This window comes from Adelges cooleyi, unplaced genomic scaffold (genome assembly GCF_023614345.1).
Source record: "Adelges cooleyi isolate 19-005CV unplaced genomic scaffold, UGA_ACOO_1.1 ACOO_flye_CR_arks_rails_tigmint_CR_PRNA_676, whole genome shotgun sequence".
NCBI lineage: Eukaryota > Metazoa > Arthropoda > Insecta > Hemiptera > Adelgidae > Adelges > Adelges cooleyi.
In genome coordinates, this window is record NW_026096378.1 from 6,304 (window position 1) to 78,392 (window position 72,089).

Consider the following 72,089-nt stretch of genomic DNA (forward strand, 5'->3'; position numbering starts at 1 on the left):
CCTCTAATATACAATTAAAAGTCTGTTATCAGGGGGATATGCAGCAGGCTAGGTATTATCACGCAAACAACTGTTTGATAAATGTAAAGTTCACACAAATATATATATATTGAGTTTAGTATCATATACAGTATTCATCACCACATTCAGTGCCCAAAAGGGACGACTGATTTAGAGTAGGCATAAGTGTATTTCTCTATAAAAAGTTGAGTAATAAATTAACTTAATCTACGCGGGATTGCTACTCCAAGATCGTCGCTGGACCAAAAACAAGGTACGTGGAAAACAACTTATAATTATATATATTAGAGTAATAGTATAATTAAAATAAATTAGAGTAGCCAATATGGATATGAGTTTAATTTGGGTTTGAAGGGTCTATAACACATATCTTTAGCCAATAGTTGTTAAAGTGTTTTGGAAAAACATTATGAAAAAGAAATGATAGATTGCATACCTTGTTAAATTATTAAATAATTAATGTATAAATTATGTCAACGTTTAGGCACTGAAAAAAATTACAAAGGAATGTTAGAAGATCCACTTTTAAAAGTGATAATAATGTTAAAAGTGGATATGAGTGGTTGTCCCTCGAAAAAGCAAACGTAACTTCACCAAAAACCATTATTATTATTTTGACAATACGGCGAAAATTAGGGTAATAAATATTAGTACAGATCAATTGTGTATGTTGGTTGAAAACTGGAAATTTGCGTCCTTATTTTATCGGTATCTTAGAAGTACTTTACTATTCTCATTCTACGAAGATAGTATAACATTCGAACAGGTTTTTACTTACTGGGTTTAATATAGTTAATTTATTGTACAATTTCTGTATACTACAGAAGAGATTGTTTATTAAAGTGATGTTTTTTTGAGACCTGAAATTCAGTAATTTGTAGGAAGCTTGACAATACTTTATTATTCTCATTCTGTGTTAACAGTACGTACTAGTACTGCTACTATTAATTATAACTTAAATGTATATTTGGATTTATATTTTAATTATATGTTAAATATTTATAAGTGTACGATAACTTTTGTAAATCAAAAAAAATTACAGCTGAAAAATATTTTATCCTTCTATTAAACAAAATCATTATTAAGATTACACAAAAATAATGTGATTATTAATGATGTATAGGTATGGGCCGAAGACACATATTTTTGCGTCTCGGTATGGATAGAAAATTTGTTTTTAATATTGTTATTCTTATAACTTTGTAAAGGAAAAATAATTTAACTAGGTCGATTTAAAAGATACTGTTTTGTTTTTTGTGTGTGTATATATATATAATAGTAGGATATTGGTGTGTACTTAACAAGTCACTATTTGAACAAGTATACAAAATAACACATCAAAATATATGTAGGTACCTATGTATAATTCTTATTTCAATAAATAGCACGACCTAAACCGGGTTTTCAAGATGAATTATTTAGAAAAGTAATAATAATGATAAAACATTATAATATTTTCAAAAGGTTCTAAATTATTATGAAAAATAAAATAATAAAATTAATGCCGAGACCAATAATTACAGCAATATGAACAAAAATAATATATTTTACAAAAAAAATACATTTTATATATTTATCCTATACACGATATATTTTTCTAAGACTTGTTATCGACCATTATTATTATTAATTACATATTTATTTGTTGATTTTATTGTTTTATATTATATGTTTATTAAATTAGTACATTTTTGTATGTTGTCATTCTTTATTTTCTGACGTCATTTGTATATATTTGATATTTTTATTTAGGTTATCTATTTCCCGATACGCAGTTTCCTTTGTATTAACTATTTTGTCATCACTACGTATTATTGTTTATCCGTTCACGACAGTTCACTAATTTGTATAATAGTATACAAGTTCTTCTTATGTATTATTGTCAGTACTTTAAAGTCAGTTATTGCTGTGTTAGTTAGTTTTATTATTATAATATTGCTTAACTGTACTGTATGTTTACGATTTACTATAAACAGTTTCTTAAAGTTTTTAGAAGTTTAAAAGGGTTCTTTTTATCTTTATTTTCGTCCTATATCTAAATAGTAAGCCTAGCTTATTAGACCCAATTTTAATACAATTTTCAGACCTTAATTTATGCTCAGTAGTCACGTAATTTTACAAATCACAATACAAAGTTTTGTACATCTTGCTTTCAGACAGCAGCACAAAACAAATAGCCGACCTGATTTATTTACCGTTTAAAGAAAAAAAAACCAGTACAGTGGGGTCGGGGCAATATGGTACTATAATGCACGCAAATTCAAACGTCCAAAAACACAAATAATACATCGAGGTAAAACAAAAAAAAACCCTTGTTTTTCATAAAAAAAAAAAAAATAGTGAAACTATAAAAATTGTATTTGTAAAACCCAGCCTTGTACTTTACGTAAAAATCTAAAAAATGTACAACGCTAACAGCTGTTTGCCTTTTGTTTATATTTCAAAACACTTTTAACACAAGTTTTATTCAAAAATAAAAATGTTAGTAGAATACATTTAAAATCTAAATTAAAACTATTAGTGTGCTTATATATGTAATATCTATAGACAAAATCGCTTTCAGATAAACACTTCGAAGCGTATCTGTAGATACATATAAAATCACTGTCAATAATTTGCTTAAACTAGTATGTTTAGTATAAGGTGGATCCAATTATGGCAAAGTAATTTTCCCGCTTTGTTTTGTTTTTTCATACTCTTTTCAAATGTTACTTTTTGAGTTATACTGCGTTGATCTAAGTGTGCGAAATACTATTGTAACCTAACCTGCGCGATTGTAGACATCATATTAACGCATTAAAAAAAAGTGATACATATCACTTTTTGTTAATGCGTTTTGGCGGTAGATAATATGATAACAATTTGTTTTAACAACCCGATAGTAGGAACGGTATGTTGTTTACACAAATAACCAACAACCAACACTACCACAGTAATGGTTACAAAGATTTGATAACGTGTTATCAACCATGTTTGAAAAAACAACGTTACCCCATTTTACGATACTCATTAACAGATGATACTTATTCGAATCAAAGAGTATCCCATTATTTCGGATACCCGTTGGTTTCGATTATTACCCGTTAAAAATCAAAAGCTCTACTTTTCTAGGTACACGTATATTCAATTCAGACAGTATGGTATGGTTTTATAAAATATGTTGGCAAAATTATAATTTCTGTTGTTTTTCAAACCGAAATATTTTTAGCGTTAAGCATTCTCCATTTGTATAGTACAGCAAATCAGATAACTTGGTATCGCTTTTATAAAATGTGTAATAGCAACATAATATTTGTTGCTTTTTGTTTTTTTCAAACCGATAAATTCGTATTTAGGTCACAATGATATTTTTTTAGTTTTACATGAAAACATGTTATTTGAAAAATACACGTCTAATATATTTTCCTTCTTATGTGCTACAACTTTATATCTATGAGAGGCATCTCTGTCTCCCAGAATTTCCAACCTAATTTCACCCCAAACGAGTTTCATCCATACGCCGAACATGAATTTGTTTATTAAATTTCAATTCCTCACGGGCCTTTTTGACACTTTTAGTGTCGTATACAATTGTAAACACAATTAATCAAATACTCTATTACTAAAGTTTAATGCTAATGTGTAATAGCAACATAATATTTGTTGAACATCTGTAGATTGGCATCGAAACGAATTTATTATAGTTCCATTATTCCAAAAGTACCTTCTGGGAAAAGGGAGATCAACAAATAGTTTCCTACGCTTTTAGAGAATGAATATTCCAAAACTTTAGAAATAGTTTGACCATTTTCCAAAAATTTACAACACGGCGTAGTTTCAAGTAGAAAAATATATACATTTTTTAAGAGTTTTTCTAGATTTTAAAGGGACTTCCCTTGAATTTTTGCAATTAAGTACCATTTAGCTAACATATCTGAGCTGATAGACTTATACATAACACAACTACATGCAGCCCCACATTATATAAATATTTACTTCATACACTAATATATTAATAGGTATTAATTATTTATTTTTTGTTCAACAAAAATCCAAATCGGGACCTTTTAGTTGTTAATGGTAGTTTTGAAATGTTTGTTTAGTTTTTTCTATAATTTAAAGAAGTATTTGTAAGAAAAGCAATATAAAACTTTTCTAAAAACAATTTACAATACGTATTCCAAATGAGACAACTAATACCATTTCCTCATGAGAAAAATGTTTAATACCAAAAAAATATGGTAAATTTCTGTAATATTAATTATAATAACTATTGAGAATAATATAAAATAGGCTCAATGTGACGCAGATTTTTTTTAAGAAGAGAAACATGTTATTTTGTTTTCGGGCTATTTAAAAAAAAAAATGTTGTCAACGAAAAACATTTTGTTTTCTTAAGCACCAACCAGCAGAAATATGTAGAATATAACCAAAAACTTCTTATTACCAGAAAAATAATATTTATTGATATAAATATAAAAACTATTTTACAGTATTGTAATGTTTTTCAATGCTAGTATTATAGCCTTAACGTAAACCATTTTTGAAAGTAGGAAAACAAGTTATTATGTAATTTTACTACTTAAAAGAGTTATAAATATGTTTACAGCGAAAATCATTTTGTTTTTAAGAAATTAAAAACTATTTGTATATATTGTAATTTGTCATACCTATAAATCGGGTCAAGTATTAAAAATGTACTTATGTACTAAATGTTTTCATAAATATTACTTGATTACGCGGTACATAGTACGGTTAAATTTTAAAACAACTGTTTTCGATCGAATATACACATGTGTAGAGGCCCCACAATTATTTTGAGGTGGATTTTATTGGGTTACTGTAGGTATGGTAATATTGGCTACGCATTTTATCATAGCCATACCAAACTATATAATTGGAATATCTGCGAGTACCTAGAAAAATGCACAATATTCAAAAGTCAAATTTTAAAAAATACGGTACAACGAAATATTATTTTTTACTGATCCTCTAATGGTATAGTAATATTAATAGAACTTTAAGTACTCTTATCAATAATTGTTTTACTGTTAAAAATATATATGTTAATTATGGCTAATTATCATCACATGGGTGATGTTGAAACCCACCACATTTTTCCCAACACAATTTGTATTAGTAACGGGCTAGTTTCATATTCGATATATTTCCACAGTAAGTAACGAAGTAGGCTAAAAAAAAAACAAGAAAACCTATTTTTGAAAAATTGTGATTAAGCAAATTTTTCAAACTGACGCTTAATAAATAGTTAATAATAAGACTATTATTTTAAAATTAAAATTATTTTTTAATATTTAACCTTGAGTATATGCAGGGTAATTATTTTATCATAAACCAGTCAATTTCTCGCTGGATTTAATTAATAATTGATTTTTTTTTTTATATAATGTTTTTATAAAACGTGATCTCAGTTTTTCACAATTTGTTTGTGTTTTTACCCCCCCCCCCCCTACTTATTTTTTTTGATATAAAACTTTGAAACTTAAAAGGTAACTTATATATTTTATTAACTTTTTAAATTGAGAATTGTGTACAAACTATTTAGACTGGTCGATAACCAGTTTCGCACAACTATTTTTAAAGTTATAAGAGTTTAAAAGTTATGATGGGAGAGGAAGTGCGGTTGGGAAATGCACGCAGATTAAAAAAAATACACTCTACCTTTACTCCTACCCAAAACTTAAATAACTTCAAATATAGTTATCCGAAACTGGTTATCGGTCAGTCAAACAGGTTTGTACACAATTCTTAATTTAAAAAGTTAATAAAATATATAATTACCATTTAAGTTTCAAAGTTTTATATCAAAAAAAATAAGTAGGGGGGGGGGGGTAAAAACACAAACAAATTGTGAAAAACTGAGATCACGTTTTATAAAAACATTATATAAAAAAAAAAATCAATTATTAATTAAATCCAGAGATCACGTTTTATGAAACATTATATAAAAAAAAACCAATTATTAATTAAATACAGTGAGATATTAACTGGTTTATGATAAAATATTTACCCTGTATAAACTCAAGGTTACATATTAAAAACTATTTTTAATTTTAAGTTAATAGACTTTGGTTTCTCAGCGGCAAACTGCATTAATACCACAAGAATGAGTTTGAATTAATATCTAAAAAGAAACTATTTATTAAGCGTCAGTTTGAAAAATTTGCTTAATCACAATTTTTCAAAAAAATGTTTTCTTGTTTTTTTTTTTTAAGTAGCCACACCACGTTACCTACTGTGGAAATATATCGAATATGAAACTAGCCCGTTACTAATACAAATTTTGTTGGGAAAAATGTGGTGGGTTTCAACATCACCCATGTGATGATAATTAGCTATAATTAACATATATATTTTTAACAGTAAAACAATTATTGATAAGAGTACTTAAAGTTCTATTAATATTACTATACCATTAGAGGATCAGTAAAAAATAATATTTCGTTGTACCGTATTTTTTAAAATTTGACTTTTGAATATTGTGCATTTTTCTAGGTACTCGCATATATTCCAATTATATAGTTTGGTATGGCTATGATAAAATGCGTAGCCAATATTACCATACCTACAGTAACCCAATAAAATCCACCTCAAAATAATTGTGGGGCCTCTACACATGTGTATATTCGATCGAAAACAGTTGTTTTAAAATTTAACCGTACTATGTACCGCGTAATCAAGTAATATTTATGAAAACATTTAGTACATAAGTACGTTTTTAATACTTGACCCGATTTATAGGTATGACAAATTACAATATATACAAATAGTTTTTAATTTCTTAAAAACAAAATGATTTTCGCTGTAAACATATTTATAACTCTTTTAAGTACTAAAATTACATAATAACATGTTTTCCTACTTACAAAAATGGCTCACATTTTTCTCATGAGGAAATGGTATTAGTTGTCTCATTTGGAATACGTATTGTAAATTGTTTTTAGAAAAGTTTTAATATTGTTTTTCTTACAAATACTTCTTTAAATTATAGAAAAAACTAAACAAACATTTCAAAACTACCATTAACAACTAAGAGGTCCCGATTTTGATTTTTGTTGAACAAAAAATAAATAATTAATACCTATTACTATATTAGTGTGCGAAGTAAATGTTTATATAATGTGGGGCTGCATGTATTTGTGTTATGTATAAGTCTATCAGTTTAGATATGTTAGCTAAATGGTACTTAATTGCAAAAATTCAAGGGAAGTCTCTTTAAAATCAAGAAAAACTCTTAAAAAATTTATATATTTTTCTACTTGAAACTACGCCGTGTTGTAAATTTTTGGAAAATGGTCAAACTATTTCTAAAGTTTTGGAATATTCACTCTCTAAAAGCGTAGGAAACTATTTGTTGATCTCCCTTTTTCCAGAAGGCACTTTTGGAATAATGGAACTATAATAAATTCGTTTCGATGCCAATCTACAGATGTCACATAAGGAATTAATAATTAAAAAAACTCTATATTTATTACGCCATTTTATAAACTATGCATTGATTATATTGAGTAAATGATGAAAATAAATTTAAGAAATAATGATGGTTTAATTTGAACTCTAAGTGCCAGGCTAAACTTTAGTAATAGAGTATTTGATTAATTGTGTTTACAATTGTATACGACACTAAAAGTGTCAAAAAGGCTCGTGAGGAATTGAAATTTAATAAACAAATTCATGTTCGGCGTATGGATGAAACTCGTTTGGGGTGAAATTAGGTTGGAAATTCTGGGAGACAGAGATGCCTCTCATAGATATAAAGTTGTAGCACATAAGAAGGAAAATATATTAGACGTGTATTTTTCCAATAACATGTTTTCATGTAAAACTAAAAAAATATCATTGTGACCTAAATACGAATTTATCGGTTTGAAAAAAACAAAAAGCAACAAATATTATGTTGCTATTACACATTTTATAAAAGCGATACCAAGTTATCTGATTTGCTGTACTATACAAATGGAGAATGCTTAACTTAGATATAGGACAAAAATAAAGATAAATAGAACCCTTTTAAACTTCTAAAAACTTTAAGAAACTGTTTATAGTAAATCGTTAACATACAGTACAGTTAAGCAATATTATAATAATAAAACTAACTAACACAGCAATAACTGACTTTAAAGTACTGACAATAATACACAAGAAGAACTTGTATACTATTATACAAATTAGTGAATTGACGTAAACGGATAAAAAATATTACGTAGTGATGACAAAATAGTTAATACAATTAAATTATTTATGTTACATTTATAATTTAATATATATTTGTAACAAATTATATTATATATGTTATTATGTACCATAGTAATGGTGTTTCATTCCTAAATTTGTATAGCTTTATGCAAAACTTAATCAATTGTCTACATGATAGTCAAACACTTGATATAAACCGCCACAGCGAATGTAATTGGAACTGTGATAATTTAGAATTTGTTGCTTTGTATTTTTGACTAATTTATCTAATGCAGCGTGTTAAGGGTAGAGGCAACACCTTTATAAATCGTATATTAAAAGTAAGTACTTTACCGAATGTTTGTGTATTTTACTGTAAAAAAGTAACACAAAAAAAAAAAAAAAAAAAACGATTACTCTAAAATGTGTATTAGCTTAAAATTGTTTAACCTTTAAAAATAGTAGGTATAATTATACTTATAAAGAGAAAAAACGTTAAAAATATCACCACATACAAATTGTGGATCTAATCTTATTAACCATATCCAAAAAATAAATAAATTATATTTTTTCACTTTAAGTTAAAAGTTAGAACCGGATCCAATCATTTATATAATAGATCACCTTAAGTAAGTGGTAGGCTATTAGTACAATATCCCCCCTTGTATCTGCCCTGAAAGCAAGGCCTTGTATCTTATCATTCATATTATTATTTAACTTTCATATTGAATTTTACTTATACATATGAGTTCTAACAACTAACAAATTTTCAACTTAAAGGTCCTACAATCAAAGCTAAAAATTAAAAAAATTTAAAAAATCGCACCACTCTAGAGGGATGGGTAAATTTTTAATTTGAGACTACTGACGTGTGGGGGGCATGCCAAATAAATAATCCTTATAAATTTCAACTCGATTCAACTCTTTTTTTTTTTTAAACTTAAAATTACGATAAGCTATAACTTTTTTTAATAATAGTTTAATTAGTTGGGCTATAGAAAATGGTTTTAAAAATAAGACTGAAGGTACATTTAGAGTGGGAGTTTAACACTGCGCTTATTATGGAAAATCTAGAACTGTTGTAATTTTTTTTCATAGCATTATTGCACGCTGTACACAAAATTTTAAAAAATAGTAACACGGCAATATCAATAAATTTATATATTTCGGCCATTGACTAGTCTTTAATAATCATTCATAGCCCTTTATAATACTGATTGAATCGTATATTTTTTCGTCGAACGATATCAAACTAAAATAAATTACATTTTAGACATTAACTAGTCTTTGTTAATCATTCCTAGTCCTTAGAATAATGATTTAATTGTATGTTTTGAATCTAACGGTAACAGAGTAAACTATACCGGGTGATTGGTTAACTATGGACCACTCAATATCTTAGAAGATATTAGACTTTTTTAATTATTTTTTTTTTGTACTATTATAGTTATTAGGTGGGACAAATTTAATGTATTTTTCAAAATTTTTACACCATCCCTTATGCGTTAAAACCATATCAACTTTAGATTTTTAAATGGTAACCCCCAAATTTTTTTTGATGATCGTGTTTATTTTTTTTAATTTAATTTTAGGCGTAAAAACTAGCTAAATCAGACAAGTACTTTTAAAGTTATAGCTTAGTACTACAATATTATAATATTAGCTTATATGAGATGCTTTTATAAGTTTTACAGCTAAAGAAAAAAATCGTTTATCGCCGGATCTCACGTTTCACAAAATAAGATTGATTAACGATACGGATGTAGATTAAAGTTAATAGTTGACGGTCGTCGGTCACAATGAAAACGAACTAATAATAAATCTATAACAATATTATATGGGTAATGTGTTCTTATCTGTTTTTTCTGTAGTGTTCCTAGCGGTGCGGTGTACCTGTACGTATTGAATATTAGGCATTAGCTGCTGTTAACAAACAATATTATGAGCCCTAGTAAATAGTTTTTTTTTCAATTTCAACCATAGGCTACCGTGGTCTAATCACGGTCTTATATAGAGTATATACCGTGGTTCTACCAAAACGATTCGTTACTAGTGTAGATTAATATCAACACAGAACAAATTATTATAAAAATACGACTACTTGAAAACTAATAAAAAAGTTCATTATTCTAATTTTTCAATTATTATGGTTATTTAGCGTCTTGGTTTTTACTTTAAATATTTAGCGTCTTGGTCTTAATAAGTGTTACTTGTACTGGTGTCTTAACTAGTCAAATTATTAATTCTGTTAGTGAAAATATTTTTAAAAAAACTTTAATAAATAACATTCAATTTTTTGTTTTTTTAGTATAATGTTGTATTACATACAGTTAATAGATAATATGTACAGAATATATACAGAAATAAACAAAAACTAAACTTAATATGTACAGAAACTATTTTAGCATTTGTCTGAACTGGTTATGATAGGTACTTAAGATGTCAAATAACATCTTTATAAGGCATCTAGTGTGTTTCTTAAAATGTTTAGATAACAAAGGATTCCATAAGAAATACGTTCATCCAATACTTGTGCACTAAAAAAAATTTTCATTTTTATAATTTAAAGTTGTAATGCGTCAATTTGAACTATTTCTAGTTCAGTATTTTTAATTATTAAAAGCTGTATTTATTTATTAACTCTTTATTATATTACACTACTATACTATACTAGTATATTATACTGTATATATTTCATAGTATTGACTATTCTTACTTATTTTAATGTGTTCATAATATGAACAGTAACAGTATGTTTTTTATTTAATAAATGATTGTTTTTTTCGTTGTACGAGGTATAAACAAAAATTTAGAGTGACAATGAAAAAGTACAATTTTTTTTGTTTTTGTATGGCTTTTTTAACAGTCATAAGCTTAAAATTCAATAATAATATTACTAACAAACATTTAAATACTATATTATGTTATGTTTATTATGATAATAGTAAAATAAAAAAACAAGTAACAAGATAAATAATACGCTTATAAGATACGAATAAACATTTTTATTTGCTAAATCATATTGAAAAACTAAGACTAAATAAAATTAACATATCTATAATTAACTTGTAAATAATAGAGGTACAACATATTGCTGTATATAGTGATGTATTTATAGGAAGTTACCTTGGACGGTAAAGTTTGTTTGATAATTTCCCACTAGAAGAAATCCATCTCCATTTACATATCAATAATAATAATATCATATAAGTTAAAAAATATTTATAAGTATATTCATTCAATTTACTTTTTTACACTTAATCCAATAGTTAACATTTTTTTTTTCTTCTATTTTGTGTTTTATAATTTTATTTACTTTATTACTTATAAAAACTTAATCGTAAACCACTAGAAAGTTGTCAATAAATTCTGTAATAGCTAATGCCAAAACTATGCCATCATGAAAATAATTTCAAGATTTGGATTAAGACAATAACATATTTTAGAAATATTAACATTCTCAGCAGCATTTTAGATTAAATTAATATTAAATAAAGAATTCATCATTAATAATTAATAAATAATGTATAATAATTATAGATATGTTAAGTATATGTGTGTTTAAAAACTTTATGTCACTTTTAAAATGATAAAGTACTTTTAAATTATTTTATTGGATTACATTTTTAGCTGAATAACTAAATATATATTGTTGTCTAATATTTGATTTGAACTTGTGAATCCATCTTATTCTTCTTACTGACTTAATGGAAAACCGTTATCTGCAATAGTGTGCCACAGTAACTAAAAAATAATAATAATAAAAATAAATTGTTAGAGATGAATTCATAGAAATTAACTAAATTATTGCAAACTGATGATCTTATATATTTTACCTTAAAATAAAACACCTATAAATTTACTGAAAATTGAATACCACAACATTCGACAATGTATTGATGGAATTGTATTAGACTGATTGACTACAATAATATAATACACCAAATTTGACGTTGGTAGTAGTGTAGTTGTAGACAATAACAAATATCAATTTAAGTTGAGATAGTCCATATTAATATTGAACATACTGAAACATATAATTAAAAAAATTAAATAAGTTCCTTAGATACTTAAATAATTATATGGTTAAGCAACATATATCAGTATACACATATATTTTTTATAATTATACAAGTATGATAATTTTTAAGTTAAACGTTAATTTTTAAGTAACGCATTTTAATTAAACATATTAAGTATGATAAACATAAGTAATCCAAAAAAACTTATTATGTAAAAACATTTTATATGTTCATGAATAATAAAAAACGATTAATTATATTTTTCTAATAAAAAAATGTACGTATACAATACACCTATATTACGAGTAATAAATACATTATCTTACCTATTATTGATTCAGTAAATGATGATTGAAGATTCAATTTTTTCTTTGAATTCAGATACCAATATGTTAAAACACAAAACTACACATTTATAAGTTTCTCAGAACAAAGACATAATACTGTAAAAATAAAAGTTTTAATTAAAATATCATCAAGCATAATTCAAATTCCTCTATTTATTTTAAATAACATATTATTATTATAAGTACCTTTAATTTTGATATTTGATGTGCATACATTTTATAAGTAAGGTTATAGGTTTTATAGACTTGTCACTTGAGCAAAACTCCATCTTGGTATTCACATTGATTATGGATATTTAATATCAATGTTATTATTTAAAACACAATAAATGTTGACAAGTTCATAGATCTAGTAAGTTATGATACTATATTATTATAATATACTATGAAATTAAGACGTACAAATCGCATGAATAAACAAAATGTGTCAAATTAACCAAAACATATAATTGCTAAATGCTGGAAAAATATACACAAGGTATTGATAACAAATTAAACATACCTACTATTTAATAAAATAAATGTAAAAGTGTGTAGTGGTGGTATATTTGTCAGTCGATATAGCGGTTATCATTATTATTTACTATCGGTGAATTATTTACCTAAAGTAAATAGTGTTTGGTACGGTTATGATTTTTAAACGATACTATAGCTATTGTCAAAGTTAATTGTCAATAAATAATAACAGAGAGCAGTCAAGTGTCACCTTAATATGTTAGCGTCTCCAAGATATTTAATTTATTTTTTAAACTCCCTTAAATTTTAAAACTGTGTAGCTCGTTAACTACTCAATCGATTTACCTAGTTTTTACGCCTAAAATTAAATTAAAAAAAAATAAACACGATCATCAAAAAAAAATTGGGGGTTACCATTTAAAAATCCAAAGTTGATATGGTTTTAACGCATAAGGGATGGTATTAAAATTTTGAAAAATACATTAAATTTGTCCCACCTAATAACTATAATAGAACAAAAAAAAAAAAATTAAAAAAGTCTAATATCTTCTAAGATATTGAGTGGTCCATAGTTAACCAATCACCCGGTACATTTTACAGCACTAGTACTTGAAAAACTTAACATGATTCATAATATGTTATTCATTTGATGGGACACTTAAATAAATAAGTTGCATAAAAAAAGGTATAGTTTAGCTGTATTAAACTAGGTTATAGAACCAAAAACAATAATTTTTGTGGTTTTTTTACACGTTTTTTATTTGCAACATTAATACACAAAATATACTTTTTTGGCCAAATATTTTCGCAAACAATGAACACATACCGCATACACAACAATAATACATTAACAATGAACAATGTACACTCCCTCCACTTAACAAATGAGACAAACAATTTTGTGTAGCACGTATCTCTGTATATAATGTAAGAAAATTTACTGTTTCTTTAGTATAATATTGGACATCTCTGGAGTTTGACTTTAGCTTAAAATTTTTCTCTTACTAAAATGGTAATAATTCATGAATGCACAATTAACTATTACAACTACAGTTATGTCGTTTTTCTACCTATATCTATATAAAAGTTATTTTAATGTAAACTGGGTTTCGACCAAAAGTAAAACTATAAACGTTTTTTGTAAAATATAACACTGTTTAATGTGTTAGATTTTAAAGATTTTTCATTCGTTTACATTGCTTCAGTAAATAGAATTGACAACAAGTTGATCACGTTTAAGTGATTTTGTATCATTTGGCTGGCTACACTATGGTCTTGATAAGAATAAACCAGTTTTAGAACCTTATTTGTTGTTTGTGTTGTTGATAAAAGCTCTGATATTAGATGCTATATATTAATCTGTGTATAAGTTTAAATGTTAAAGCATTAATCGTATATGTATCAATAAACCCGATTTAGATTATTAGCTGATAATCATTTAATCACTTGAGACCTTTTTTAATTATTTGGAAATTTTTATTTAATGTAATTTTAAAAAAATTATGTAATTTCAAATTTAAATATTATTAGTCCCTTGACTTTAAGTGCTAAACGTAATTACAAATAATTTGTTATGTTTCAAAATTATTATTTTAGTGTGTTCAATGATTTGTATTTTCATCGACAGTTTTATGCTAACAAAACTGAATATTTTTTAATTATTTTTATAAATTATTTCAAGGTACAATTTTATTTTACAGATTTGTCTATCTGCTAAATTATCTCAACAATTTCGTATATACATCGTTGTTTAGTACTACATTACACGACGACTTCACAAATCGGGCTTCAAGAGTTGAAATTGTTGTATTAATGTTTACATTTCATAGTATAACCGTTTCAAATACGTACAAGAATTTTTTTTTTTATAATAGATAAGGTGTTTAAAAAATTGATCATGAACTTGTTATTATAATAAGGCCGCAGCAGATGTTCTTTAAATATTTATTTTCAGACTTTAGGCATGACGTACTACTAACATATACTTAAAACACGTGTAAAAAAATGTCTGTAATCAACATTTTTTGTTATAAAAAATTACCAATAATTGTCAACATTGTTTTTACAATTTTCCACAATCCTCAGCATATTATTAAAAATACTTTTTCGCCAATATTTTTTAGGAAAACGCATAACAATTTAATGTGTATATAAATATTCAATAGTCAATGAAGCTCTAAAACGGGTGTTATCTGTAAATAAATCGGAATGTTTTGTCACTTGGCAGATATTTTTTTTTATAAACTCTTGACAGACCAAAGAAAACAAAGCCAATACTGTAGCGTTGGGGTATAGTGGGGATGGAGCATTATGGAGACGATGACGTCTTCAAGTTTCACTATATCTCCAAGTATTAAAATCACTTTCGAATAATCTCTTTGATGCGAATCTTTATAAAGTTCAAACCAGTACAGTCTAAACCAAGCGCAATTCAAACCAATATAGTAGAAACGTGCTATTGTGATGTCCAGAGTCTACAAATTTGCATTAAACCATTTATTTGAAAATGATTTTATCACTTTCTGCTATAATAGTTTTTGTACACCTATGACCTACCCGTCCCCACTGTGTCCCGTCTGGCTTTTTTATGTTCTAGGTGTGAACTATTAAAACACATTTTGTTTTTTTTTCATATTAGTCTATCGTTTAATTTAAAAGGGATATTAATTAAAAGTAAACTATTCAATTTGTATTTTACTCGTTGTTATTTTTTTATAAGAGCATGGCGTTCGGATGATGTCAACAGAACAAAAAATAACTCTAATTTTTTCGTTTCTCACATCTGGTAACCGTAATAAACTTAAAAAAAAATTAGATTAAAGCCTAAAGCTGGTAAATACAGGGTGATCCACTTATCGTTAACCATTTAATATATCATAGGGTTTAATAAAAAAAATGTTTTTCATATTGTTTTTATACAATGTGATCTCAATTTTTCAATTTTTTTTTGTATTTACCCCCTCCCAATTTAGATTTTTTGATAGCAACTTTTGAAACTTAAATATTAACATATATATTTGAATACTTTATTAAATAGAGAATAAAGTATTACAAATTTTGACTGGTCGATAACCTGTTTCGGATACCTATTTTTGAAGTTATAAGAGTTTAAAAGTTAGGATGGGAGGAGAATAGTATTATTTTAAATTAAGCCCAGTGAGATATTGACTGGTTCATGATAAAAGAATCATCCTATATTTTGTCTTTTTTAATCTACAACAAATCTACACAACTTTGGCATATTAGGTACACAAGCTAATAATTTATTTTTTCCTACACATAGAAGTAGTGTAATGCAAATCGATTGTTTTGCTAAACATTTTAAGAAGTTAAAATGATTTTATTGCATGTAAAATATAGCTTATAAGTGTGTAGTGCCACCACATATTATTATGGAATGTCTGGGAACTTCGTGACGGATAGGCCATATAAAACACACACGTGCGCGAAGGTTCGAACACATTCCATAATATGTGGCGGAACTACAAGTCATAATGTGCACTATTTTTGACAAATACCAATTTTCCAATAATAAGTTTTTTACGGTCACCAAGGAAACTGCTTTACGTTTACAGGCGGAATGAATAACTTTTCATAGCAACCAAACGGCCCAACGCCATTTTGAGATATACAGAGTGATCATTTTAACGCAGGACAATCAATATCGCTTAAGCTAGTTGCAGTTTTCCTTTAAAAAAAAAAAGTATTGTTGTTGTTATTATACAATATTATGAAATTACTAAATATTTAACTTTCTTAGGATTAATTTAAAATAAAATACAGAATTGAAAGAGAAAGGGATGCTTTTATTAAAATGTTGAAAGTATTCAAGTATCGCGATTTGTCTATTGGTACAAAAATCCGACTGTTAAAGTGTAATGTGTTCTCTGTATTACTGTATGGAGTCGAAACCTGGACACTAACAGAGTAAACGTGTAAGAAAATTGAAGCTTTTGAGATGTGGTTATATAGGCGAATACTAAAAATCAAAGTGTACTGAAAAAGATGGGAAAATAGAAGGGACTTTTAACAACAATAACAGACCGGAAGGTAGCATACATGGGATATATCATGAGGAATAATCAACGATACAAAATACTCCATCTTACATAACAAGAAAACGTCGAAGAAAAAATAAGTGAGGGAAGAAGACGAATATCTTGGCTGAAGAATCTCCGCGACTGGCGTAATAAAACATCAATTGATCTATTTCGAGTATCACTTGACAGGGACAACATTGTCAATATGATATCCAACGCCCAAACGGACAGGAACTTGAAGAAGAAGACGGATTAACCGAAGCTCTATAACTTTTGACACTTAAACTGTAACGTACATACAGCGTGATCAGGGTGAACAGAACTCTTTATCCAGAGGCCCACGTTTGGGGTTTTCAGTTGATTATGTATAAAGTTATATTTTGTATTCTGAATTTTTGTTGTACGTTAATACATTATAACGAACGACAAAGTGTGCAAACAGCCGCAAGTTTATAATATTTTTTTATGCGTTTCATTTACCTAATTAAATTTGTATCGATATCAAATATAAAATAGTAATATTAATACACAAAAATATTTAACAGTAGTTTATCTACTCAGTTTTTTCGTGTTATTTTTTTTTGTTTTTAGTGTCTTATTTTTCTTAGTTTCGTATCGTTGTAAATAACAAAATATGAGTAAAATCCCACATCTTTAAATCAATACACGATCATACAAACAATTTTACAAATGTTAAATAAATTATTCAATGTACGAGTGGTGCATTCTTTAATAATTAAGTTAATACAAAAATAATTTGTTTATAGGTAATAATATATTAAATGTAGAATATTAGGATTTATATTTTACTTATTTGTTAAATTTTTATTAGTGTACGATAACTTTTGTAAATCGAAAGCATTACAGATGAAAAATATTTTGTCCTTCTATCAAACATAATCATTATTAAGATAACACAATAATAATATGAATATTGATGATGTATAAGTATGGTCCGAAGACACATATTTTTGCGTCTCGGTATGGCTAGATAATTTGTTTTTAATATTGTTATTTTTATAACTTCGTAAAGGCAAAATAATTTAACTAGGTCGATTTAAAAGTTGCTGTTTTGTTTTTTTGTGTATATATCTTAGTAGGACATTGGTGTGTACCTAACAAGTCACTATTTAAACAAGCATACAAAATAACACATTCAAATATTATGTAGATATGCATAATTCTTATTTCAATAAATAACACGACCTAAAACGGGTTTTCAGAACGTATTATTTAGAAAAGTAATAATAATGATAAAACCATATAATATTTCCAAAAGGTTTTAAATGAATATAAAAAATAAAATAATAAACACTGACGTACGGGGCTGGGTTGGACAAATCTTTGTGGTTCACCCTGTATAAGCATATATTTTATTTTAAAATGTAACAACTCATAGCTACGTATTTTTCGTTTTATTTCATAAATTTAAAAAAAAAGAAAATTAAGTGCATAATTTTCTGGTACAAACATTAAGAGGGCGTCGCACAGCCCATTTTTAAGGAATAAGTATAGGTAATCTTTTACAAAATCTTAATTTAAAGATTAAACTGTGACGTGTAATTATTAGTTCAATAACTAGGACTCTATTTTGGTAGTTAATTTATTATTTGGACTATCACAGCATCCTTGAAAGTGATTTAAAAATGTTTTTTCATCTCTACATGTTTAAGCAGACTGAAAATAACTTGCTTAATTTTGATTTTAGATTAAAAGCACCCATTATAAAACTAAAAGAGAACAATATTCCGGAGAGTAAGACGGTGCATTTTTTCATTATTCCAAGTATAACGCTCAATACATAGTTAGAAATAATGACTATTTTAACATTTTTAAATGACTGAAACTTTTAAAAAAATAAATTTTACTCAAAATTTACTTAAATAAATTGAGTTCTTTTACTCTAAAACTAAAATCAAGCAAGTTATTTTCAGTTGGCGTAAATATTTTTTTACCACTGAATGTCACCGGTGCGACGCCCTCTTGAAATATAATTGTTAAATTGAATTTGTACATCACCGATTATTATAGTTACCAGTTATTACTAGTTTTGAATAACTATTTTTTAAGTTATTGAGGTTTCCAGTTTAGGGCAGGAGAAAAGGTGAAGTGTGGTACAAATTATATCTGCGCGCATTTCCCAACTGCACGACCCCTCCCATCTTAAATTTAAACTCTTATAACTTTAAAAATAGTTATCCACAACTGTTTATCAACCAGTTAAAATGTTTAATACATTTTCCTAACTTAAATAAGTTAATGAGATAAATGCGTTACCATTTAAGTTTCCAAAGTTGTTATCCAATTAACTAAGATGGTAGGGGTCAAAACCCCCCCAAAAAGGAGAAAATTTATTGTTTAAAAGCAAATTGAAAAAAAAATGTAAGTTACTTTTTCAACCATAAAAAATATTGAGTGGCCCATGATAAAAAAGTCACTCTGTATATCCTACCTTTTCATTTTTGTATAATTATATTTCTAGTAAAACCTACTTTTCTATAATTTGACGATAATCTTAGAATGCATTTAAAATCTATTTTAACGTCTCGGATTTTTTAGCTACACCTCAGGGGTCTATTCCAATCACGAGAAAACTTTCCAATGGATTATCATTTTTGGTTAGTTTTTTTTTTCTCCTTTATATAATATTATACAGAAAAAGCCGTTTAGTACACATCATATGTGGTAATCGCCTACCAAGTATTTTTATAAGGAATAGATGTGTTATGTACATAATTTTAAATAATAACTTAATCAAACGTTTTGTATAATACATTATGTTAAAATATACCTCCAATAAGTAACCCCAATCCGGGCCTCCAAAATGGTAGTTGTGGCACTATACATTAACATTTTCTTATAAGGCGGTTGTGTAAACAAGTAATACACTATTTGGATCAAACCGCAAAACAACTAGTGTTTTTATGATTCATCGTAGGCCGAGCCACGATTATTTATTTTAAAACTGTAAATTGTAAACCGTTGTGAAAATCTGAACTAAAATAGGTGATTCAATTTTTCATACATATTTTGTAGGCTAATGTTTGTTTTTGTTGTTTTTTTATTCTGGTAACACCAGTAAAATACCAAACTACTGTTCAATGATATTATGATTAAATAATGCATCATTCGTTTTGAAATATATTTAAAAAACAAATTTTTAACTACAGTTAAAATAAAATCAAACATTTCTAAATTGGGTAAGAATGCCAGTGTAACCATATGAAAAAAACCTAATACGATTAATTAAACGTTCAAAATAATAATACAATTATGGAATGGATTTGAAAAATAAAAACATTTTTCAATAAACCTTTTAGTTTGCAAAAAGCTAAAAAAAACATGTTGTTATAAGACGTTTGTGTAAATAGGTTTTTGGTACAATTTTTGTGCTTGCCAAATGGCAAAACAACTACTGTTCTTTTGTTATAGTTTTAAATTTTCAACCTATATTGAACAAACAAAATACATACGCGTTTATTAAATTTTATACTGAAATCGCTAAAACAGCAGCCATTAAAACGAATAAGAATCATTTAAGTTTTAAGCTCGTGTATACCACTATTCAATTGACTTACGCATTATAAAAATATCATAATAAATATTACATTTTTTATTATTTTTTCATACATGTTTTTATATTTTTGTTCTGCAGTATTTGTAAATCTTTCTGATGCGGTAATTTTGAATTTGTTACTACCCAAATATATCTCATGAAAAAAAATCAAGTTTATTTAATAAACCTAAATTGAGACAAAATTATTTGTATAATAGTAGTATTCACATTGTGTATTAAAAAAATAATATTATCTGGCTTTACGTTGTTATCAATAACTTGAACAAAATATTTGTTAGCAAATTTTATCTAAATACATAATAAATAAAAAAAAAAATAATAATTAAATACTCTATAAACCTAGTGAATAATATACAGGGAAGTAGTATAAATTTAAGTCACATTATTTCTGTAATAATGGTAACGACATTGTGTATTCAAAAAAAAATGTAATGATTTTAGCAAATGGACGAAATTTTTGATGGCGCCCGTGAATATTTGGTTAGAAAAATGCAAGATCTTTCAGAAAGCAACGTTGAAAATGTTTACAAGTCTGACATAGTGGCTTACCTAACAGGACATTTACATGAAGACAAAGATATCTATTCTTACAAGGTTACATAGACCCTGTAAGAATAGATGATTTAACAGAACGTTTGCCGTCGGGTACGATAAATGATATTAATTAATTCATTAAAAAATATTGTAAAATATATTAGTGAAATGTGAATAACTAATAAGCACTTGGATATTTTACATAAATTATTGTTGGTAGGTATTGTGCTTTTTGTACAACATTTCTGAAGAGTACTTATAATATTATGGAGAAATAGTTTGTTAAATTTTAACATGAATATTCTTAAAATTATTTTTAGATATTCCTATGTCAAAAAAGGAATTTAAAAAAATTATGAATAATCACAGATTTTCTAATAAGGTAAATATTATTTTTTCATATCTTTATATATAACTCATTAAAAAAAAAAGTTTAAGTTTTAACCTTATTTGAGACAAAAGTATTTCTATACTTGTAGTAATCACATTGTTTATTAAAAAATAATATCTAACTTAACCTTATTAGCAATAACTTGAACAAAATATTTGTTAACAAATTTAATTGAAATACATAAAACAATAAAAAAAATTGTAATTAATAATAAATACTCTATAAACCTAGTGAATAATATGAAGGGAAGTGGTAATAATTTGTAACACATTACTCCTCTAATAATGTAATACTCAAATTATGTATTAAAAAAAAAATGTAATGATTTTAGCAATTTTTCAAAATTTATAAAGCGGTACAAAAAGATGCTGCCGAGGAATATATACGATTTTTCTTAATTGAAAAAAGCATTAGATTGAATCATGAACTACCTGAACAGGAAAACGATTTTACAATTTACAAATTGCCGGGTTAGTTGAATAATAACAATTGGGTAAAATATATATTATCGCCTAAGAACCACCATGGCCTATCGAAAAAAAAATTGAAATTGTATTTTATAAGCCAATGTTTTTGTGTTATCAAGACGCGTGAGACAGTGTTATTAGTCTAAATGTTTGACACCAAGAGGTTGCTGTGAACAATCAAATGTCGTTAGGGCCTTCATAGAACCGTATGTTATCGGCAATATTTGTTTTGTCCCTCCTTAAAAGTTGGAAAAACTGAGATAGGCCATGTGATGGCTCTTAGGCGACGATACGTAAATAACTAATCATCACATTCATGTTTAACATATATTGTTATCGGTATGTAGTGTGTTTTTTTACAACATTTCCTAGGAGTACTAATTATAGTATTTTGCAGAAATCGTCTGTAAAGATAATGAGAAAGACCAAGTTATAAAAATATAAAACGCTTTTATCTTGTTTTCTTTGGGCTAATTAAAATTAATATTGAAATATTAACTTTACGACATTCCCATGAACTTTTTCGAAACACGATTTTATAATGCTTAAAAACTAAAAAAGCGAAAAAACATAATTATTGTTTTTGGATGGCTTTTAAATAATACCCGTTAAGCCCGTTATAAAAACGCAATAATAATAAATACTACCTGTAAATTCGTTACAGCATAGTTACACTTTTATAATGATTTCTAGGTATGCCTATGCTAGGAGAGGACTTAAAAAAATCACTAAAAATAATTACACTTGCAGAATCGGTAATAATACATTTTTTTTATCTAATAATATAATTATTTGTATTCAATTGTGTGGTGTAGGTACGTAGATAACATAACTTACAGTATAAAACAAAATAAAATCAAATATTAAACTAAAAGTTAGAGTTTGTAGTATTTGCAACCTCCTTTAACCTAATAGCTTGTGGTGGAGAGTTTGATAGAAATCGCATACATATAAAAAAAATATACAATAATTACAATATCACCTAAATTGATATGTTTCAAATACAATTTGAAATGTTTTATATCTTAAAAATCAAGTATATTAGTTTTAAGAATCCTACATAAAACTATTGCTACAGGAATAGAACTTTTTGCTTTAAAATGTTCTTTAAACTTAGGAATATTTATAATAATATTATCTTTGTATCTAGTACAGTACTCATGCGATATGTTTAATATTGTATTATGCCAGCATTTATACTGTATTTTATACAAAACGATTAAAATATTTTGGTAATATAAAGCCTTAATGTTATTTACTTATACTCATGATATACATAACTATTGCTAGTATACTTTAGTTTATTTAATAAATATTTAATAAGAGTATTTACAGTTATTTTTACCTAGATATTGTTACGGTACATTGCGGTGCCATCGTTTCAGTATTTAAGTTTATTTACACATTATAGGGAAATACAATTTGTAGACGGTATATTATTACTGTTTGGTGAATTAACGAGCATTTTATAAATCAGATTAATTTTTCTTGAGTGTATGTTAAAATAAATATAATATTTCGATTCGTCTAGATTGAATTGTAGTAGATTGTTATTAAACCAGGATTTCATTTCATTTATAATGATATTTGAATCTAAGAATAGTGAATCAATTGTTTTATCCTTGATCAAAAAAGCCGCATCAGCAGCATAAAAAAAAGTGTTTTGCATTTAAATCAAAATTCAACAGTCTGTTATAAAAAGAAAGGTCCTAAAATCGGACCTTGTGGCACACCACATTGTATCTCTAATGGCATACTTAAAGAACTAATAATTAGAACTATTTTTTTTATAATGTTATTGTACAATATGATCTCAATGTTTCAATTTTTTTTAAACATAGTTTTTTTGATAGCAACTTTTGTAACTTAAACGGTAACGCATACACTTTAGTAACTTTTTAAATTGAGATTAATTTACCAAAAGTTTTGACTGGTTGATAACTAGTTTTGAAAAACTATTTATGTTATGAGAGTTTAAAAGTTAGGATAGGAGGGAATGTGCAGTTGGGAAGTGCTCGTAGATATAAATAATACGATACTAAAACTTTCCTCCTGCCCTAAACATAAAACTTCAATAACTTCAAAAATAGTCAACCAAAACTGGTTATCGACCAGTCAAAATGTTTAGTTCATTATTCTCAAATGCTTACAGTTTGTTAACATCTGTCATTTTAATATTTTTAACCATGCGCATAAAATCGTTTTTCACTCAAGTGATTTTAATTCTGAAAAATTGTAATAATAGTGTTTACATTGGCTATTAAAAAAAAAATGATTTTAGCAATTGGACAATATTTGTGATGTGGTCCTAGACGAAGATGTTGGCAAGGAATCAGTAAAATATTTTTTAATTGAGAAAATCGTGAGAGTAGAACATGAACTACCTGAACAGGAAATCCAGTTTATAACTGCAAAAATTCCGAGTACGTTATATAATTAAAATTATTAGATATTGTAAAATGTACCTATATGTTAAATGTGACTATTATTACTTTGTCTATTTACAAAAAAATATTATCGATAGGTAGAGCGTAGTTTCTAACATTTCTGAGGAGTGCTTATAATATTGTGCAGAAATAGCCAGTAATGATAGTTAGGAAAAACAAGTTATAAACATATATGCAACGCTTTTATCTTAATTTTCTACAAATTATGTTACAAAACGTTCGCCGTAAAATGTTTTCTAAACACGATTTTAGACTACTCAAAAAATAAACAAGAGGTCAATCAAAATTATGGTTTTAGATGGCTTCTAATAATATCCGTTATGGTCAAATTTTGTACACAAAAACACAATAATAATAAATGCAACCGGTTAATTTGTTACAGCATAATTTAGTTTGGTAAATTTTAATATAAACTCTTTTATAATGATTTCTAGATACTACTACGCCAGAAAAAATTTTTAAAAAATCACTAAAAATGTTAACATTGACTGACGAGGTAATTATGTAATTTTTTAATATCCCAATATATGGCAAAAAATTATATAATAATTCAATACTCTATAAACCTAGTAAATCATTTTCTAGTAATAATTCGATACTAGTGAATATACTAGTGATAATAATTCAAGATACATTATTTTAAAAATAGTAGTATTCATAATGTGTATTAACAATAAAAATGTAATGATTTTAGCAATTTGAAGTACTTTATGATCTAGTAGAAGACGATGAAAATGGATTTGTTACCAGGCGTACAGTAGAACGCTACTTAAGGAAGAAAAACAGTGGTTTGAAGCATAAGCTATCTACATCGGATATCATATATATTTTTAGAAAATTAAATCGTATGTTGAATAATAATAATTTAGTAAAACACATTTTGCATAAATTATAATATTATGCAGAAATCGTCAGTAAACAGATGATAAAAAAGTTTTTCAGCCGAGTCTGCGACCTCGAAAGAGCATTTTCATGTCTCGTTGAAGTACCGAATAAATATAGATTAGTTGTGGAATTATAATAAAAAAAAAAAAATACATGGAGTTTTCAGTTACAGCATAAGCCAAGGAGATTAAAAAATTATGTACAATTATGTTTCTGGCTAAAATTGTAGTGTTTATTATCTGGCCAAAAGTAACTTAACATAGTTTAATATATAGAGAATTAAACCGTTTTGAATTTATTATTTAGTTCTAATTTGAACGTTGAACGTACAACATATCTCTTATCTCTCATCTTCTATATCTTACCCCTATCCCCCACCCACTATCTCCCGTTCCTATCACTCACCCCTATCCCCTATCCCTATCTTATATCTCATATCAGATAACAGCGTAACACTTTTTTCGTTATGCTTTTGTAACGAACGCTTTTTTCGGTTATGTGTCAGAGCTAAGACATGAAAATGTCAATAGATAATTAGGAAGAATATGTTATACAAATATAATCCGCTTTTATCTTGTTTTCTTTAGACGAATTGTAATTAATATTTAAATATTCATTTGACGACTTTCCCATAAATTTTTTTTTAGACAAGATTATAGATTATTTAAAATTTAAACAAGTGTACAAACAAAACTAATGGTATTATTTGGCTTTTAATAATACCTGTTATGACTAAATATCGTAGTTCGTACATAAAAACAATAAAAGCAATAATGATAAATGTAACCTGTTAATTCGTTACATAATAATTATATAGTTTGGTAAATTTTAACATGAATATTTTTTAAATGAATTCTAGAATCTTGTTATTCAAAAGACAGATATATAAACTTAATGGATAGACCACATTTAACTTATTCGGTAAATATGAATTTTTTCTATTTAAATATATAACTCATTAAAATATTAATAAATTTTGTTTAATAAACCTAATTTGATACAAAAGTATTTCTATAATAGTAGCAGAAACATTGTGTATTAAAAAAAAAAAAAAAATGTAATGATTTTAGTATTTAGAAGAAACGTTTTATATGACACCAAAAAGCGATGTACATGAAATGTTGTCGGGTACGTGTATTGTAAAATTATCTTTAGCATTATAGTTTCTAAGAGCCGTCAATTCAGTTAACACATTTTTAAATTTATTAAGAGCACTATCACAATTTTTATCCCAAGTCCACACAATATGTTTTCTCAGTAGACCTCTTAATGATTCAACTAATTCAGATATATTAGGTATAAAAATTCTTAGATAGTTAACCATTCCTGAAAGACGATTGGAGTTGCTTAACATGTTGTGGTATTTTTAATTAAACAATATATTTAACTCTTTCTTAATCAGGTTCTATTCCTTTCACACTAAATATCATACCTAAAAATCTCACTTCCATTTTTTGATATTGCAATTTTTTAAGATTAAAATTAATATTTAACTTCCTCGCCTGTTCTACTACCGGTTTTAATGTCTCATCATGTTCCTGTTGTGTTTCCCCACTCTCAAGTATGTCATCAAAATATACACAAACATTACTAATACAACCAAAATATTTTTATGTTAATTGTTGGAACACTTCCGGGCATTAGCTAGGCCAAAAGGTAATCTTTTGAACTGATATGAGGCAAACGGTGTGCTAAAAGCACAATATTTTTTAGACTCACTCTCTAGCTCACTCTGATAAAATCCGTCTTTGAGATCACATAGTGTAAAATACTTCTTGTTTTCTCATAAAAAACTTATAATGCTCCATTACTTCGTTTCGTTTTGGTGTACAGTATTCTTTTAATTTATTGAAAATGATTTCAACCGTTTCACTCTTTGGCTTCACGTTAAATGTTCTGTATATTTTAACGCCCTCGCTGCCAATTAAGTACAACAAGCGTGCCACTTGCACTTTTTGAGGCTTTTGCGTTGTCTCTGTGGCTTCGAAGAATACCAGGACTTCTTCCTTGAATAATTTGTAATTTTCAGCCACATTGCCAGTTAATTTCAAACATTCTGGTTTATTAATTTCCATAATTAACACTTTATTTCACACGTGCACTTTTTTTTTTTATCTTATTTCATCGTGTAAAAATTAATTAGTTTGCGACTGCGCCATGTTTTAATATATTGTTAGTACATAGAACAATATGTATTATGTCTAAACGACTTCACTATTATTTAATTTAAGATTTTAATTAAAGAAATTACACACAAGTCATGTCATAATTTTATATTAAACAAAAACACAAGACAGTGCCTTTTTTGTGATAATGATAATAGTACTGATAAAATTGACAACACTGTTAATTCGTTACAGCATAACTTAGTTTTTAATTTAAACACTATTTTAATGATTTCTAGGTATTCCTATGACAATAAGAGAATTTAAAAGTGCACTAAAACTTCAAGAGTTTACTGATGCGGTAATTATGAATTTTTCTTAATATCTAAATAGATCTATTGAACAATATACTAGTAATAATTTGAGACACTTATTTCTGTTATAATAGTGATCACATTGTGTATTAAAAAAAATGTAATGATTTTAGCAATTGGACCGCATTTATTATGGTACCACGGGTGATGACGGAGTTAATAAGGCTGAATTAAAAGCTCTCCGTAGTGAATACTGTAATGTATTATCTGGATGTGATAAAGTGGACAGATATCTCATAAAGTGCTACTTGACCGACAACTTACTCAAATATGGATTAACCGAAAACACTTTGTATAGTTTCTATGAAAAATTGCCGCCAAGTACGAAAAATAATAACAATTCAGTAAAAGATATTGTAACATATATATGTGAAATGTAAAGAACTAATAATCACATCGATGTTTTGTGTAAATTATTATCGATAGGTAGTTTGTTTTTTTTTTTTGCAACTTATAACGCGATGATAATAATTGTAATCAATCAACTCGTTAGAAAGTAATATAGTTTGGTAAATTTTAATGTGAATACTTTTATAATTATTTCTAGGTAAATATGTTATGTCAAAAAAGGATTTTAAAAAAAAAGCGAAAGATATACAGTGGGACGTAGATATGTATTTGTGTAGATTTGCCAATGTCAATTTGCCGCTTCTAGGCAAGTAATTTTTTGTGTCTTTATAACATATTGTTTTAGGTTATAGCTTTTACACGCTTTTCATTACCTTGCTAACACATACGTGCATTTGTACGAGTATTTTTCAAATCTTGCAAAATTAATTTAACCCACTTGCCGATGCCGTAGAGGCCTGAAACTTGGCACAAACAGCCATCTCTGATGACAATACAATATCCTGTAATAATATTGGGGCCATTTCACTAAAATTTCATGTGTTTTCAAATCTTCCAAAATTAATTTTGGATTTAGTAATCTACCCACAACTATTAAGTACTTTTAATAGGACTAAAAAGTAAAATATAAAATATAAAAAAAAACTTTTTTAAAAACATGCTTTTCTAAAAAAGTATTAAAACAAGTGTACTAAAAGATAAAAAAATAATTGTAGTACAAAAACCATTTACCAATCAACTGTAGCACATTTTATTTAAAATATCAATTACTTTGAAAACAACCGAAAATGAACTAAAATTTTAAATAATGTTAAACATCTTTAATTTTTGGTTAAAAAGAAAAGCGATTACGTTTTTACCCCTTCTAGTGGGAAGGTCTTTTGATATTTTATTAGCTTGCAATTTTTAATCGATAGCACGTCATTATCTAAAGAATATACCAAACAAATTCAGAACCAACGTTAAAAAAATCATAGCATGTTGAACAAAAAAATAAATTATTGTTAATACATTATTTCTTTTCGACTCAAGCATTTTGTGGTACAGCTGGCGTGTCTTGAATAAAAACTAATTTGGGCGCATTAAATACAAATCAAATTTCAAAGAGCATTGGTTAAATTGAGTTTTGAAATTCCGAGAGGCAGAAGCCTCTTATAGGTCTAAAGTTGTAGTACATAAGCAGAGAAATATTTAGCCCGTGTATTGTTCAAATAATAACATGTTCTCATATAAAACTAAAAAATATGAAGGTTACCTAAATACGAACTTATTTGTTTTAATCGACGTTTATTGTAATTATAAAAAACAACGTAATTTTTAGATTCGTATTTTATTCAATTCCTGGCTATTATCAAACAAAACGTCTTTTCAGCCAAAACTCAAAATTAAAGTACTTTTAAATAATAATTTACCTGGTTGTTGTTTATTTATGGCACTGGTGTCCATTGCTAAAGTATTATTTCATGAATAATAAAAACTATGCGATTATGAACGGTTTTTTATACAATTTTAGAAAAACTAAATCTTTAAACAAACAAATCACTATAAAAATGCTTACTTATATAGTTTAATAGTTTCATATTTTGTTAAGAGGGCGTCGCACCAGTGGTTTTCAGTGGTAATAACATGTTTAAGCAGACTGAATATAACTTTGGTTTTAGAGTAAAAGCGTCCATTATAAAATTAAAAGAAAATAATATTCCGTAGGGCAAGACGGTGCGTTTTATTAAAAAAATAATTTTTTGAAAAGTTACAGTCATTTAAAAATGTTAAAAAAGGTCGTTATTTCTAATCTATGTATTGTGCGTTATACTTGGAATAATGAAAATATGCACCGTCTTACTCTCCGGAATATTGTTCTCTTTTAGTTTTATAATGGGTGCTTTTAATCTAAAATCAAAATTAAGCAAGTTATTTTCAGTCTGCTTAAACATGTAGAGATGAAAAAACATTTTTAAATCACTTTCAAGGATGCTGTGATAGTCCAAATAATAAATTAACTACCAAAATAGAGTCCTAGTTATTGAACTAATAATTACACGTCACAGTTTAATCTTTAAATTAAGATTTTGTAAAAGATTGCCTATACTTTACTCCTTAAAAATGGGCGGTGCGACGCACTCTTAATATTCTTCAATATTGTATCAATATGTACAATAATAATTTTAAATATTAAATAATAAACATTTATTAAAAATATATTTTAGGCTTAAATACTTGAACTTAAACGTAAGAAATAAAATCACTTTATTTCTAAATTTAGAAAGATACTCTCTGGAGCTAATGAAAGATTCGTCCTATTTACAGTTTTCTAGGGTGAACTAAGAAAAAAAGTCCTATCTGACCGTTCCAAGCAAAAAGAAGATAGAATATTTATAATAAGCACGGCAGTTTAGGTATTAATGTTATTTTTTTTTTCATTTTCAAATTTGCATTTTAATAGTTAGGAAAAAAATTACCAACATTTTCTATTTAAGCAAGGTTTAGCTAATTAAAGCGTTGAAAGTATCAATATTTTGTGGTAATAAATAATTAAGTCGTAAAAGGATTTTAATCAGAATCCTTGTATAAGGTTAAAACAAATAATATAAAAACTAATAATTTCTTTTTTTATTATGTTTAGTTTCTGGTAAAGAAAATAAATTGAAGGATGAAAACCACAATAAGAGTAAGTGATGTATTTTAACTCAAGATATATAATTTTTTAATTTATGGATTTATATTTCAAATCTATAAATCACTATTGTCCCCGAACCACAAAACTTTTGAAAAAAATCTCCACTTTAGTCAACAAAAGATATTTTGGTCGTAGAAAAGATACTATAATCCGAATTAATTTATAAGGTTAAAACAAAGTATATAAAAACTAATAATTTCTTTTTTTATTATGTTTAGTTCCTGGTAAAGAAAATAAATTGAAGGATGAAAACCACAATAAGAGTAAGTGATGTATTTTAACTCAAGATATATAATTTTTTAATTTATGGATTTATATTTCAAATCTATAAATCACTATTGTCCCCGAACCACAAAACTTTTGAAAAAAATCTCCACTTTAGTCAACAAAAGATATTTTGGTCGTAGAAAAGATACTATAATCCGAATTAATTTATAAGGTTAAAACAAAGAATATAAAAACTAATAATTTCTTTTTTTATTATGTTTAGTTTCTGGTAAAGAAAATAAATTGAAGGATGAAAACCACAATAAGAGTAAGTGATATATCTTAACTCAAGATATATAAATTTTTAATTCATGGTTTTATATTTCAAATCTATAAATCACTATTGTCCCCGAACCACAAAACTTTTGAAAAAAATCTCCACTTTAGTCAACAAAAGATTTTTTAGTCGGATTTATAATACAAAAACTAAAAATTTATTTTTTTTATTATGTTTAGAAAGCGAGAATGAAAAGGATGTTATGTCAAAATAGTAATTCAAGAGAAGGTTTCAGAGATTTTTTGTTAAGAAAATCAAATTAATGTAATATTTCTAGAGTCTATATTTTTATTAAAAGTTGTTCTATTGTTGCGATTATAAATTCAAGTTGAGTTTTCTCTTGTGATAATTTTATTTTCAAATGGAATTTTTCATTATTACTGGAATTACACAATTTTCCTAAAATAAATTATAATAATAAATGTAATACTTAAATCACAATAATTGTTAATATTACAAAATCATAATAAACTGTTAAAAAATCATTATGAGTTTTTCTATTCCTGTAGAGTTATTTACACTGTTATACTATAGTATGAAAGTAAAACACAATTAGATTAATATAGTTAATAATATTCGTTGACGTTTGTTATGAAACCCAAAATACACAAACGACAATAGTTGTGCCGGTGTAGCACTCGCGTATGGTGGAAAATCCCCACCATATATATTTTTATAAACTGCTGTTACGTAACATGTAATATATTGTATAAATTAATCAAATGGATTTTTCACAAATTTATTCCTGTTCCACAATTATAATATACTATAGGTATTTAATATTTGATTGTTGATAAACTGAAAAAAGTGAGAAATGGACGAATTGCAGTTTAAACATTACCTAATAAGGTAAACATAATAATGTTACCATGTTACCTGACAATATTACATGTTGTAAATATGGTATTTTAAATATTACTTCTCATTTAGATAAAGATAAGGAATGTGCATTTACAACTTCATATCATCCTGAGAGAGTAGCTAGAGTTTTGCTTAAATTATGAAAAAGTACATATTTGTGAAGCACATTTTAAGTCCAAATCTGAAGTTTAACCTTATGTAGTTTGCGCATGCGCACTATCAATTTTTGAAATTCAAATGGGAACCCCTATATTTTTCGAAATATTCTGTTAGCATTTAATATTTTGAAGACAAAACTGTTAAAAACAGTTATTCTTACTCAACTGTTCAAATTAGTGAACTATTAATAAGCGTTTATTGCTATATTAGAGACAAATAATTTGGTTTTGTTTTGAAAAAAGGATAATATATTACCTGAACTATTATTTTAAAGAAAAAAATATACTATAAAATTGAATCAATTGCCTAAATTTTCACTTCGAAATTTGTTAGAAAAAGAACTAATTTTTTCTTTTTTGGAGACTCTATAAATTATAACGAAGCATCATATAGCTAGTGTATATCATAACGCGTATACGGAAGATATTATACGGTTCCAAACCTTACGAAACTGGTTATCGACCAGTCAACATTTTTAGTACATTATTCTCAATTTAAAAAGTTATAAAATATATATGTTACCATTTAAGTTTGAAATGTTCTTATCAAAAAAACTAAGTTGGGAGGGGGTAAAAACAAAAATAACTGGGAAAATTACATTGTATAACAACAATATGAAAAAAAAATATTTTAATTTCTTATTAAACCCTATGAGATATTGAGTGGTTCATGATAAAAATATCACCCTGTATATACGAATTTATCAGTTTCAAAAAAAAGCAACAGATATTATATTACTAGGACACATTTTATGAAAGCGATATCAAACTATCTACTTTAATATAATATACGAGTATAAAATATAAAATATACTAAACATATATTTTATACCATGTTTATTGTATAATAATATTGTTCCAGGAACGAGTTTTTAATACCGTCCCAAATGGCATAACTTAACATCAACATGTTCTTATCATCAACTTATTTTTACAAGGTCAAACTCAGTTAAGCTATCAGAATTGTTTATAGTGATAAAAAATAATATACATTTTATGATGTTACACTTATTTTAAAATAACTGGAATTGAAATTCGTTATTAAGTTGTAGTACATAAGCAGAAAAATGTTTTGCACGTGTATTGTTCAAATAATAACCTGTTTTAATATTAAACTAAACAAATATGCAGGTTAACTAAACACGAATTTATTGGTTTGAAACGATACCAACTGATCTTATTTAATACACTATACGAATACTATTTTTTGTAGTTAAAATAATTAGTGTAATTTTTAGCAAAGGACTCTTATAAATCTAAATGTGTAAAAAATAAGTAGAGAGATAACGTGCATATGTATTGTTCAAATAATAAAAAACATGTTTTGTACTGAACACAAAAAAATAATACTAACGTTTGTCGTATACAATTATATCGGTTTGAAAACAAAACAAGAATTATAATTTTGCCTGCGAATTTTATAAAAGTCATACCATATTATCTGAATTGAATATACGAATGCCTAAAAAAAGAACTCTTAATATATAAAGGGTTATACCCGTAATAGTAAAGAACCGGGTACCTGAAACGCTACATACAGAATGATTTTTTTATCATGAGCCACTCAATATCAAATTGGTTCAATGTATCCATAACATATTAAACTGAAAAATTTCGTTAATACAGTTTTTTTTTAATATCCGGAAAACTGTGTTTTTTGCAGATTTCGTATATTTTAACAAAAACACCTAAAATCTTAAATTTTCTTTATCAAATCATTACAACAATTGTATGTAGATCAATGCAGAATGATGCTATTAAGTTTTGATACTCAAGTACAATTTTTGGGTTTTAATTTGATAATTGTTTGAAAGTGATTCTATTCGAGATGACTCGTACAGTAGATTATAGGTATTATGGAATCAAAGCAACGAGGGGACGGAGAGGTCACAGGTCTACAGGAATTATTATAAATAAAAGTGAAAAATTGAATAAAATCACTTTCAAATTAACGCTTTGAAGCTTATTTGTAAATTCAGCACCTCAATTTAATTCTTTCTTACTCTGCTGGATTATACTATGCTTGGTTTTGACTGTACTGGCTTGAAAATACTAATTACTGATTTGCATCGAAGCGTTTATTCGAAAGTGATTTTATCACTTTAAGATTTAAAAATTCCTGTAAACTTGTGACCTACCGTCGCTTCTATGCCCCGTTCCCCACCATGCTCCATCCCCGCTATGCCCCGACCCCACTGTACTGGTTTTTCATATTGTTTTTATACAATGGGATCTCAATTTTTCAATTTTTTTTTTGTTTTTACCCCCTCCCAACTTAGATTTTTTGATAGCAACTTTTGAAACTTAAATAGTAACGTATATATTTTGATATTTTTTTAAGTTGAGAACTATGTACTAAAAAATTTTGGCTGGTCGATAACCAGTTTCGGGTAACTGTTTTTGAAGTTGTTGAAGTTTCTAGATTAGAGCAGGAGGAAAGGTGGAGTGTAGTATTTTTTATCTGCGCGCAATTCCCCTCCCATCCTAACTTTAAAACTCGTATAACTTAAAAACAGTTATCCGAAACTGGATGTCGATCAGTCAAAACTTTTGTACATTATTCTCAATTTAAAAAGTTAATAAAATATATACGTTACCGTTTAAGTTTCAAATGTTGCTATCAAAAAACTAAGTTGGGAGGGGGGTAAAAACAAAAAAATTCTGTAAAAATTGAGATCACATTGTATAACAACAATATGAAAAAAAAATGTAATTTCTTATTTAACCCTATGAGATATTAAGTGGTGCATGGCAAAAAATAACTCTGTATTTAGTGATATATAGTATTACCATATTTTTTATAAACCCTTGTTAAGGAAAAGAATTCCGTCGACGTCTCTGAGAAAAATGACAAAAACAATTTATACATAATATATATCCATCATCCCGTTTTGTAATAATAAAAGTAAAGAGTGGGATCCGGATAGGGCTCCCTTATAGTGTCTTTGTGGTCACGCAAGCTTGAATATGGCGAACCGACCACTGAGAGACGCAAGGCGGGAAAATAGGGGTTTATCATCAGAACCCAGAAGTATACCTACCAACTCGTCGGTCGTGTAATATTATATTGTATATGTATATAGAGTGTAATAAGAATAAAAATACATATGAAAGGTATGATTTTTTCGGGTTGCCCGGGAACTAGAGATATGATATAGGAACAAGAACCGAGCGTTACCTATACGCGTTTTGTATAGCCTGCAGTATTTTTTAAAAATATTTTTATTAATAGTTATTAAGATTGTATACACATAATAATACTTGTACCCGACTATAAAATGTTACACGCAAACAATGTAAAATAGAACAAAACTTATATATGCTGAGTTGACAAATCAGAGAGACAGATAGTGACGTACACAAGTGTTACCCTAGCTCACCCACAAACACTGCACGAAAGCGTCCAGTTCTTGTTTTTAATACCGATTGTAACAAGACCATCGCAAGACCAATCAAAATTAAAACTACACATTTTTTTTGTAAAATTTAACACTGTTTAATTTGTTAGATTTTAAAGATTTTTCATTAGTTTACTTTGCTTCAGTAAATAGAATTGACAACAAGTTGATCACGTTTAAGTGATTTTGTATTATTTGGCTGGCTACACTATGGTCTTGATTAGAATAAACCAGTTTTAGAACCTTATTTGTTGTTTGTGTTGTTGATAAAAGCTCTGATATTAGATGCTATATATTAATCTGTGTGTAAGTTTAAATGTTACAGCAATAATCGTATATGTGTCAATAAACCCGATTTAGATTATTAGCTGATAATCATTTAATCACTTGGGACCTTTTTTAATTATTTGGAAATTTTTATTTAATATAATTTTAAAAAAATGATGTAATTTCAAATTTAAATATTATTAGTCCCCTGACTTTAAGAACTAAATGTAATTACAAATAATTTGTTATGTTTCAAAATTATTATTTTAGTGTGTTCAATGATTTGCATTTTAATCGACAGTTTTATAATAACAAAACTGAATATTTTTTAATTATTTTCATAAATTATTTCAAGGTACAATTATATTTTATAGTTTTGTCTATCTGCTAAATTATCTCAACAATTTCGTATACATATCAATGTTTAGTACTACAATACACGACGATTTCACAAATCGGGCTTTAAGTTTTGAAATTCTTGTATTATTGTTTACATTTTATAGTGTAACCGTATCGAATACGTACTTTTTTTTTATAATACATAAGGTGTTTAAAAAATTGATTATGAACTTGTTATTGTAATAAGGCCACAGCAGATGTTCTTTAAATATTTATTTTCAGACTTAAGCATGACGTACTACTAACAAATACTTAAAACACGTGTAAATAAATTTATGTAATCAACATTTTTTTTTATAAAAAATTACCAATAATTGTTAACAATGTTTTCGCGATTTTCAGCATTCCTCAGCATATTATTAAAAATACTTTTTATTAATAGTTAATAAGATTGTATGCACACAATAATACTCGTACCCGACTATAACATATTACACGCAAACAATGTAAAATAGAACAAAACACATATATGCTGAGCTGATAAATCAAAGAGACAGAAAGTGACGTACACAAATGTTACCCTAGCTCACCAACAAACATTGCACGAAAGCGTCCAGTTCTTATTTTTAATACCGATTGTAACAAGACCATCGTAGTCAGTCGTCGGTCGAGCGTTACCCCTCTACGGCCACTTGGTCAGTGGGATCGCGTTCGGTCCGACGAACATTTCTTTTGTTCAGTCTTTAGCCATACTTCACTTGCGAATCAGTTTCTGGGGCAAGCACTTATGATTACTGATTATTTTCTCGCTAAACTCAACTCAGTGTCCATGTTTTATTTCATCAACTCAAACGAAATTGTTATTAATGATTTTTTTTTCTCTAAATTAATCTTTCTTATTTTCTATTTCAAACAGTCAAATAAGAGCTATCTAGATACACCACCTTGGGAAGCTATAAAACGCAGCCCTAGGAACTTTTCGACTACGCTGAGCGTGCTCAATGCTGTTGGATAACTTGCGATAGCTGAGTTATTATATTGTCCATAAGGAAAGCTTTGCGCAGTCCTCCCGGAGCGGAGTGATGGTCGGTCCTTAAGACCAGTAGCTCTGTGTGGAACCAAAGCGTGAATAACTTTGTTTATAGGCAAGGTTGTTGTGTAGTCCTCTAATATACAATTAAAAGTCTGTTATCAGGGGGATATGCAGCAGGCTAGGTATTATCACGCAAACAACTGTTTGATAAATGTAAAGTTCACACAAATATATATATATTGAGTTTAGTATCATATACAGTATTCATCACCACATTCAGTGCCCAAAAGGGACGACTGATTTAGAGTAGGCATAAGTGTATTTCTCTATAAAAAGTTGAGTAATAAATTAACTTAATCTACGCGGGATTGCTACTCCAAGATCGTCGCTGGACCAAAAACAAGGTACGTGGAAAACAACTTATAATTATATATATTAGAGTAATAGTATAATTAAAATAAATTAGAGTAGCCAATATGGATATGAGTTTAATTTGGGTTTGAAGGGTCTATAACACATATCTTTAGCCAATAGTTGTTAAAGTGTTTTGGAAAAACATTATGAAAAAGAAATGATAGATTGCATACCTTGTTAAATTATTAAATAATTAATGTATAAATTATGTCAACGTTTAGGCACTGAAAAAAATTACAAAGGAATGTTAGAAGATCCACTTTTAAAAGTGATAATAATGTTAAAAGTGGATATGAGTGGTTGTCCCTCGAAAAAGCAAACGTAACTTCACCAAAAACCATTATTATTATTTTGACAATACGGCGAAAATTAGGGTAATAAATATTAGTACAGATCAATTGTGTATGTTGGTTGAAAACTGGAAATTTGCGTCCTTATTTTATCGGTATCTTAGAAGTACTTTACTATTCTCATTCTACGAAGATAGTATAACATTCGAACAGGTTTTTACTTACTGGGTTTAATATAGTTAATTTATTGTACAATTTCTGTATACTACAGAAGAGATTGTTTATTAAAGTGATGTTTTTTTGAGACCTGAAATTCAGTAATTTGTAGGAAGCTTGACAATACTTTATTATTCTCATTCTGTGTTAACAGTACGTACTAGTACTGCTACTATTAATTATAACTTAAATGTATATTTGGATTTATATTTTAATTATATGTTAAATATTTATTAGTGTACGATAACTTTTGTAAATCAAAAAAAATTACAGCTGAAAAATATTTTATCCTTCTATTAAACAAAATCATTATTAAGATTACACAAAAATAATGTGATTATTAATGATGTATAGGTATGGGCCGAAGACACATATTTTTGCGTCTCGGTATGGATAGAAAATTTGTTTTTAATATTGTTATTCTTATAACTTTGTAAAGGAAAAATAATTTAACTAGGTCGATTTAAAAGATACTGTTTTGTTTTTTGTGTGTGTATATATATATAATAGTAGGATATTGGTGTGTACTTAACAAGTCACTATTTGAACAAGTATACAAAATAACACATCAAAATATATGTAGGTACCTATGTATAATTCTTATTTCAATAAATAGCACGACCTAAACCGGGTTTTCAAGATGAATTATTTAGAAAAGTAATAATAATGATAAAACATTATAATATTTTCAAAAGGTTCTAAATTATTATGAAAAATAAAATAATAAAATTAATGCCGAGACCAATAATTACAGCAATATGAACAAAAATAATATATTTTACAAAAAAAATACATTTTATATATTTATCCTATACACGATATATTTTTCTAAGACTTGTTATCGACCATTATTATTATTAATTACATATTTATTTGTTGATTTTATTGTTTTATATTATATGTTTATTAAATTAGTACATTTTTGTATGTTGTCATTCTTTATTTTCTGACGTCATTTGTATATATTTGATATTTTTATTTAGGTTATCTATTTCCCGATACGCAGTTTCCTTTGTATTAACTATTTTGTCATCACTACGTATTATTGTTTATCCGTTTACGACAGTTCACTAATTTGTATAATAGTATACAAGTTCTTCTTATGTATTATTGTCAGTACTTTAAAGTCAGTTATTGCTGTGTTAGTTAGTTTTATTATTATAATATTGCTTAACCGTACTGTATGTTTACGATTTACTATAAACAGTTTCTTAAAGTTTTTAGAAGTTTAAAAGGGTTCTTTTTATCTTTATTTTCGTCCTATATCTAAATAGTAAGCCTAGCTTATTAGACCCAATTTTAGTACAATTTTCAGACCTTAATTTATGCTCAGTAGTCACGTAATTTTACAAATCACAATACAAAGTTTTGTACATCTTGCTTTCAGACAGCAGCACAAAACAAATAGCCGACCTGATTTCTTTACCGTTTAAAGAAAAAAAAAACCAGTACAGTGGGGTCGGGGCAATATGGTACTATAATGCACGCAAATTCAAACGTTCAAAAACACAAATAATACATCGAGGTAAAACGAAAAAAACACATGTTTTTCGTAAAAAAAAAAATAGTAAAACTATAAAAATTGTATTTGTAAAACCCATCCTTGTCTTTACGTAAAAATCTAAAAAATGTACAACGATAACAGCTGTTTGTCTTTTGTTTATATTTCAAAACACTTTTAACACAAGTTTTATTCAAAATTAAAAATGTTAGTAGACTACATTTAAAATCTAAATTAAAACTTTTAGTGTGCTTATATATGTAATATCTATAGACAAAATCGCTTTCAGATAAACACTTCGAAGCGTATCTGTAGATACATATAAAATCACTGTCAATAATTTGCTTAAACTAGTATGTTTAGTATAAGGTGGATCTAATTAGGGCAAAGTAATTTTCCCGCTTTGTTTTGTTTTTTCATACTCTTTTCAAATGTTACTTTTTGAGTTATACTGCGTTGATCTAAGTGTGCGAAATACTATTGTAACCTAACCTGCGCGATTGTAGACATCATATTAACGCATTAAAAAAAAGTAATACATATCACTTTTTGTTAATGCGTTTTGGCGGTAGATAATATGATAACAATTTGTTTTAACAACCCGATAGTAGGAACGGTATGTTGTTTACACAAACAACCAACAACCAACACTACCACAGTAATGGTTACAAAGATATGATAACGTGTTATCAACCATGTTTGAAAAAACAAAGTTACCCCATTTTACGGTACTCATTAACAGATGTTACTTATTCGAATCAAAGAGTATCCCATTATTTCGGATACCCGTTGGTTTCGATTATTACCCGTTAAAAATCAAAAGCTCTACTTTTCTAGGTACACGTATATTCAATTCAGACAGTATGGTATGGTTTTATAAAATATGTTGGCAAAATTATAATTTCTGTTGTTTTTCAAACCGAAATATTTTTAGCGTTAAGCATTCTCCATTTGTATAGTACAGCAAATCAGATAACTTGGTATCGCTTTTATAAAATGTGTAATAACAACATAATATTTGTTGCTTTTTGTTTTTTTCAAACCGATAAATTCGTATTTAGGTCACAATGATATTTTTTTAGTTTTACATGAAAACATGTTATTTGAAAAATACACGTCTAATATATTTTCCTTCTTATGTGCTACAACTTTATATCTATGAGAGGCATCTCTGTCTCCCAGAATTTCCAACCTAATTTCACCCCAAACGAGTTTCATCCATACGCATAACATGAATTTGTTTATTAAATTTCAATTCCTCACGAGCCTTTTTGACACTTTTAGTGTCGTATACAATTGTAAACATAATTAATCAAATACTCTATTACTAAAGTTTAGCCTGTCACTTAGAGTTCAAATTAAACCATCATTATTTCTTATATTTATTTTCATCATTTACTCATTATAATCAATGCATAGTTTATAAAATGGCGTAATAAATATAGAGTGTTTTTAATTATTAATTCCTTATGTGACAACTGTTTTCGATCGAATATACACATGTGTAGAGGCCCCACAATTATTTTGAGGTGGATTTTATTGGGTTACTGTAGGTATGGTAATATTGGCTATTGATTAAGTTTTGCATAAAGCTATACAAATTTAGGAATGAAACACCATTACTATGGTACATAATAACATATATAATATAATTTGTTACAAATATATATTAAATTATAAATGTAACAAAAATAATTTAATTGTATTAACTATTTTGTTGAAGTTTAAAAGGGTTCTTTTTATCTTTATTTTTGTCCTATATCTAAGTTAAGCATTCTCCATTTGTATAGTACAGCAAATCAGATAACTTGGTATCGCTTTTATAAAATGTGTAATAGCAACATAATATTTGTTGAACATCTGTAGATTGGCATCGAAACGAATTTATTATAGTTCCATTATTCCAAAAGTACCTTCTGGGAAAAGGGAGATCAACAAATAGTTTCCTACGCTTTTAGAGAGTGAATATTCCAAAACTTTAGAAATAGTTTGACCATTTTCCAAAAATTTACAACACGGCGTAGTTTCAAGTAGAAAAATATATACATTTTTTAAGAGTTTTTCTAGATTTTAAAGGGACTTCCCTTGAATTTTTGCAATTAAGTACCATTTAGCTAACATATCTGAGCTGATAGACTTATACATAACACAAATACATGCAGCCCCACATTGTATAAACATTTACTTCGCACACTAATATAGTAATAGGTATTAATTATTTATTTTTTGTTCAACAAAAATCAAAATCGGGACCTCTTAGTTGTTAATGGTAGTTTTAAAATGTTTGTTTAGCTTTTTCGATAATTTAAAGAAGTATTTGTAAGAAAAACAATATAAAACTTTTCTAAAAACAATTTACAATACGTATTCCAAATGAGCCAACTAATACCATTTCCTCATGAGAAAAATGTGAGCCATTTTTGTAAGTAGGAAAACAAGTTATTATGTAATTTTACTACTTAAAAGAGTTATAAATATGTTTACAGCGAAAATCATTTTGTTTTTAAGAAATTAAAAACTATTTGTATATATTGTAATCTGTCATACCTATAAATCGGGTCAAGTATTAAAAACGTACTTATGTACTAAATGTTTTCATAAATATTACTTGATTACGCGGTACATAGTACGGTTAAATTTTAAAACAACTGTTTTCGATCGAATATACACATGTGTAGAGGCCCCACAATTATTTTGAGGTGGATTTTATTGGGTTACTGTAGGTATGGTAATATTGGCTACGCATTTTATCATAGCCATACCAAACTATATAATTGGAATTAATGCGAGTACCTATAAAAATGCACAATATTCAAAAGTCAAATTTTAAAAAATACGGTACAACGAAATATTATTTTTACTGATCCTCTAATGGTATAGTAATAATAATAGAACTTTAAGTACTCTTATCAATAATTGTTTTACTGTTAAAAATATATATGTTAATTATGGCTAATTATCATCACATGGGTGATGTTGAAACCCACCACATTTTTCCCAACACAGTTTGTATTAGTAACGGGCTAGTTTCATATTCGATATATTTCCACAGTAGTTAACGAAGTAGGCTATAAAAAAAAACAAGAAAACCTATTTTTGAAAAATTGTGATTAAGCAAATTTTTCAAACTGACGCTTAATAAATAGTTTCTCTTTAGATATTAATCCAAACTCATTCTTGTGGTATTAATGCAGTTTGCCGCTGAGAAATCAAAGTCTATTATTTTTAAATTAAAATTATTTTTTAATATTTTACCTTGAGTATATACCGGGTGATTGGTTAACTATGGACCACTCAATATCTTAGAAGATATTAGACTTTTTTAATTTTTTTTTTTTTATACTTTTATAGTAATTAGTTGGGACAAATTTTATATATATTTCAAAATTTTAACACCATCCCTTATGCGTTAAAACCATATCAACTTTGGATTTTTAAATGGTAACCCCCAATTTTTTTTTGATGATCCTGTTTATTTTTTTTTAATTTAATTTTAGGCGTAAAAACTAGGTAAATCGATTGAGTAGTTAACGAGCTACTCAGTTTTAAAATTAAAGGGAGTGTAAAAAACAAAGTTACCCCATTTTACGGTACTCATTAACAGATGTTACTTATTCGAATCAAAGAGTATCCCAATATTTCGGATACCCGTTGGTTTCGATTATTACCCGTTAAAAATCAAAAGCTCTACTTTTCTAGGTACACGTATATTCAATTCAGACAGTATTAAACCGAAATATTTTTAGAGTTAAGCATTCTCCATTTGTATAGTACAGCAAATCAGATAACTTGGTATCGCTTTTATAAAATGTGTAATAGCAACATAATATTTGTTGCTTTTTGTTTTTTTCAAACCGATAAATTCGTATTTAGGTCACAATGATATTTTTTTAGTTTTACATGAAAACATGTTTTTTGAAAAATACACGTCTAATATATTTTCCTTCTTATGTGCTACAACTTTATATCTATGAGAGGCATCTGTCTCCCAAAATTTCCAACCTAATTTCACCCCAAACGAGTTTCATCCATACGCCGAACATGAATTTGTTTATTAAATTTCAATTCCTCACGAGCCTTTTTGACACTTTTAGTGTCGTATACAATTGTAAACACAATTAATCAAATACTCTATTACTAAAGTTTAGCTTGGCACTTAGAGTTCAAATTAAACCATCATTATTTCTTATATTTATTTTCATCATTTACTCATTATAATCAATGCATAGTTTATAAAATGGCGTAATAAATATAGAGTTTTTTTAATTATTAATTCCTTATGTGACAACTGTTTTCGATCGAATATACACATGTGTAGAGGCCCCACAATTATTTTGAGGTGGATTTTATTGGGTTACTGTAGGTATGGTAATATTGGCTACGCATTTTATCATAGCCATACCAAACTATATAATTGGAATATATGCGAGTACCTATAAAAATGCACAATATTCAAAAGTCAAATTTTAAAAAATACGGTACAACGAAATATTATTTTTACTGTTTCTCTAATGGTATAGTAATAATAATAGAACTTTAAGTACTCTTATCAATAATTGTTTTACTGTTAAAAATATATATGTTAATTATGGCTAATTATCATCACATAAGTGATGTTGAAACCCACCACATTTTTCCCAACACAATTTGTATTAGTAACGGGCTAGTTTCATATTCGATATATTTCCACAATAGGTAACGAAGTAGGCTAAAAAAAAAAAACAAGAAAACCTATTTTTGAAAAATACCTAGCCTGCTGCATATCCCCCTGATAACAGACTTTTAATTGTATATTAGAGGACTATATAACAACCTTGCCTATAAACAAAGTTATTCACGCTTTGGTTCCACACATAGCTACTGGTCTTAAGGACCGACCATCACTCCGCTCCGGGAGGACTGCGCAAAGCTTTCCTTATAGACACTATAGTAACTCAGCTATCGCAAGTTATCCAACAGCATTGAGCACGCTCAGCGTAGTCGAAAAGTTCCTAGGGTTGCGTTTTATAGATTCCCAAGGTGGTGTATCTAGATAGCTCTTATTTGACTGATTGAAATAGAAAATAAGAAAGATTAATGTAGAGAAAAAAAAATCATTAATAACAATTTTGTTTGAGTTGATGAAATGAAACATGGACACTGAGTTGAGTTTAGCGAGAAAAAAATCAGTAATCATAAGTGCTTGCCCCAGAAACTGATTCGCAAGTGAAGTATGGCTAAAGACTGAACAAAAGAAATGTTCATCGGACCGAACGCGATCCCACTGACCAAGTGGCCATAGAGGGGTAACGCTCGACCGACGACTGACTACGATGGTCTTGTTACAATCGGTATTAAAAATAAGAACTGGACGCTTTCGTGCAGTGTTTGTTGGTGAGCTAGGGTAACACTTGTGTACGTCACTTTCTGTCTCTCTGATTTGTCAATTCAGCATATATGTGTTTTGTTCTATTTTACATTGTTTGCGTGTAATATGTTATAGTCGGGTACGAGTATTATTGTGTGCATACAATCTTATTGACTATTAATAAAAAGTATTTTTAATAATATGCTGAGGAATGCTGAAAATCGCGAAAACATTGTTGACAATTATTGGTAATTTTTTATAAAAAAAAATGTTGATTACATAAATTTGTTTACACGTGTTTTAAGTATTTGTTAGTAGTACGTCATGCTTAAGTCTGAAAATAAATAATTAAAGAACATCTGCTGTGGCCTTATTACAATAACAAGTTCATAATCAATTTTTTAAACACCTTATGTATTATAAAAAAAAAGTACGTATTCGATACGGTTATACTATAAAATGTAAACATTAATACAAGATATTCAAAACTTAAAGCTCGATTTGTGAAATCGTTGTGTATTGAAATACTTAACAACGATATAAAACAAAATTGTTGAGATAATTTAGCAGATAGACAAAACTATAAAATATAATAGTACTTTAAAATAATTTATGAAAATAATTAAAAAATATTCAGTTTTGTTATTATAAGACTGTCGATTAAAATACAAATCATTGAACACACTAAAATAATAATTTTGAAACAAAAACCAATTTTTAATTACGTTTAGTTCTTTAAGTCAAGGGACTAATAATATTTAAATTTGAAATAACACAGTTTTTTTTTTTATTATATTAAATAAAAATTTCCAAATAATTAAAAAAGGGCTCAAGTGATTAAATGATTATCAGCTAATAATCTAAATCGGGTTTATTGATACATATACGATTATTGCTGTAACATTTAAACTTACATACAGATTAATAAATAGCATCTCATATCAGAGCTTTTATCAACAACACAAACAACAAATATGGTTCTAAAACTGGTTTATTCTTATCAAGACCATAGTGTAGCCAGCCAAATGATACAAAACTACTTAAACGTGATCAACTTGTTGTCAATTCTATTTACTGAAGCAATGTAAACGAATGAAAAATCTTTAAAATCTAACACATTAAACAGTGTTATATTTTACAAAAAAAGTCTATAGTTTTACTTTTGGTCGAAACCCAGTTTACATTAAAATAATTTTTATATAGATATAGGTAGAAAAACGACGTAACTGTAGTTGTAATAGTTAATTGTGCATTCATGAATTATTACCATTTTAAAGAGAGAAAAATTTAGTTTAATGAAAAATGTTTAATTACAGATTTTTATATTTTTTGTACTTATTTTTTTGTGACACAACATATGTAGTCTATAGGTTTAGACCCGCATTGCAAAGTATTGATAGTAAGAGAAGGAATCAGAAGCAAAAACAAATAGCTGGATTTGATTAGATAATTAAATAATACATTTTTTTATCCGCTGAATACTATTTTTACTGTTAGATAGTTTTGTAATGGACATATAATATAATTGATAGTTAACAAAATATGATATTTGGAATACATTGTTATTTGAATATTATAATGGTTCAAAGACAATAATGATTAACAAAGAAATACATTTTTAAATTTATACAAATTAGTAAGCAATTTTTTTTTCCGAATGTGACAGGGATCTCGGATATTGCAGCTTATTTGGTAAAAACAGTTGTCGTTAGCGGGCTTCAGTAAATCTGTCGCCTGCCTCTCCTGTAAATTTGAATAAGAACCGAAATACTTATTTTGTCTAATTTATTGTTATATTAAGTATCAAAGACTTCCTATGAAATATCGGGTGACCTAAAATATTGAATGATAAATGACATATTTTAATTTTGTTCCAAAAGCGATAATTTTATTTTAGCCACAAGTAATATTTTTAAAATAACATTATTTCTAGATAAACAGATTTATATATTATGCTCACTAACATGGAAAACTTATTTTTATTTTCAACAATGTAAGGCATTTGTAGCATTTTATACACATTTTAAGTTTTATTGGAAATCATTTTAAAACTTCTAGTATATTAGTAAGCACAAAAGCTCATATTAACTTTCAGCTTACAGTCATTTGAAAAACGAAAAATAAAAATCTATATTTAATATTATTATTGAACATATATAAATTATAGCAAAGTATCAAAGACTTACTAGGAGGTATTGGTTCAACTGAAATATTGAATGATAAATTACATATTTTAATTTAGATCCAAAAATGAATAATTTTATTTTAGCCACCAGTAATATTTTTAAATTAACATTATATCTAGATAAGCAGATTAATATATTCTGCTGATCAACATGGAAAACTTATTTTTATTTTCAACAATGTAATGCATTTGTAGCATTTTATACACATTTTAAGCTCTATTGGGAATCATTTTAAAACTTCTAGTATATTGGTAAAGCACAAAACCTCATATTAACTTTCAGCTTACAGTCATTTGAAAAGCGAAAAATAAAAATCCATATTTATTTTCACTTATTATACATATATAAATTATAGCAATGTATCAAAGACTTACTAGGAAGATTTGGAGGAACTGGCGGAGGATCTGAAATATCGAATATAAAATGAAATATATTTTTCTATCCTGATGCATCATGTATAAATTTCATATTTTAAGTTTGATCCAAAAGCTTTTATTTTTATCTTATTCACAAGTAATATTTTAAAAATAACATTGCTAAGAACATATAATTTTATTTATGACTACAGTCATTTTTATCAGCGGAAACACAAAAAAAAGTGTTGTATTTATTTATTTATTAACGGTACCTAACAAACATTCCTAAATTTGTCATTTTCAGCTTCCTATTTAGGTAATATGTGTTAGAAATTGCCTACTTAAATATTGTTTTAAAGGTAGGTTAAGTCATTTGAAACTACTATTACACTTTATCGAAAAACAAAAAAAAAATTGATATCAGATTAATAAATAAAAATAGAGCAATTTAATTTTAAACTTACCTCCATCAACACCTAAAACATGAAAAATAGATTTGTATAACTTTTTATTTTACATTTGTATGGTTATTATTTTTTTATGTACCTGTATACGTTGACATTATATTGAAAAATATGGATATTACAATCATAATAATCTTTTTAAAATTCATATTTTTTTAGAAATTATACTCTAATAGTATCTTAAAATGTATGAATTTTGAAATGCAAAATTAAATATGAACTTTTGGATTTTAAGCTAAAGTCAAACTCCAGAGATGTCCAATATTATACTAAAGAAACAGTACATTTTCTTACATTATATACAGAGATACGTGCTACACAAAATTGTTTGTCTCATTTGTTAAGTGGAGGGAGTGTACATTGTTCATTGTTAATGTATTATTGTTGTGTATGCGGTATGTATTCATTGTTTGCGAAAATATTTGGCCAAAAAAGTGTATTTTGTGTATTAATGTTGCAAATAAAAAACGTGTAAAAAAACCACAAAAATTATTGTTTTTGGTTCTATAACCTAGTTTAATATAGCTAAACTATACCTTTTTTTAAGCAACTTATTTATTTAAGTGTCCCATCAAATGAATAACATATTATGAATCCTGTTAAGTTTTTCAAGTACTAGTGCTGTAAAATGTATAGTTTACTCTGTTACCGTTAGATTCAAAACATACAATTAAATCATTATTCTAAGGACTAGAAATGATTAACAAAGACTAGTTAATGTCTAAAATGTAATTTATTATAGTTTGATATCGTTCGACGAAAAAATATACGATTCAATCAGTATTATAAAGGGCTATGAATGATTATTAAAGACTAGTCAATGGCCGAAATATATAAATTTATTGATATTGCCGTGTTACTATTTTTTAAAATTTTGTGTACAGCGTGCAATAATGCTATGAAAAAAAATTACAACAGTTCTAGATTTTCCATAATAAGCGCAGTGTTAAGTCCCACTGTAAATGTACCTTCAGTCTTATTTTTAAAACTTTTTTCTATAGCCCAACTAATTAAACTATTATTAAAAAAAGTTATAGCTTATCGTAATTTTAAGTTTAAAAAAAAAAAAGAGTTGAATCGAGTTGAAATTTATAAGGATTATTTATTTGGCATGCCCCCCACACGTCAGTAGTCTCAAATTAAAAATTTACCCATCCCTCTAGAGTGGTGCGATTTTTAAATTTTTTTTAATTTTTAGCTTTGATTGTAGGACCTTTAAGTTGAACATTTGTTAGTTGTTAGAACTCATATGTATAAGTAAAATTCAATATGCAAGTTAAATAATAATATGAATGATAAGATACAAGGCCTTGCTTTCAGGGCAGATACAAGGGGGGATATTGTACTAATAGCCTATCACTTACTTAAGGTGATCTATTATATAAATGATTGGATCCGGTTCTAACTTTTAACTGAAAGTGAAAAAATATAATTTATTTATTTTTTGGATATGGTTCATAAGATTAGATCCACAATTTGTATGTGGTGATATTTTTAACGTTTTTTCTCTTTATAAGTATAATTATACCTACTATTTTTAAAGGTTAAACAATTTTAAGCTAATACACATTTTAGAGTAATCGTTTTTATTTTTTTTTGTGTTACTTTTTTACAGTAAAATACACAAACATTCGGTAAAGTACTTACTTTTAATATACGATTCATAAAGGTGTTGCCTCTACCCTTAACACGCTGCATTAGACAAAATTATTTAATATAATATTTCATCATGTAGTCAAAAATACAAAGCAACAAATTCTAAATTATCACAGTTCCAATTACATTCGCTGTGGCTGTTTATATCAAGTGTTTGACTATCATGTAGACAATTAATTAAGTTTTGCATAAAGCTATACAAATTTAGGAATGAAACACCATTACTATGGTACATAATAACATATATAATATAATTTGTTACATATATATATATTAAATTATAAATGTAACATAAATAATTTAATTGTATTAACTATTTTGTCATCACTACGTATTATTTTTTATCCGTTTACGTCAATTCACTAATTTGTATAATAGTATACATGTTCTTCTTATGTATTATTGTCAGTACTTTAAAGTCAGTTATTGCTGTGTTAGTTAGTTTTATTATTATAATATTGCTTAACTGTACTGTATGTTAACGATTTACTATAAACAGTTTCTTAAAGTTTTTAGAAGTTTAAAAGGGTTCTTTTTATCTTTATTTTTGTCCTATATCTAAGTTAAGCATTCTCCATTTGTATAGTACAGCAAATCAGATAACTTGGTATCGCTTTTATAAAATGTGTAATAACAACATAATATTTGTTGCTTTTTGTTTTTTTCAAACCGATAAATTCGTATTTAGGTCACAATGATATTTTTTTAGTTTTACATGAAAACATGTTATTTGAAAAATACACGTCTAATATATTTTCCTTCTTATGTGCTACAACTTTATATCTATGAGAGGCATCTCTGTCTCCCAGAATTTCCAACCTAATTTCACCCCAAACGAGTTTCATCCATACGCCGAACATGAATTTGTTTATTAAATTTCAATTCCTCACGAGCCTTTTTGACACTTTTAGTGTCGTATACAATTGTAAATACAATTAATCAAATACTCTATTACTAAAGTTTAGCCTGGCACTTAGAGTTCAAATTAAACCATCATTATTTCTTATATTAATTTTCATCATTTACTCAATATAATCAATGCATAGTTTATAAAATGGCGTAATAAATATAGAGTTTTTTTTAATTATTAATTCCTTATGTGACATCTGTAGATTGGCATCGAAACGAATTTATTATAGTTCCATTATTCCAAAAGTACCTTCTGGGAAAAGGGAGATCAACAAATAGTTTCCTACGCTTTTAGAGAGTGAATATTCCAAAACTTTAGAAATAGTTTGACCATTTTCCAAAAATTTACAACACGGCGTAGTTTCAAGTAGAAAAATATATAAATTTTTTAAGAGTTTTTCTTGATTTTAAAGGGACTTCCCTTAAATTTTTGCAATTAAGTACCATTTAGCTAACATATCTGAGCTGATAGACTTATACATAACACAAATACATGCAGCCCCACATTATATAAACATTTACTTCGCACACTAATATAGTAATAGGTATTAATTATTTATTTTTTGTTCAACAAAAATCAAAATCGGGACCTCTTAGTTGTTAATGGTAGTTTTGAAATGTTTGTTTAGTTTTTTATATAATTTAAAGAAGTATTTGTAAGAAAAACAATATAAAACTTTTCTAAAAACAATTTACAATACGTATTCCAAATGAGACAACTAATACCATTTCCTCATGAGAAAAATGTGAGCCATTTTTGTATGTAGGAAAACAAGTTATTATGTAATTATACTACTTAAAAGAATTATAAATATGTTTGCAGCGAAAATCATTTTATTTTTAAGAAATTAAAAACTATTTGTATATATTGTAATTTGTCGTACCTATAAATAGGGTCAAGTATTAAAAACGTATTTATGTATTAAATGTTTTCATAAATATTACGCGTTACATAGTACAGTTAAATTTAAAAACAACTGTTTTCGATCGAATATACACATGTGTAGAGGCCCTACAATTATTTTGAGGTGGATTTTATTAGGTTACTGTAGGTATGGTAATATTGGCTTCGCATTGTATCATAGCCATACCAAACTATATAATTGGAATATATGCGAGTACCTATAAAAATGCACAACATTCAAAAGTCAAATTTTAAAAAATACGGTACAACGAAATATTATTTTTACTGATTCTCTAATGGTATAGTAATAATAATAAAACTTTAAGTACTCTTATCAATAATTGTTTTACTGTTAAAAATATATATGTTAATTATGGCTAATTATCATCACATGGGTGATGTTGAAACCCACCACATTTTTCCCAACACAGTTTGTATTAGTAACGGGCTAGTTTCATATTCGATATATTTCCACAGTAGTTAACGAAGTAGGCTATAAAAAAAAACAAGAAAACCTATTTTTGAAAAATTGTGATTAAGCAAATTTTTCAAACTGACGCTTAATAAATAGTTTCTCTTTAGATATTAATCCAAACTCATTCTTGTGGTATTAATGCAGTTTGCCGCTGAGAAATCAAAGTCTATTATTTTTAAATTAAAATTATTTTTTAATATTTTACCTTGAGTATATACCGGGTGATTGGTTAACTATGGACCACTTAATATCTTAGAAGATATTAGACTTTTTTAATTTTTTTTTTTTATACTTTTATAGTAATTAGTTGGGACAAATTTTATATATATTTCAAAATTTTAACACCATCCCTTATGCGTTAAAACCATATCAACTTTGGATTTTTAAATGGTAACCCCCAATTTTTTTTTGATGATCCTGTTTATTTTTTTTAAATTTAATTTTAGGCGTAAAAACTAGGTAAATCGATTGAGTAGTTAACGAGCTACTCAGTTTTAAAATTAAAGGGAGTGTAAAAAATAAATTAAATATCTTGGAGATGCTAACATATTATGGTGACACTTGACTGCTCTCTGTTATTATTTATTAACTTTGACAATAGCTATAGTAGCGTTTAAAAATCATAACCGTACCAAACACTATTTACTTTAGGTAAATAATTCACCGATAGTAAATAATAATGATAACCGCTATATCGACTGACAAATATACCACCACTACACACTTTTACATTTATTTTGTAAAATAGTAGGTATGTTTAGTTTGTTATCAATACCTTGTGAATATTTTTCCAGCAATTAGCAATTATTCGTTTTGGTTAATTTGACACATTTTGTTTATTCATGCGATTTGTACGTCTTAATTTCTTAGTATATTATAATAATATACTATCATAACTTACTAGATCTATGAATTTGTCAACATTTATTGTGTTTTAAATAATAACATTGATATTAAATATCCATAATCAATGTGAATACCGAGATGGAGTTTTGCTCAAGTGACAAATCTATAAAACCTAAAACCTTACTTATAAAATGTATACACATCAAATGTCAAAATTAAAGGTACTTATAATAATATATTATTTAAAATAAATAGAGTAATTTGAATTATGCTTCATGATATTTTAATTAAAACTTTTATTTTTACAGTATTATGTCTTTGTTCTGAGAAACTTATAAATGTGTAGTTTTGTGTTTTACTATATTGGTATCTGAATTCAAAGAAAAAATATAAAATTTTTTATGAAAAAATTGAATCTTCAATCATCGTTTACTGAATCAATAATAGGTAAGATAATGTATTTATTGATATAGGTGTATTGTAAAAGTACATTTTTTTTTAGAAAAATATAATTAATCGTTTTTTTATTATTCATGAACATATAAAATGTTTTTACATAATAAGTTTTTTTGGATTACTTATGTTTATCATACTTAATATGTTTTATTAAAATGTGTTACTTAAAAATTAACGTATAACTTAAAAATTATCATACTTGTATAATTATAAAAAATATATGTGTATACTGATATTTGTTGCTTAACCATATAATTATTTAAGTATCTAAGAAACTTTTTAAATTTTTTAAATTATATGTTTCAGTATGTTCAGTATTAATATAGACTGTCTCAACTTACATTGATATTTGTTATTGTCTACAACTACACTACTACCAACGTCAAATTTGGTGTTTTATATTATTGTAGTCAATCAGTCTAAACCAATTCCATCAATACATTGTCGAATGTTGTGGTATTCAATTTTCAGTAAATTTATAGGCGTTTTATTTTAAGGTAAAATATATAAGATCATCAGTTTGCAATAATTTAGTTAATTTCTATGAATTCATCACTAACAATTTATTATTATAATTATTTTTTTTTTAGTTACTGTGGCACACTATTGCAGATAACGGTTTTCCATTAAGTCAGTAAGAAGAATAAGATGGATTCACAAGTTCAAATAAAATATTAGACAACTATATATATTTAGTTATTCAGCTAAAAATGTAATTCAATAAAATAATTTAAAAGTACATTATCATGTTAAAAGTGTCATAAAGTTTTTAAACACACGTATACTTAACATATCTATAATTATAATACATTATTTATTAATTATTAATGATGAATTCTTTATTTAATATTAATTTAATCTAAAATGCTGCTGAGAATGTTAATATTTCTGAAATATGTTATTGTCGTAATCCAAATCTTGAAATTATTTTCATGATGGCATAGTTTTGGCATTAGCTATTACAGAATTTATTGACAATTTTCTAGTGGTTTACGATTAAGTTTTTATAAGTAATAAAGTAAATAAAATTATAAAACACAAAATAGAAAAAAAAAATGTTAACTATTGGATTAAGTGTAAAAAAGTAAATTGAATGAATACTTATAAATATTTTTTAACTTAAATATGTAAATGGAGATGGATTTCTTCTAGTGGGAAATCATCAAACAAACTTTACCGCCCTAGGTAACTTCCTATAAATACATCACTATATACAGCAATATGTTGTACCTCTATTATTTACAAGTTAATTATAGTTATGTGAATTTTATTTAGTCTTAATTTTTTAATATGATTTAGCAAATAAAAATGTTTATTCGTATCTTATAAGCATATTATTTATCTTGTTACTTGTTTTTTTATTTTACTATTATCATAATAAACATAACATAATATAGTATTTAAATGTTTGTTAGTAATATTATTATTGAATTTTAAGCTTATGACTGTTAAAAAAGCTGTACAAAAACAAAAAAAATTGTACTTTATCATTGTCACTCTAAATTTTTGCTTATACCTCGTACAACGAGAAAAACAACCATTTATTAAATAAGAAACATACTTTTACTGTTCATATGAACACATTAAAATAAGTAAGACTAGTCAATACTATGAAATATATACAGTATAGGCTTAAGGTGGTAATATAATAAAGAGTTAATAAATAAATACAGCTTTAAATAATTAAAAATACTGAACTAAAAATAGTTAAAATTGACGCGTTACAACTTTAAATTATAAAAATGAAAATTTATTTTAGTGCACAAGTATTGGATGAACGTAGTTCTTATGGAATCCTTTGTTATCTAAACATTTTAATAAACACAATAGATGCCTTATAAAGATGTTATTTGATATCTTATGTACCTATCATAAACCAGTTCGAACAAATCCTAAAATAGTTTCTGTACATATTAAGTTTAGTTTTTGTTTATTTCTGTATATATTCTGTACATATTATCTATTAACTGTATGTAATACAATATTATACTAAAAAAAACAAAAAATTGAATGTTATTTATTAAAGTTTTTTTTAAAAATATTTTCACTAACAGAATTAATAATTTGACTAGTTAAGACACCAGTACAAGTAATACTTATTAAGACCAAGACGCTAAATATTTAAAGTAAAAACAAAGACGCTAAATAACCATAATAATTGAAAAATTAGAAAAATGAACTTTTTGATTAGTTTTCAAGTAGTCGTATTTTTATAATAATTTGTTCTGTGTTGATACTAATCTACGCTAGTAACGAATTGTTTTGGTAGAACCACGGTATATACTCTATATAAGACCGTGATTAGACTACGGTAACCTATGGTTGAAATTGAAAAAAAAACTATTTACTAGGACTCATAATATTGTTTGTTAACAGCAGCTAATGCCTAATATTCAATACGTACAGGTACACCGCACCGGTAGGAACACTACAGAAAAAACAGATAAGAAGACATTACCCATATAATATTATTATAGATTTATTATTAGTTCGTTTTCATTGTGACCGACGACCGCCAACTATTAACTTTAATCTACAACCGTATCGTTAATCAATCTTATTTTGTGAAACGTGAGATCCGGCGATAAACGATTTTTTTCTTTAGTTGTAAAACTTATAAAGCATATCATATAAGCTAATATTATAATATTGTAGTACTAAGCTACAACTTTGAAAGTACTTGTCTGATTTAGCTAGTTTTTACGCCTAAAATTAAATTTTAAAAAAATAAACACGATCATCAAAAAAAAATTGGGGGTTACCATTTAAAAATCTAAAGTTGATATGGTTTTAACGCATAAGGGATGGTGTTAAATTTTTTAAAAATACATTAAATTTGTCCCACCTAATAACTATAATAGTACAAAAAAAAATAATTAAAAAAGTCTTATATCTTCTAAGATATTGAGTGGTCCATAGTTAACCAATCACCCGGTACAGGGTAATTATTTTATCATAAACCAGTCAATATCTCGCTGGATTTAATTAATAATTGATTTTTTTTTATATAATGTTTTTATAAAACGTGATCTTAGTTTTTCACAAACTGTTTGTGTTTTACCCCCTCCCCCAACTAATTTTTTTCGATATAAAACTTTGAAACTTAAATAGTAACTTATATATTTTATTAACTTTTTAAATTGAGAATTGTGTACAAACTATTTAGACTGGTCGATAACCAGTTTCGCACAACTATTTTTAAAGTTATAAGAGTTTAAAAGTTATGATGGGAGAGGAAGTGCGGTTGGGAAATGCACGCAGATAAAAAAAAATACACTCCACCGTTCCTCCTACCCAAAACTTTAATAACTTCAAATATAGACTATCAATTTTTTACAAATTATTATGTTCTTACCCCCTCGAAAACTAGTTTTTTTGATAGCAACTTTTGAAACTTAATAAGAAAGGAAAAATGTGTTTAACTTTTTAAATTAGGAATATTATAATAATCATTAAGAAGATAACCGGTTTTGGAAGATTATATTTAAAGTTATTAAAGTTTTGGGTAGGAGGAATAGTAGAGTGTATTTTTTTTTATCTGCGCCCATTTCCCAACCGCACTTCCTCTCCCATCATAACTTTTAAACTCTTATAACTTTAAAAATAGTTGTGTGAAACTGGTTATCGACCAGTCTAAATAGTTTGTACACAATTCTCAATTTAAAAAGTTAATAAAATATATAAGTTACTATTTAAGTTTCAAAGTTTTCTATCCAAAAAAATAAGTTGGGGGAGGGGGTAAAACACAAACAGTTTGTGAAAAACTAAGATCACGTTTTATAAAAACATTATATAAAAAAAAATCAATTATTAATTAAATACAGTGAGATATTAACTGGTTTATGATAAAATAATTACCCTGTATAAACTCAAGGTTAAATATTAAAAACTATTTTTAATTTTAAGTTAATAGACTTTGATTTCTCAGCGGCAAACTGCATTAATACCACAAGAATGAGTTTGGATTAATATCTAAAGAGAAACTATTTATTAACCGTCAGTTTGAAAAATTTGCTTAATCACAATTTTTCAAAAATAGGTTTTCTTGTTTTTTTTTTTAAGTAGCCACACCACGTTACCTACTGTGGAAATATATCGAATATGAAACTAGCCCGTTACTAATACAAATTGTGTTGGAAAAAATGTGGTGGGTTTCAACATCACCCATGTGATGATAATTAGCTATAATAAACATATATATTTTTAACAGTAAAACAATTATTAATAAGAGTACTTAAAGTTCTATTAATATTACTATACCATTAGAGGATCAGTAAAAATAATATTTCGTTGTACCGTATTTTTTAAAATTTGACTTTTGAATATTGTGCATTTTTATAGGTACTCGCATTAATTCCAATTATATAGTTTGGTATGGCTATGATAAAATGCGTAGCCAATATTACCATACCTACAGTAACCCAATAAAATCCACCTCAAAATAATTGTGGGGCCTCTACACATGTGTATATTCGATCGAAAACAGTTGTTTTAAAATTTAACCGTACTATGTACCGCGTAATCAAGTAATATTTATGAAAACATTTAGTACATAAGTACGTTTTTAATACTTGACCCGATTTATAGGTATGACAGATTACAATATATACAAATAGTTTTTAATTTCTTAAAAACAAAATGATTTTCGCTGTAAACATATTTATAACTCTTTTAAGTAGTAAAATTACATAATAACTTGTTTTCCTACTTACAAAAATGGCTCACATTTTTCTCATGAGGAAATGGTATTAGTTGGCTCATTTGGAATACGTATTGTAAATTGTTTTTAGAAAAGTTTTATATTGTTTTTCTTACAAATACTTCTTTAAATTATCGAAAAAGCTAAACAAACATTTTAAAACTACCATTAACAACTAAGAGGTCCCGATTTTGATTTTTGTTGAACAAAAAATAAATAATTAATACCTATTACTATATTAGTGTGCGAAGTAAATGTTTATACAATGTGGGGCTGCATGTATTTGTGTTATGTATAAGTCTATCAGCTCAGATATGTTAGCTAAATGGTACTTAATTGCAAAAATTCAAGGGAAGTCCCTTTAAAATCTAGAAAAACTCTTAAAAAATGTATATATTTTTCTACTTGAAACTACGCCGTGTTGTAAATTTTTGGAAAATGGTCAAACTATTTCTAAAGTTTTGGAATATTCACTCTCTAAAAGCGTAGGAAACTATTTGTTGATCTCCCTTTTCCCAGAAGGTACTTTTGGAATAATGGAACTATAATAAATTCGTTTCGATGCCAATCTACAGATGTTCAACAAATATTATGTTGCTATTACACATTTTATAAAAGCGATACCAAGTTATCTGATTTGCTGTACTATACAAATGGAGAATGCTTAACTTAGATATAGGACAAAAATAAAGATAAAAAGAACCCTTTTAAACTTCAACAAAATAGTTAATACAATTAAATTATTTTTGTTACATTTATAATTTAATATATATTTGTAACAAATTATATTATATATGTTATTATGTACCATAGTAATGGTGTTTCATTCCTAAATTTGTATAGCTTTATGCAAAACTTAATCAATTGTCTACATGGTAGTCAAACACTTGATATAAACCGCCACAGCGAATGTAATTGGAACTGTGATAATTTAGAATTTGTTGCTTTGTATTTTTGACTACATCATGAAATATTATATTAAATAATTTTGTCTAATGCAGCGTGTTAAGGGTAGAGTCAACACCTTTATGAATCGTATATTAAAAGTAAGTACTTTACCGAATGTTTGTGTATTTTACTGTAAAAAAGTAACACAAAAAAAAATAAAAACGATTACTCTAAAATGTGTATTAGCTTAAATTGTTTAACCTTTAAAAATAGTAGGTATAATTATACTTATAAAGAGAAAAAACGTTAAAAATATCACCATATACAAATTGTGGATCTAATCTTATGAACCATATCCAAAAAATAAATAAATTATATTTTTTCACTTTCAGTTAAAAGTTAGAACCGGATCCAATCATTTATATAATAGATCACCTTAAGTAAGTGATAGGCTATTAGTACAATATCCCCCTTGTATCTGCCCTGAAAGCAAGGCCTTGTATCTTATCATTCATATTATTATTTAACTTGCATATTGAGTTTTACTTATACATATGAGTTCTAACAACTAACAAATTTTCAACTTAAAGGTCCTACAATCAAAGCTAAAAATTTAAAAAATTTTAAAAATCGCACCACTCTAGAGGGATGGGTAAATTTTTAATTTGAGACTACTGACGTGTGGAGGGCATGTCAAATAAATAATCTTTATACATTTCAACTCGATTCAACTCTTTTTTTTTAAACTTAAAATTACGATAAGCTATAACTTTTTAGCTTCGATGCAAAGCGAGAAGGTATTGGTTTTACTCTGATGTGGGCTTTTTTTTTCGCTGTATACACTGTAACTTTTTTAATACTAGACCAATTCCTTCGAATAGCAACTCTATAAATCACAAATTTTGTCTAGTTTGTACTTTGAGGGGAGTTAAAGTTGAAAAAGTTTAAGTCTTCACAGACGAAAGTTGAAAAAACAAAAAAAAAAACCGTACGAGTTTTTAAGTTAGAACTTTTACTGGCTATAGTATCGAGAAAAAGAGTCGGATCGAGTTGAAATGTATAAGAAATATTTATTTGGTATGCCCGCGCTCGTCAGTTTTGTCAAATTCAAAATATATCCATTTCCCGCCCCCCTAGGGGGGGTACAAGTTTTTTTGTTTTTCGGGGTTTTTAGCCGTAATTTTAAAACTTTTGGGTTGAAAATTTGCCAGTAGTTGGAACTCATATGTTTCCATAACATATTAAGCGGGTGAAAAATTCGGCACTACTGTTTTTTTTTTAATTGCCGGAAAACCGTGTTTTCGCACATTGCGTATACTTTAACAAAAACACCTAAAATATTTAAAAAAAATTGATCAAATCATTAAAACAATTTTATTTATATCTATGCAGATTGATACTATTAGGTTTTGTGCTCAAGTACCACTTTTGACTTGAAGTTTACACAAATTCAACTTTCTTTTTTTTTTTTTACTTAAGTTCTTTCCGGATGATTAAAATTGAGAACTGATATTAAATTCGTAATCACCGACCCAAAAAACATATAATTTGACCACTTTTGATGTCTTTTACACAAAAATCCAGAAAAATGTTTTAGCTTCGATGCAAAGCGAGAAGGTATTGGTTTTACTCTGATGTGGGCTTTTTTTTTCGCTGTATACACTGTAACTTTTTTAATACTAGACCAATTCCTTCGAATAGCAACTCTATAAATCACAAATTTTGTCTAGTTTGTACTTTGGGGGGGTAAAAGTTGAAAAAGTTTAAGTCTTCATAGACGAAAGTTGAAAAAAACAAAAAAAAAACCGTTTTTTTTAAACTAAAAACCCAGTGTACCAGATGTGAGAAACTAAATCGTGTGACTGATTATAGTAGACACTCGATTTTTTGGGAAAAAAACCTGTCCGTGTACTTGTTAAGACACTTAATGATTCTGATACGACAAAACCACTGTCGTTATCTCGTTATTTTATAGCCTGCGTTATATAACCTTACCGAAGGTTAACTATGAGTATTTAATGTCCAACTACCTGCAAATAATGAAGAGGACTGTTGTTTTTTGGATTTAGATTAAGTGTTGGTTTTTATGCAGTATACCGCCTCAAAATGTTTTTTTTATTACAAAATTTTTTTAAAGGAAAGCTAATGTTTTGTATATTGTTATACTGTTATTCATTTAAAGAGATTCACGCTTGATTGTTTAAATTGTCTAATATTAGATAATCTGCTTCGTGCTAACTTTATTTTTTTAGTTTATCAACTTGTAGCTCTAATTTTGTAAAAAAATTTCATTATTTTATTACTATGTACTATTACTATTAAGATAAATTTTAATAATAATTAAGTCATAAATGATAATACTTTATTTTATGACTAGATCAAATCTCGTGAACATTTAACATCATGATACTGCTCCTATGCTATTATTAAAAAAACACAATTTTTAAAATCTCCATAAAAGGTTATTGTTAAATAACAGGCAACAGCCGACTGCTAGTGGCTATACACGTTAGTAATATTCAACTAATAAGTAATAAATGTAGGTAAAATTTATTGTTTTCTCTATCACAGTACCAGTATACGATTTATTTTAATTTAAATGTAAGAAAATCGATTTTTCTTTAGAAAATAACAAGAAATTAATATACAGGATGAGGCAGTAAAACGGCGATTTTCTAATGTATTTAAATGGTAAAACCCGTTTCACTAACCCACCCTTTACATTTTAAGGATCTATGAAAAGGTTTTTTTAGTTGCATTTTATTTTGTACATTGTTAATCTAGTAAAATAGAAGTATAATATAGCTTTGAAATAATATAATCTGTGAAGTATAAATAGTTTGTGTGAGATTGCTATAATGGAAGTATATAATACATAAATATTAATTTTATTGAGAATAAGCGATTATAATTTAAACTATGGAGTACAAACGATTGAAACATGAATCGTCGACTATTCCAACAAAATATAACAAGACATTGTATTTGTGTTATTTGGTCCACTAAGTTTTTGCAAAAAAAAAAAAAACCAGTACAGTGGGGTCGGTGCATAGTGGGGACGGCGCATAGTTGGGTCGGGGCATAGTGGTGACGGGGAGGTCACAGGTTTACAGGAATTTTTAAATCTGAAAGTGATAAAATCACTTTCGAAAAAACGCTTCGATGCAAATCGGTAGTTAGTATTTTCAAGCCAGTACAGTCCAAACCAAGCACAGTATAAACCAGCAAAGTTAGAAAGTTTTAAATGAAGGTTCTGTATTTACAAATGGGCATCAAAGCGTTTATTTGAAAGCGATTTTATTCAATTTTATCACTTTTATTTATAATAATTCTTGTAGACCTGTGACCTCTCCGTTTCCTCATTGCTTTGATTACATTATGCCAATACTTTACTGTACTAGTCCTCTCGGATAAAATCACTTTCAAATTAACGCTTTGATGCTCATTTGTAAATACAGAACCTTCATTTAAAACTTTCTAACTTTGCTGGTTTATACTGTGCTTGGTTTGGACTGTACTGGCTTGAAAATACTAACTACCGATTTGCATCGAAGCGTTTTTTCGAAAGTGATTTTATCACTTTCAGATTTAAAAATTCCTGTAAACCTGTGACCTCCCCGTCACCACTATGCCCCGACCCAACTATGCGCCGTCCCCACTATGCACCGACCCCACTGTACTGGTTTTTTTTAATAATAGTTTAATTAGTTGGGCTATAGAAAAAGGTTTTAAAAATAAGACTGAAGGTACATTCAGAGTGGGACTTAACACTGCGCTTATTATGGAAAATCTAGAACTGTTGTAATTTTTTTTCATAGCATTATTGCACGCTGTATACAAAATTTTAAAAAATAGTAACACGGCAATATCAATAAATTTATTTATTTCGGCCATTGACTAGTCTTTAATAATCATTCATAGCCCTTTAAAATACTGATTGAATCGTATATTTTTTCGTCGAACGATATCAAACTAAAATAAATTACATTTTAGACATTAACTAGTCTTTGTTAATCATTCCTAGTCCTTAGAATAATGATTTAATTGTATGTTTTGAATCTAACGGTAACAGAGTAAACTATACATTTTACACCATTAGTACTTGAAAAACTTAACATGATTCATAATATGTTATTCATTTGATGGGACACTTAAATAAATAAGTTGCTTAAAAAAAGGTATAGTTTAGCTATATTAAACTAGGTTATAGAACCAAAAACAATAATTTTTGTGGTTTTTTTACACTTTTTTATTTGCAACATTAATACACAAAATACACTTTTTTGGCCAAATATTTTCGCAAACAATGAACACATACCGCATACACAACAATAATACATTAACAATGAACAATGTACACTCCCTCCACTTAACAAATGAGACAAACAATTTTGTGTAGCACGTATCTCTGTATATAATGTAAGAAAATGTACTGTTTCTCTAGTATTATATTGGACATCTCTGGAGTTTGACTTTAGCTTAAAATCCAAAAGTTCATATTTAATTTTGCATTTCAAAATTCATACATTTTAAGATACTATTAGAGTATAATTTCTAAGAAAATATGAATTTTAAAAAGATTATTATGATTGTAATATCCATATTTTTCATTATAATGTCAACGTATACAGGTACATAAAAAAATAATAACCATACAAATGTAAAATAAAAAGTTATACAAATCTATTTTTCATGTTTTAGGTGTTGATGGAGGTAAGTTTAAAATTAAATTGCTCTATTTTTATTTATTAATCTGATATCAATTTTTTTTTTTGTTTTTCGATAAAGTGTAATAGTAGTTTCAAATGACTTAACCTACCTTTAAAACAATATTTAAGTAGGCAATTTCTAACATAAATTACCTAAATAGGAAGCTGAAAATGACAAATTTAGGAATGTTTGTTAGGTACTGTTAATAAATAAATTAATACAACACTTTTTTTTGTGTTTCCGCTGATAAAAATGACTGTAGTCATAAATAAAATTATATGTTTTTTAGCAATGTTATTTTTAAAATATTACTTGTGGCTAAGATAAAAATAAAAGCTTTTGGATCAAACTTAAAATATGAAATTTATACATGATGCATCAGGATAGAAAAATATATTTCATTTTATTTTCGATATTTCAGAAGCTCCGAGAGTTCCTCCAATACCTAGTAAGTCTTTGATACTTTGCTATAATTTATATATGTTTAATAAGTGAAAATAAATATAGATTTTTATTTTTCGCTTTTCAAATGACTGTAAGCTGAAAGTTAATATGAGGTTTTGTGCTTTACCAATATACTAGAAGTTTTAAAATGATTCCCAATAGAGCTTAAAATGTGTATAAAATGCTACAAATGCATTACATTGTTGAAAATAAAAATAAGTTTTCCATGTTGATCAGCAGAATATATAAATCTGCTTATCTAGATATAATGTTAATTTAAAAATATTACTGGTGGCTAAAATAAAATTATTAATTTTTGGATCTAAATTAAAATATGTAATTTATCATTCAATATTTCAGCTGCACCAAAACCTCCTCCTAGTAAGTCTTTGATACTTTGCTATAATTTATATATGGTCAATAATAATATTAAATATAGATTTTTATTTTTCGTTTTACAAATGACTGTAAGCTGAAAGTTAATACGAGCTTTTGTGCTTACTAATATACTAAAAGTTTTAAAATGATTTCCAATAAAACTTAAAATGTGTATAAAATGCTACAAATGCCTTACATTGTTGAAAATAAAAATAAGTTTTCCATGTTAGTGAGCATAATATATAAATCTGTTTATCTAGAAATAATGTTATTTTAAAAATATTACTTGTGGCTAAAATAAAATTATCGCTTTTGGAACAAAATTAAAATATGTCATTTATCATTCAATATTTTAGGTCACCCGATATTTCATAGGAAGTCTTTGATACTTAATATAACAATAAATTAGACAAAATAAGTATTTCGGTTCTTATTCAAATTTACAGGAGAGGCAGGCGAAAGATTTACTGAAGCCCGCTAACGACAACTGTTTTTACCAAATAAGCTGCAATATCCAAGATCCCTGTCACATTCGGAAAAAAAAATTGCTTACTAATTTGTATAAATTTAAAAATGTATTTCTTTGTTAATCATTATTGTCTTTGAACCATTATAATATTCAAATAACAATGTATTCCAAATATCATATTTTGTTAACTACCAATTATATTATATGTCCATTACAAAACTATCTAACAGTAAAAATAGTATTCAGCGGATAAAAAAATGTATTATTTAATTATCTAATCAAATCCAGCTATTTGTTTTTGCTTCTGATTCCTTCTCTTACTATCAATACTTGATTATAAAATGTCTATGGAAATGCGGTAAGCCGTGTCAATAGTTTAAATTTATGTGTTATGACAAATATAAACATATAATTGATTTTGATTAGATACTATATCTTTACTCCATAGAAAATGTTGTTTTAGGCATTCAAAGCATAGACATCTAATGTGTGTGTGAGTGGTTTTCCCAAATGTCTCAAACATGTTTTATTACAATTTACTTAATTAAAAACAAATACCATAATATAGTGTTGGAGTTGGCTGTGAAATTCCTTCTAATATTTATTTTATTTTAAATTGATATACAATACTACATCGAAATTCTAATTTGGTAGTTATCGTGGATACAGATACAAAACAAATAAATAAAAAAAAGTAGATCATTGTAAAATGAACACCTATCTTTTACGTTCTGCATCAAAGCTAAAAACCTAATAATAATATGTTTTTATGATTCATAACATAATATTTACAAAAAATACCAAATGATAAACATTTTTAATTTGTTTATAAACTAAACACATTTTTCTCGAGTTGATCTTTTATGTTGAAAAAAATATTACTCTTATAAAACCGTAATAAACATAGTTTCGAAGCATAACATAAATAATACAACCATACCGAATACGTTTTAAAAAACCACTTGTTTTCGGTAAATAATATTCGTACACCATGTTAGGTATGTTTTTTTATTTGAAGATTTTGAGTGTTCGCACTTCATAGCAACATATAATAATTCCATTTTCTTTTAAACGTTAAACTAAGGGGATTGATTTTCAATTTTCATTTTAAAAATGCAGTTTCTTTTAATTAAATAAATACAATTTAACAAGTCGTTATTATTAAAAACAATGTTTTTACGTAAAAAATTAAAAATCCGTTTCTGACATATTCTAGTAGCCAAAGAACTCATATCTCTTCGCGGAATTAAAATCGGACCACCCTAAGTAGTCGAAATTTTTTTGGACTTTTTGGTATAAATTGTCAAAAAACAAACCTCATTCAATTCCCATAACTGGATACCTAATGACTTAAACATTTGATGAGGTTATTCTTTAGACTTGGCAATGCGGGTCTAAACCTATAGACTACACATGTTGTGTCACAAAAAAATAAGTACAAAAAATATAAAAATCTTTAATTAAACATTTTTCACTAAACTAAATTTTTCTCTCACTAAATTGGTAATAATTCATGAATGCACAATTAACTATTACAACTACAGTTACGTCGTTTTTCTACCTATATCTATATAAAAGTTATTTTAATGTAAACTGGGTTTCGACCAAAAGTAAAACTATAAACGTTTTTTGTAAAATATAACACTGTTTAATGTGTTAGATTTTAAAGATTTTTCATTAGTTTACATTGCTTCAGTAAATAGAATTGACAACAAGTTGATCACGTTTAAGTAATTTTGTATCATTTGGCTGGCTACACTATGGTCTTGATTACAATAAACCAGTTTTAGAACCTTATTTGTTGTTTGTGTTGTTGATAAAAGCGCTGATATTAGATGCTATATATTAATCTGTGTGTACGTTTAAATGTTACAGCAATAATCGTATATGTATCAATAAACCCGATTTAGATTATTAGCTGATAATCATTTAATCACTTGGGACCTTTTTTAATTATTTGGAAATTTTTATTTAATGTAATTTTTAAAAAATGATGTAATTTCATATTTAAATATTATTAGTCCCTTGACTTAAAGAACTAAACGTAATTAAAAATTGGTTTTTGTTTCAAAATTATTATTTTAGTGTGTTCAATGATTTGTATTTTAATCGACAGTCTTATAATAACAAAACTAAATATTTTTAAATTATTTTCATAAATTATTTTAAAGTACTATTATATTTTATAGTTTTGTCGATCTGCTAAATTATCTCAACAGTTTTGTTTTATATCGTTGTTAAGTATTTCAATACACAACGATTTCACAAATCGGGCTTTAAGTTTTGAAATTCTTGTATTAATGTTTACATTTTATAGTATAACCGTATCGAATACGTACTTTTTTTTTTATAATACATAAGGTGTTTAAAAAATTGATTATGAACTTGTTATTATAATAAGGTCACAGCAGATGTTCTTTAAATATTTATTTTCAGACTTAAGGCATGACGTACTACTAACATATACTTAAAACACGTGTAAACAAATTTATGTAATCAACATTTTTTTTTATAAAAAATTACCAATAATTGTCAACAATGTTTTCACGATTTTCAGCAATCCTCAGCATATTATTAAAAATACTTTTTATTAATAGTTAATAAGATTGTATGCACACAATAATACTCGCACCCGACTATAACATATTACACGCAAACAATGTAAAATAGAACAAAACACATATATGCTGAGTTGACAAATCAGAGAGACAGAAAGTGACGTACACAAGTGTTACCCTAGCTCACCAACAAACACTGCACGAAAGCGTCCAGTTCTTATTTTTAATACCGATTGTAACAAGACCATCGTAGTCAGTCGTCGGTCGAGCGTTACCCCTCTATGGCCACTTGGTCAGTGGGATCGCGTTCGGTCCGACTAACATTTCTTTTGTTCAGTCTTTAGCCATACTTCACTTGCGACTCAGTTTCTGGGGCAAGCACTTATGATTACTGATTATTTTCTCGCTAAACTCAACTCAGTGTCCATGTTTCATGTCATCAACTCAAACGAAATTGTTATTAATGATTTTTTTTTCTATAAATTAATCTTTCTTATTTTCTATTTCAAACAGTCTAGTAAGAGCTATCTAGATACACCACCTTGGGAAGCTACGACTACGCTGAGCGTGCTCAATGCTGTTGGATTACTTGCGATAGCTGAGTTATTATAGTGTCCATAAGGAAAGCAGGATTCCTAGTATATAAAAAGTTGAGTAATAAATTAACTTAATCTACGAGGGATTGCTACTCCAAGATCGTCGCTGGACCAGAAACAAGGTACGTGGAAAACAACTTATAATTATGTATATTAGAGTAATAGTATAATTAAAATAAATTAGAGTAGCTTAGGACACATCCATCAGCCGTTATAATCCCCTTTTTCCTACGCTATTAAAAATTATATTCTTACAATAAAATAAAATAAAATTAGATCAAATATAGGTTTAGCGACTTTTGAGTTTTGGGTTTAACCATATTCTTTGAGCTGCACTTCGTCCATTACTCTATTGTGATTAAAAATTGAAAAACACAACTTCTCCTTCATACACATATCTTAACAATTTTTAGCAAAATATTTATTTAATAATAAATAAGTTGCCTTGACAATATATAACAATCTTACCAATTACTGATTTAAGTGTAGTAATACATTTTAAAAACGACTTAAAATCAATGAAAAACGCTTTGAATAATCCAATTTTATAGATAAAAAGATCTTAACTCTACAAGATATTATTTTATTTGCATCTGCGCTGTTTTAACAGACAACCGTTGCAATGCTATTTTGGAAAATTATTAAAAAAATACTAAATCCCATAAGTTGCAAAGTTGATTTCTTGTACGATAACTTTTGTAATATATTATAGATTCCATTATCATTTAAGACATGTATATTATTATTATTGTATAAAAATTATGATTTGAGATATGTGTATTTTTGATATTAGATCCCACTTTCATAGTGTCGATATTTGAACCGCTGAAAAAAAAATGTAAAATATGGATATGAGTTTAATTTTCGGATGTTCTTGGTAAAACTTATAATAAACGACCTTATAGATAAATTGGCAGAACTTTACGATTATTATTATGTGTTAAGGGGTAAGAAAACATTTAAACATGTTTTACTAGGCGAGTTTATGAAAAATAAATCTTAAAACCTCTCAAAAGCCTGTAAAGGTGGATTAGAGTAGAATAGGTATATTTCAAAGGGTTTGAAGGGTCTATAGAACATACCTTTAGCCAATCGTTGTTAAAGTGTTTTGGAAAACATTAAGAAAAAGAAATAATAGATTGCATACCTTGTTAAATTATTGAATAATTTATGAATAAATTATGTCAACGTTTAGGCACTGAAAAAAATTACAAAGAAATGTTAGAAGATCCACTTTTAAAAGTGATAATAATGTTAAAAGTGGATATGAGTGGTTGTCCCTGGAAAAAGCAAACGTAACTTCACCAAAAACCATTATTCTTATTTTCACAATACGGCGAAACTTAGGGTAATACATATTAGTACAGAACTATTGTTGGTTGAAAACTGGAAATTTGCGTCCTTATTTTATCGGTATCTTAGAAGTACTTTACTATTCTCGTTCTACGAAGATAGTATAACATTCGAACAGGTTTTTACTTACTGGGTTTAATATTTAAAATATGGCTAATTTTAAAGGATTTAAAGGGTCTAAACTCTACAAGTTTTAGGGTTATTTTTAAAAATTATTTAGAAAAAAAAAATAAATTGCATAGTTAATTTATTGTACAATTTCTGTATACTACAGAAGAGATTGTTTATTAAAGTGATGTTTTTTTGAGAACTGAAATTCAGTAATTTGTAGGAAGCTTGACAATACTTTATTATTCTCATTCTGTGTTAACAGTACGTACTAGTACTGCTACTATTAATTATAACTTAAATGTATATTTGGATTTATATTTTAATTATATGTTAAATATTTATTAGTGTACGATAACTTTTGTAAATCAAAAAAAATTACAGCTGAAAAATATTTTATCCTTCTATTAAACAAAATCATTATTAAGATTACACAAAAATAATGTGAATATTAATGATGTATAGGTATGGGCCGAAGACACATATTTTTGCGTCTCGGTATGGATAGAAAATTTGTTTTTAATATTGTTATTCTTATAACTTTGTAAAGGCAAAATAATTTAACTAGGTCGATTTAAAAGATACTGTTTTGTTTTTGGTGTGTGTGTGTATATATATTTATATATATATATATTAGTAGGATATTGGTGTGTACTTAACAAGTCACTATTTGAACAAGAATACAAAATAACACATCAAAATATATGTAGGTACCTATGAATAATTCTTATTTCAATAAATAGCACGACCTAAACTGGGTTTTCAAGATGAATTATTTAGAAAAGTAATAATAATGATAAAACATCATATTATTTTCAAAAGGTTCTAAATTAGTATGAAAAATAATATAATACAATTAATGCTGAGACCAATAATTACAGCAATATGAATCAAAATAGTATATTTTACAAAAAAAATACATTTTATATATTTATCCTATACACGCTATATTTTTCTAAGACTTGTTATCGACCATTATTATTATTAATTACATATTTATTTGTTGTTCATTTTATTGTTTTATATTATATGTTTATTAAATTAGTATATTTTTGCATGTTGTCATTCTTTATTTTCTGACGTCATTTTTATATATTTGATATTTTTATCTAGGTTATCTATTTCCCGATACGCAGTTTCCTTTGTATTAACTATTTTGTCATCACTACGTATTATATTTTATCCGTTTACGACAGTTCACTAATTTGTATAATAGTATACAAGTTCTTCTTATGTATTATTGTCAGTACTTTAAAGTCAGTTATTGCTGTGTTAGTTAGTTTTATTATTATAATATTGCTTAACTGTACTGTATGTTTACGATGTACTATAAACAGTTTCTTAAAGTTTTTAGAAGTTTAAAGAATTCTTTTTATCTTTATTTTTGTCCTATATCTAAATAGTAAGCCTAGCTTATTAGACCCAATTTTAGTACAATTTTCAGACCTTAATTTATTTCAAAATTATTTTATTCAATTTTATTACTTTTATTTAATACCTGTATACCTATACTCTACTGTACAAGTCCTCTAAATCACTTTCAACGATTTAGTCGTCTGTGATATCATGCATTAACACAATATTATGATACCGACTATTGGGGGCTAACTCCTAACCTAACATAACACGGATCGACGTTACCAACCGACAGTTTTTAGCGTCTGTTTGTTTCTCACATCTGGTACACCGTGTTTGTAGTTAGGAAATGGGCTTAACTTAAATTTGATACAACTGACGTGAGCGGCCATACCAAATAAATATTCCTTATAAATTTTAACTCGATCCAACTTTTTTTCCCGAAATTATAGCCAGTAAAAGTTTTAACTTAAAAACTCGTACGGTTTTTTTTTTTGTTTTTTCAAATTTCGACTGCGAAGGAGAAATCTTTTTCAACTTTTCTCCACCTAAAGTACCAACTAGATGAAATTTGTGATTTATAGAGTTCCTATTCCAAGAAATTGGTCCAGTATTAAAAAAGTTGCAGTGTATACAGATAAAAAAAAACACACATCATAGTAAAACCAATACTTTTACCGCCATGCATCGAAGCTAAAATTATACTTTTGTAAATCGAAAGAAATACAGATCAAAAATATTTTAGCCTTTTATTAAACATAATCATTATTAAGATAACACAAAATAATATGAATATAGTCAAAAGTTTAATAGTTTAAATTAAATAATATTTTAAATCATAAAAATCATAATTATCTCAAACCATGCACCGTGGACGGACTTTTTTTTTGCAATTTTTTTAACCAGAGAAAAACTTAACGTATTGGAATTAATAAATCGAATGTAATACAGAAGTAAGATATGTTATTCTTTTATAATGAATAGTGATACATAAAATAACACAAACAAATATGATTCAAATTAATATTGATGAATATAAATATA

At 26.9% G+C, this 72,089-nt stretch overlaps 1 protein-coding gene and 2 long non-coding RNA genes across 6 annotated transcripts; 2 read left to right on the forward strand and 1 right to left on the reverse strand.

Moving 5' to 3' along the window:
- Positions 1–11,826: 11,826 nt before the first annotated feature.
- Positions 11,827–12,582, reverse strand: LOC126845129 (uncharacterized). Its single transcript, XR_007686716.1, has 3 exons — positions 12,545–12,582; positions 12,033–12,223; positions 11,827–11,940 (listed from the first exon to the last, which is right to left on the reverse strand). It is a non-coding gene; the product is annotated as an uncharacterized LOC126845129 (long non-coding RNA).
- A 15,185-nt stretch (positions 12,583–27,767) lies between these two features.
- On the forward strand, positions 27,768–31,767 carry LOC126845128 (uncharacterized). 4 transcript variants are annotated; one of them, XM_050583685.1, is made up of 7 exons: positions 27,768–27,828; positions 27,955–28,162; positions 28,389–28,496; positions 30,813–30,857; positions 31,085–31,129; positions 31,357–31,401; positions 31,590–31,767. In XM_050583685.1, exons 1-7 carry the CDS (start codon positions 27,775–27,777, stop codon positions 31,622–31,624), a joined length of 540 nt encoding a protein of 179 aa, XP_050439642.1. In that variant the 5' UTR covers positions 27,768–27,774; the 3' UTR covers positions 31,625–31,767. The 4 variants fall into 4 exon arrangements, with proteins under 4 accessions (XP_050439642.1, XP_050439643.1, XP_050439645.1 ...); XM_050583686.1 differs by lacking the exon at positions 31,085–31,129; XM_050583688.1 differs by lacking the exons at positions 31,085–31,129; positions 31,357–31,401.
- Positions 31,768–64,202: 32,435 nt separating this feature from the next.
- LOC126845130 (uncharacterized) lies at positions 64,203–65,224 on the forward strand. Its single transcript, XR_007686717.1, has 3 exons — positions 64,203–64,231; positions 64,588–64,608; positions 65,052–65,224. It is a non-coding gene; the product is annotated as an uncharacterized LOC126845130 (long non-coding RNA).
- The last annotated feature ends 6,865 nt before the right edge of the window (positions 65,225–72,089 follow it).

Coding starts and splice junctions, on each gene's coding strand:
- LOC126845128 (XM_050583685.1), top strand. CDS start 27,775: ATGACAATAAGAGAATTTAAAAGTGCACTAAAACTTCAAGAGTTTACT. Junction 31,130..31,356: donor GGATGAAAACCACAATAAGA/GTAAGTGATGTA, acceptor TATTATGTTTAG/TTTCTGGTAAAGAAAATAAA. Junction 31,402..31,589: donor GGATGAAAACCACAATAAGA/GTAAGTGATATA, acceptor TATTATGTTTAG/AAAGCGAGAATGAAAAGGAT.